At 36.8% G+C, this 72,089-nt stretch overlaps 3 protein-coding genes, 1 long non-coding RNA gene and 1 other non-coding gene across 6 annotated transcripts; 3 read left to right on the plus strand and 2 right to left on the minus strand.

Moving 5' to 3' along the window:
- Window positions 1-9,447: 9,447 nt before the first annotated feature.
- On the plus strand, window positions 9,448-9,555 carry LOC148579389 (small nucleolar RNA R71). The gene has a single exon (XR_015899522.1). It is a non-coding gene; the product is annotated as a small nucleolar RNA R71 (small nucleolar RNA).
- A 19,589-nt stretch (window positions 9,556-29,144) lies between these two features.
- On the minus strand, window positions 29,145-31,420 carry LOC148579390 (uncharacterized). The gene is made up of 2 exons (XM_088489840.1): window positions 30,331-31,420; window positions 29,145-29,185 (listed from the first exon to the last, which is right to left on the minus strand). The coding sequence occupies exons 1-2, from the start codon at window positions 31,418-31,420 to the stop codon at window positions 29,145-29,147; spliced, it is 1,131 nt and encodes a 376-aa protein (XP_088345966.1).
- An 8,440-nt stretch (window positions 31,421-39,860) lies between these two features.
- Window positions 39,861-52,814, plus strand: LOC148579391 (floral homeotic protein APETALA 2-like). The gene is made up of 3 exons (XM_088489844.1): window positions 39,861-39,946; window positions 40,045-40,132; window positions 52,665-52,814. The coding sequence occupies exons 1-3, from the start codon at window positions 39,861-39,863 to the stop codon at window positions 52,812-52,814; spliced, it is 324 nt and encodes a 107-aa protein (XP_088345970.1).
- Window positions 43,819-46,352, minus strand: LOC107623769 (tripeptidyl-peptidase 2-like). The gene is made up of 7 exons (XM_088508481.1): window positions 46,303-46,352; window positions 45,918-46,030; window positions 45,678-45,848; window positions 45,346-45,474; window positions 45,142-45,242; window positions 43,953-44,025; window positions 43,819-43,848 (listed from the first exon to the last, which is right to left on the minus strand). Exons 1-7 carry the CDS (start codon window positions 46,316-46,318, stop codon window positions 43,819-43,821), a joined length of 633 nt encoding a protein of 210 aa, XP_088364607.1. The 5' UTR covers window positions 46,319-46,352.
- A 5,968-nt stretch (window positions 52,815-58,782) lies between the features above and the next one.
- Window positions 58,783-61,572, plus strand: LOC148579392 (uncharacterized). Of its 2 annotated transcripts, XR_015907288.1 has the most exons (3): window positions 58,783-59,360; window positions 59,441-59,564; window positions 59,645-61,572. It is a non-coding gene; the product is annotated as an uncharacterized LOC148579392 (long non-coding RNA). The 2 variants fall into 2 exon arrangements; XR_015907291.1 differs by having other exon boundaries at window positions 58,861-59,360; window positions 59,441-61,572.
- The last annotated feature ends 10,517 nt before the right edge of the window (window positions 61,573-72,089 follow it).

The raw sequence follows: 72,089 nt of genomic DNA on the forward strand, positions 1-72,089 counted from the left end.
CTAGATAGCATGATTTTATTTAACTTTAATAATTTTGTTGATCTGTATAATTTTATCAAATTTGTAATTAAATTTATATTTTTTTAATTATATCTCTACAATGCTTTTAATTTTATAATTAAGTCATTTTCGTGTCAATAACGTTAAAATAAATGGAATATTTTTTCCAAAAAAATATGTGGTCGAAGATTTAATTGGGTTTTTAATTGTGAGTACTTTTAATTTACGAAAAAATATTTTACTAACTCTAATATTTTTCACAATGACAAGGACTCATTACAAAAATAAAAGTTGTATTCGTACCCAATTAAAAGGAAAAAAACTATAAAAATCTAATTACAAATTTAGTAAAATTATAGGAATTAAGAGAGTACTGAATCTAATCTTTTCAAAGAAGTTCATAAAGTCCTCTTATGTTTTTTTTTTTTATTTTACCGAAGATAGGGAGACTCGAACCCATGACCTCTTAAGTCTTAAGTGAGTATTGAGAGACTATGCCATTTGAGGTATAACTAATTGCAAAGTCCTCTTGTGTTTACAACCCAATGTTTTAAGTCGAAGTATATTTTATTCGACAAACTTTTTTTTTGAGAATCCATTATAATAATGAGAAAGATTTTTGCATATCCGTAATTAAGCAAATGTTTCTTTCGAATATCTGTTTTCAGTTTGCAATAAAAAACGGGTAAATTTACATAGGACATACACGAATGTATACTTCACAAGCAATACTTTTATCAAATTCAAAATGGATTCGACCATATATACTTCACAAGCAATACATTTATCAAATTTAAAATGGATTTGACATAAAAAACGTTATGATGTAATTAAACCTTTTGTTTATCCATCTCATATGGGATATCCCTTATAGCTATGACAATCACACATGCTTATTTGTAATTTGTGTAATTATTTTAAAATAAAATACTACTAGAAAACTAGTTATTACAGACGGATATTTCTGATGGATTTTATCCCACGGAAATACAGACGGAATTTCAGAAGAATTTTTTGTCGAAAAACAAAATAAAAAAGAATTAGCATAAATTACAGACGGAAAAAAAATCCGTCGATAATTGTCGGAAAAATTAATTTTTTTCATGGGAAATAGTTACAGACGGAAAATCCATCTGTAATTAAATGGACAAAAATGCTACATTTTATTAAATTATGACAGACGGAAAATCCGTCTGTAATTTAAAATTTTTCGTCGAAAATATTAAAAAAAGGAGTTAGGTTCCTGAAACTCCCAATGGTTCATTTCACTTTTTCACGTTTTTCTTGAATTACTCCTTGCCTTCTCTCTCCATTGAAGATGTGACGTCCTCCGCTGTCGTCGCCGCCACGGCTCGCGTCGCACGAGCTCCCTGCATTGCCCTCATCGCGTTTACTCCCTTCATTGCCATTGTCGTACGAGCTCTCTCTGCTGTGCTCTTGTCTTACGAGCTCCTTCCGCCGCCATTCTCGTCGCTACTTTTTCTCTCCTCGCCGGAGGTTTGTCATCATCTCTTCTCATCGCCGTTAGTTCAGGTAGGCCTCCGCCTCCTTTTGATCCATATCCCTAACCCCTTCCATTGTAATTCTATTCTGATTTCATTATCCCTAGCCCTAGCCCTATCCCTTCCCTGTTGCTGCTACAGAGAACCGAGTTTCTAAATTCTAACATATGAATTTTGTATATTCCTGTAATTTGTATATTCCTATATGTTCCTTCCCCCTCAATCTCCACCTAAGATAGATCCACCAACCACACTGCAAAACTGGTGTGAATTTTCTAACCACAAATTAACCGGCAAGTGCACCGGGTCGTACCAAGTAATACCTTACGTGAGTAAGGATCGATTCCACGAGGATTGATGGATCAAGCAACAATGATTGATTCATTGGCTTAGTTAGACAAATAGAAAATAGTGTTTGAGTATTCAAAGAGCATTAAACAATCGTTTAGAAAATAAAATAGTAAAGTAAATAAGTTGGGAATAAAATATGAAGAAAACAGTTATGGTTTCAAAGTTATCTATTTTTCCGGATTAACTTTTCTTACTAACTATTTTAATTATGAAGGATTTAATTTATGGCAAACTATATGTGACTAGACCCTAATTCCTTAGACCTTTCTAGTCTCCTCTAAAATTCATTAACTGCCAATTCCTTTGTCAATTAATTCCAATTAGAAGCTACATGATCAAATTCCAGTTTATATGCCACAAAAATTCTAATTATCCAAAAATAAAAGAATTATATGTCACATATCCCGTTAAATCCAGATAATTAAAATTTAGGAGAATATGTTTTCAAGATGTTGTTCAAGTAAAGAGCTTTTCCAAGTTTTACAAGAACTCAAATAGAAAGAGGGTCATACTTCCGTTCCACCCAAATTCATAAGATGAAGATCGAAAACAATTCTTAAATCATAAATCCATACATGAATTAAAATAGAAAAAGTAATAAAATCAATCTATACAAATAGACAGAGCTCCTAACCTTAACAATAGATGATTAGTTGCTCATGGTTCAGAGTAGAAAATAGGGATTGTAAATTGGAATGGAATAATGTTGTGGTGGGGTCACCCTGTTGGAATTTCTTTTATATTTAATCCTAATTAATTTAAAATCTATTTTCTAAAATTAAAATAATATCTTTTCCTATTTTAAAATAAAATTTAAATTTAAATCAGAATTAATTAAATAATCTGCGCCTTGTAACGTGGGGACCACTTGGCTTCACTGGATCCACGCCTAACTTGGTTAAGAGCTGCGCCTAACTTCATGCGGTTCACCACACAAGGCGCCTTACTTGGACTGAAGAGGAGGCAATGAGCCTTACTTGGAATACTGGTGCACGAAATTGTGATCTCTGGTAATGGCTCCAAAAAAAACTTGGTGCTCTAATCTCAATTCATAATTTGTCACAACTTCGATACAACTAACCAGCAAGTGCACTGGGTCGTCCAAGTAATAAACCTTACGTGAGTAAGGGTCGATCCCACGGAGATTGTTGGTATGAAGCAAGCTATGGTCACCTTGTAAATCTCAGTTAGGCGGATAATAATTGATTATGGAGTTTTCAAAAATAATACTAATTAAACAGAAAATAAGGATAGAAACACTTATGTAATTCATTGGTTAGAATTTCAGATAAGCGTATAGAGATGCATTCGTTCCTCTGAATCTCTGCTTTCCTGCTGTCTTCATCCAATCAGTCTTACTCCTTTCCATGGCTGGCTTTATGTAAGGGCATCACCGTTGTCAATGGCTACATCCCATCCTCTTGTGAAAATGGTCCAAATGCTCTGTCACAGCACGGCTAATCATCTGAGGTTCTCGATCATGCTGGAATAGGATTCACCTTCCTTTTGCGTCTGTCACTACGCCCAGCACTCGCGAGTTTGAAGCTCGTCACAGTCATTCAATCCCTGAATCCTACTCGGAATACCACAGACAAGGTTTAGACTTTCCGGATTCTCATGAATGACGCCATCAATCTAGCTTACACCACGAAGATCCTGATTAAGAGATCTAAGAGATACTCATTCAATCTAAGGTAGAACGGAAGTGGTTGTCAGGCACACGTTCATAAGGAATGATGATGATTGTCACGTTCATCACATTCAGGTTGAAGTGCAAATGAATATCTTAGAAGCGGAACAAGTTGAATTGAATAGAAAAACAGTAGTACTTTGCATTAATCTTTGAGGAACAGCAGAGCTCCACACCTTAATCTATGGAGTGTAGAAACTCTACCGTTGAAAATACATAAGTGATAATGGAGTTCATTGGTCTCGGTCCCAGAGGGGAACCGGAGTAACCAAGACTGCGAATACAATGATAAAAAGTTCTATTTATACTAAACTAGTCACTAGGGTTTACAGAAGTAAGTAATTCATGCATAGATCCACTTCCGGGGCCCACTTGGTGTGTGCTTGGGCTGAGCTTGAATGTTACACGTGCAGAGGCTCTTTCTGGAGTTGAACGCCAGGTTGTAACGTATTTCTGGCGTTCAACTCTGGTTTGTGACTTGTTTCTGGCGTTTAACTCCAGACAACAGCGTAGAACTGGCGTTCAACGCCCTTTTACGTCATCTACACTCGGCCAAAGTATAGACTATTATATATTGCTGGAAAGAACTGGATGTCTACTTTCCAACGCAATTGGAAGTGCGCCATTTTGAGTTCTGTAGCTCCAAAAAACCACTTTGAGTGCAGGGAGGTCAGAATCCAACAACATCAGCAGTCCTTCTTCAACCTCTGAATCTGATTTTTGCTCAAGTCCCTCAATTTCAACCAGAAAATACCTGAAATCACAGAAAAACACACAAACTCATAGTAAAGTCCAGAAATGTGAATTTAACATAAAAACTAATAAAAACATCCCTAAAAGTAACTCGATTCTACTAAAAACATACTAAAAATAATGCCAAAAAGCGTATAAATTATCCGCTCATCACAACACCAAACTTAAATTGTTGCTTGTCCCCAAGCAACTGAAAATCAAATAGGATAAAAAGAAGAGAATATACTATAAATTCCAAACTATCAGTGAAACATAGCTCCAATTAGATGAGCGGGACTTGTAGCTTTTTTGCCTCTTGAATAGTTTTGGCATCTCACTTTATCCCTTGAGGTTCAGAATGATTGGCATCTATAGGAACTCAGAGTTCAGATAGTGTTATTGATTCTCCTAGTTCAGTATGATGATTCTTGAACACAGCTACTTTATGAGTCTTGGCCGTGGCCCTAAGCACTTTGTTTTCCAGTATTACCACCGGATACATAAATGCCACAGACACATAACTGGGTGAACCTTTTCAGATTGTGACTCAGCTTTGCTAAAGTCCCCAATTAGAGGTGTCCAGGGTTCTTAAGCACACTCTTCTTTTGCTTTGGACCTTGACTTTAACCGCTCAGTCTCAAGTTTTCACTTGACACCTTCACGCCACAAGCACATGGTTAGGGACAGCTTGGTTTAGCCGCTTAGGCCAGGATTTTATTCCTTTAGGCCCTCCTATCCACTGATGCTCAAAGCCTTGGGATCCTTTTTAATTGCCCTTGCCTTTTGGTTTTAAGGGTTATTGGCTTTTTGCTCTTGCCTCTTGGTTTTAAGAGCTTTGGCTTTTTCTGCTTGCTTTTTCTCTCTTTTTTTTTTTTTGCTATTATTTTTTTTCTTTTTTTTTTTGTTTTTTTTTTCTGCAAGCTTTGTTCTTTGCTGCTTTTTCTTGCTTCAAGAATCATTTTTATGGTTTTTCAGATTATCAAATAACATATCTCCTTATTATCATTCTTTCAAGAGCCAACATATTTAACATTCTTAAACAACAACTTCAAAAGACATATGCACTGTTCGAGCATTCATTCAGAAAACAAGAAGCATTGTCACCACATCAATATAATTAAACTAAGTTCAAGGATAAATTCGAAACTCATGTACTTCTTGTTCTTTTGAATTAAAACAGTTTTCATTTAAGAGAGGTGATGGATTCATAGGACATTCATAACTTTAAGACATAGTTACTACTACTAATGATCATGTAATGAAGACACAAACATGGATAAGCACTTAACATAGAGAAAACAAAAAACAGAGAATGTAAGAACAAGGAATGAGTCCACCTTAGTGATGGTGGCGTTTCCTTCTTGAGGAACCAATGATGTCCTTGAGCTCTTCTATGTCTCTTCCTTGTCTTTGTTGCTCCTCCCTCATTGCTTTTTGATCTTCTCTTATTTCATGAAGGATGATGGAGTGCTCTTGATGTTCCACCCTTAATTGTCCCATGTTGGAACTTAATTCTCCTAGGGAGGTGTTGATTTGCTCCCAATAATTTTGTGGAGGAAAATGCATTTGAGGCATCTCCGGGATCTCATGGTGATGAGCTTCATGCGTTTCTTGAGATCCATGAATGGGCTCTCTTGCTTGCTCCATCCTTTTCTTAGTGATGGGCATCTCTTCCTCAATGGAAATGTCTCCTTCTATGAAAGCTCCAGCTGAGTAACATAGATGGCAAATAAGATGAGGGAAAGCTAGCCTTGCCCCAGGAGAGGGCTTTTCGGCTATTTTGTAGAGTTCAAGGGAGATGACTTCATGAACTTCTACTTCCTCTCCAATCATGATGCTATGGATCATGATGGCCCGATCCACAGTAACTTCAGATCGGTTGCTAGTGGGGATGATGGAGCGTTGGATGAACTCCAACCATCCTCTAGCCACAGGCTTGAGGTCCAATCTTCTTAGTTGAACTGGCTTGCCTTTGGAGTCAATCTTCCATTGAGCTCCTTCCACACATATGTCCATGAGGACTTGGTCCAACCTTTGATTAAAGTTAACCCTTCTAGTGTAGGGGCGCTCATCTCCTTGCATCATAGGCAAGTTAAACGCCAACCTCATATTCTCCGGACTATTATCTAAGTATTTCCCCCGAACCATTGTAACATAATTCTTTGGATTCGGGTTCTTACTTTGATCATGGTTCCTAGTGATCCATGCATTGGCATAGAACTCTTGAACCATTAGGATGCCGACTTGTTGGATGGGGTTTGTTAGAACTTCCCAACCTCTTCTTTGGATTTCATGTCGGATCTCCGGATACTCATTCTTCTTGAGCATGACAGGGACCTCAGGGATCACCTTCTTCTTGGCCACAACATCATAGAAGTGGTCTTGATGGGCTTTGGTGATGAACTTTTCCATCTCCCATGACTCGGAGGTGGAAACTTTTGTCTTTCTTTTCCTTTTTTTTTAGAGGATTCTCCGGTCTTGGGTGCCATCAATGGTAATGGAAAAACAAAAAACTTATGCTTTTACCATACCAAACTTAGAATTTTGCTCGCCCTCGAGCAAGAAAAGAAAGAATAGATGAGGAAGAAGAAGAAAATATGGAAAGGAGGGGGGAGGTGTGTTTCGGCCAAGAAGAGAAAGGAAGGTTGTGTTGTGAGAAAATGAGGAAGAATGGAGGGTTATATATAGGGAAGGGAGGGGGGTAGGTTTGGCCATTTAGGGTGGGTTTGGGCGGGAAATTGATTTTGAATTTTGAAGGTAGGTGGTGTTTATGAGGTAGGTTTATGGGGAAGAGTGGATGGATGTGAGTGGTGAAGTGGTGATAGGGAAGAGAGATTGAGGTGATTGGTGAAGAGTTTTGGGGAAGAGTGTTTATGGGATTGTGTGAAAGAGGGGTGAGAAGAAGTAAGTGGAGGTAGGTGGGGATCCTGTGGGGTCCACAGATCCTGAGGTGATCCTGTGGGGTCCACAGATCCTAAGGTGTTCAAGGATTTACAACCTTGAACCAAATTGGGCATGCAAAATGCCCTTCCACACAACTCTGGGCGTTCAGCGCCAGATTGGTGCTTGTTCTGGGTGTTGAACGCCCATTTGTAGCCTATTTCTGGCGTTGAACGCCAGAACCATGCTTGTTCTGGGCGTTCAGCGCCAGCTCTTCTCCAGGGTGCATTTCTGGCGTTCAAACGCCCAGATGCTGCCCATTTCTGGCGTTCAGCGCCAGAACCATGCTCTGTTCTGGCGTTGAACGCCCAAAACATGCTTCTTACTAGCGTTTAAACGCCAGTAAGGTCTTCCTCCAGGGTGTGATTTTTCTTCTGCTGTTTTTGATTCCGTTTTCAATTTTTTGATTTATTTTGTGACTCCACATGATCATGTACCTATAAAGACATATAACTAATAAAAATATAATTAAATAAAAATTAGGTTGCCTCCCAACAAGCGCTTCTTTAATGTCAATAGCTTGACAGTGGGCTCTCATGGAGCCTCACAGATGTGCAGAGCTTTGTTGAGACCTCCCAACACCAAACTTAGAGTTTGGATATGGGGGTTTGACACCAAACTTAGAGTTTGGTTGTGGCCTCCCAACACCAAACTTAGAGTTTGACTGTAGGGGCTTTGTTTGACTCTGCTTTGAGAGAAGCTTTTTATGCTTCCTCTCCATGGATGCAGAGAGAGATCCTTGAGTTGTAAACACAAGGTTGTCCTCATTTATTTGAAGGATCAATTCTCCTCTGTCCACATCAATCACAGCTCTTGCTGTGGCTAGGAAGGGTCTTCCAAGGATGATGAATTCATCCTCATACTTCCCAGTATCTAGGACTATGAAATCAGCAGGGATGTAAAGGCCTTCAACCTTTACTAACACGTCCTCTACTTGTCCATAAGCCTGTTTTCTTGAATTGTCTGCCATCTCTAATGAGATTTTAGCAGCTTGTACCCTATAGATTCCCAGTTTCTCTATTACAGAGAGGGGCATGAGGTTTATTCCTGAACCAAGGTCACACAGAGCCTTAAAGATCATGGTGCCTATGGTACAAGGTATTAAGAACTTTCCAGGATCCTGTTTCTTCTGAGGTAATGTCAGTTGATCCAGATCACTTAGTTCATTGGTGAACAAAGGGGTTCATCTTCCCAAGTTTCAATGCCAAATAATTTGGCATTCAGCTTCATGATTGCACCAAGGTACTTGGTAACTTGCTCTTCAGTAACATCCTCATTCTCTTCAGAAGAGGAATACTCATCAGAGCTCATGAATGGCATAAGGAGGTTTAATGGAATCTCTATGGTCTCTAGATGAGCTTCAGATTCCTTTGGTTCCTCAGAGGGAAACTCCTTATTGATCACTGGACGTCCCAGGAGGTCTTCCTCACTGGGATTTACGTCCTCTCCTCCCCTTATAGGTTCGGCCATGGTGCTTATGTCAATGGCCTTGCACCCTCCTCTTGGATTTTCTTCTGTATTACTTGGGAGAGTACTAGGAGGGATTTCAGTGATCCTTTTACTCAGCTGGCCCACTTGTGCTTCCAAATTTCTAATGGAAGACCTTGTTTCATTCATGAAACTCACAGTGACCTTAGATAGATCAGAGACTAGGTTTGCTAAATTAGAGGTATTTTGTTCAGAGTTCTCTGTCTGTTGCTGAGTGAATGATGGAAAAGGTTTACTATTGTTAAACCTATTTCTTCCACCATTATTAAAGCCTTGTTGAGGCTTTTGTTGATCCTTCCATGAGAGATTTGGATGATTTCTCCATGATGGATTATAGGTGTTCCCATAAGGTTCACCTAAGTAATTTACCTCTGCTATTGCAGGGTTTTCAGGATCATAAGCTTCTTCTTCAGAAGATGCCTCTTGAGTACTGTTGGATGCAGCTTGCATTCCATTCAGACTTTGAGAAATCATATTGACTTGCTGAGTCAATATTTTGCTCTAAGCCAATATGGCATTCAGAGTATCAATTTCAAGAACTCCCTTCTTCATAGGCGTCCCATTACTCACAGGATTCCTCTCAAAAGTGTACATGAACTGGTTATTAGCAACCATGTCAATGAGTTCTTGAGCTTCTGCAGGCGTTTTCTTTAGGTGAATAGATCCACATGCAGAGGTATCCAATGACATCTTAGATAACTCAGACAGACCATCATAGAATATATCCAGGATGGTCCATTCTGAAAGCATGTCAGAAGGACACTTTTTGGTCAGTCCTTTGTATCTCTCCCAAGCTTCATAGAGGGATTCACCTTCTTTCTGTCTGAAGGTTTGAACATCCACTCTAAGCTTGCTCAACTTTTGAGGAGGAAAGAACTTGGCTAAGAAAGCCTTGACCAGCTTATCCCAAGAGTTCAGGCTATCCTTAGGTTGAGAGTCCAACCATACTCTAGCTCTGTCTCTTACAGCAAAAGGGAAAAGTATGAGCCTGTAGACTTCAGGATCTACTCCATTAGTCTTAACAGTATCACATATCTGCAAGAATTCAGTTAAGAACTGAAAAGGATCTTCAGATGGAAGTCCATGAAACTTGCAGTTCTGCTGCATCAGAGAAACTAGCTGAGGTTTTAGCTCAAAGTTGTTTGCTCCAATGGCAGGAATAGAGATGCTTCTTCCATGTAAATTGGAATTAGGTGCAGTAAAGTCACCAAGCATCCTCCTTGCATTATTATTATTTTCGGCTACCATCTCCTCTTCCTGTTCGAAAATTTCTGAAAGGTTATCTCTGGATTGTTGTAATTTAGCTTCTCTTAGTTTCCTCTTCAGAGTCCTTTCAGGTTCTGGATCTGCTTCAACAAGAATATTCTTGTCCTTGCTCCTGCTCATATGACAAAGAAGAGGGCACAGAAAAAATAATAATAATAATAGGGATCCTTTATACCACAGTATAGAGGTCCTTGTGTGAGTAGAAGAAAAGAAGAAGAAAATCTAAACTCAGAGAGAGAGAGGGAGTTCGGATTTTTGGTGAGTGATGTGAGGAAGAGATGTTAGTAGATGAATAAATAATTAGAAGGAGATGAGGGAGAAGGATTTTCGAAAATTATTTTTGAAAAAGGGTTAGTGATTTTCGAAAATAGTTTTTGAAAAAGGTTAGTAATTTTCGAATTAAAATCAAAAATTAAAATAATTAGTTAATTAAAAAGAATTTTTGAAAAAGAGGAAAGATATTTTCGAAAATTAGAGAGAGAGAGTTAGTTAGGTAGTTTTGAAAAAGATAAGAAACAAATAAAAAGTTAGTTAGTTAGTTGAAACAAATTTTAAAAAGATAAGAAGTTAGGAAATTAGAAAAGATATTTTGAAATCAAATTTTTGAAAAAGATAAGATAAGAAGATATTTTTGAAAAGATATGATTGAAATTAGTTTTGAAAAAGATTTTATTTTTAAAATCACAATTAATGACTTGATTCACAAGAAATCACAAGATGTGATTCTAGAACTCAAAATTTGAATCTTTCTTAACAAGCAAGTAACAAACTTGAAATTTTTGAATCAAAACATTAATTGTTATTGTTATTTTCGAAAATTTGATATAAAAATAAGAAAAATATTTTTGAAAAATATTTTTAGAATTTTCGAAAATAACTAAGAAAAATGGAAAAGATTTGATTTTTGAAAAAGATTTTGAAAAAGATAAGATTTTTAATTGACAATTTGATTTGACTCATAAAAACAACTAGATTTTAAAATTTTTTGAAAAAGTCAAATCTAATTTTCAAAATTTTGAGAGAGAAAAAGGGAAAGATAATTAATTTTTTTTTTTGAATTTTGAATTTTTAATGATGAGGGAGAAAAACACTAAAATGATGCAATGCATGAAATTTTTAGATCAAAGTAATGAATGCATGCAAGAATGCTATGAAGGTCAAGATGAACATCAAGAACACTTTGAATGTCAAGATGAACACCAAGAACATATTTTTGAAAATTTTTATATGCAAAGAAAACATGCAAGACACCAAACTTAGAAATCTTTCATGTTTAGACTCTATGGATGCAAAAATGCACATGAAAAACAAGAAAAGATGCAAAACATGAAAACATTAAGATCAAACAAGAAGACTTACCAAGAACAACTTGAAGATCATGAAGAACACCATGAATGCATGAATTTTTTGAAAAATGCAAGATGAACATGCAATTGACACCAAACTTTCAACTTGACTCAAGACTCAAACAAGAAACATAAAATAATTTTTTTGATTTTTATGATTTTATGATTTTTTTTGTATTTTCTTTTAATTTTTTCGAAAATCATTTGAAAAAGAAAAATAAGGATTCCAAAATTTTTAATATGAATTCCAGGAATCTTATGCTCTTTAATCTAAAGCTCCAATCAAAGGGTCAGGCATGGCTTAATAGCCAGCCAAGCTTTAGTATGTAACTCAGACATGACACGCCTGACATTCCCTACAGTCATCCAGGCTTTAACATGCTTCATGAAACACTAGAATTCATTCTTAAAAATTATGAAGAAAAAATATATTTTTGAAAATATTTTTATTTTAAAAAAAAAATTTCGAAAACAAAGGAGAAAATTTTGAAAAGTTTTTGAAAAATTTTTGAAAATAAAACAAAAAGAAAATTACCTAATCTGAGCAACAAGATGAATCGTCAGTTGTCCAAACTCGAACAATCCCCGGCAACGGCGCCAAAAACTTGGTGTTGTTGCTGGATCAAAATTTGGCACTGATGTTACCGGACCAAAAGCTTGCCGAAAACTCGAACAATCCCCGGCAACGGCGCCAAAAACTTGGTGCACGAAATTGTGATCTCTGGTAATGGCTCCAAAAAAAACTTGGTGCTCTAATCTCAATTCATAATTTGTCACAACTTCGATACAACTAACCAGCAAGTGCACTGGGTCGTCCAAGTAATAAACCTTACGTGAGTAAGGGTCGATCCCACGGAGATTGTTGGTATGAAGCAAGCTATGGTCACCTTGTAAATCTCAGTCAGGCAGATAATAATTGATTATGGAGTTTTCGAAAATAATACTAATTAAACAGAAAATAAGGATAGAAACACTAATGTAATTCATTGGTTAGAATTTCAGATAAGCGTATAGAGATGCATTCGTTCCTCTGAATCTCTGCTTTCCCGCTGTCTTCATCCAATCAGTCTTACTCCTTTCCATGGCTGGCTTTATGTAAGGGCATCATCGTTGTCAATGGCTACATCCCATCCTCTTGTGAAAATGGTCCAAATGCTCTGTCACAGCACGGCTAATCATCTGAGATTCTCGATCATGCTGGAATAGGATTCACCCTCCTTTTGCGTCTGTCACTACGCCCAGCACTCGCGAGTTTGAAGCTTGTCACAGTCATTCAATCCCTGAATCCTACTTGGAATACCACAGACAAGGTTTAGACTTTCCGGATTCTCATGAATGCCGCCATCAATCTAGCTTACACCACGAAGATCCTGATTAAGAGATCTAAGAGATACTCATTCAATCTAAGGTAGAACAGAAGTGGTTGTCAGGCACGCGTTCATAAGAAATGATGATGATTGTCACGTTCATCACATTTAGGTTGAAGTGCAAATGAATATCTTAGAAGCGGAACAAGTTGAATTGAATAGAAAAACAGTAGTACTTTGCATTAATCTTTGAGGAACAGCAGAGCTCCACACCTTAATCTATGGAGTGTAGAAACTCTACCGTTGAAAATACATAAGTGATAATGGAGTTCATTGGTATCGGCCCCAGAGGGGAACCGGAGTAACCAAGACTGCGAATACAATGATAAAAAGTTCTATTTATACTAAACTAGTCACTAGGGTTTACAGAAGTAAGTAATTGATGCATAGATCCACTTCTGGGGCCCACTTGGTGTGTGCTTGGGCTGAGCTTGAATGTTACACGTGCAGAGGCTCTTTCTGGAGTGGAACGCCAGGTTGTAACGTATTTCTGGCGTTCAACTCTGGTTTGTGACTTGTTTCTGGCGTTTAACTCCAGACAGCAGCATAGAACTGGCGTTCAACGCCCTTTTACGTCGTCTACACTCGGCCAAAGTATGAACTATTATACATTGCTGGAAAGCCCTAGATGTCTACTTTCCAACGCAATTGGAAGCGTGCCATTTTGAGTTCTGTAGCACCAGAAAATCCACTTTGAGTGTAGGGAGGTCAGAATCCAACAGCATCAGCAGTCCTTCTTCAACCTCTGAATCTGATTTTTGCTCAAGTCCCTCAATTTCAGCCAGAAAATACCTGAAATCACAGAAAAACACACAAACTCATAGTAAAGTCCAGAAATGTGAATTTAACATAAAAACTAATAAAAATATCCCTAAAAGTAACTCGATTCTACTAAAAACATACTAAAAATAATGCCAAAAAGCGTATAAATTATCCGCTCATCAAATACCATGAGCCTAACTTGTTCCTTGGCCTTCAAACCTTGCATGTTGTTGTTGTGTCTTGCGCCTAACTTGAGATTTCTCAAGTTAGGCGCAGCCTTGGCAGAGTTGATGGAAGAGAAGTATGGACTATTATATATCGTTGGAAAGCTCTGGAAGTTAGCTTTCCAACGCCACTGAAATTACGTTCATTCGATCTCTGTAGCTCAAGTTATTCAGGTTTAAGTGCAGAGAGGTCAGGGTTGACAGCATCATTCGCCTTCTTCTCTTTTTCTGCGGAAACTCCATCGAATCCAGCCAAATGCTACCTAAAATAAACAGAATTTCACAAGACTCAAAGTAGCATCCAAAGTGGATAAAAGATAATTAATTCTTGATTAAGCTCAACAATTTAAATGCAAATTCACTAGGAAAAGATAGGAAAGATGCTCACACATCACAACACCAAACTTGAATTGTTGCTTGTCCTCAAGCAACCAAAACTAATACAAGATTAAGATGTAAATTTGCATGAGAAGTGAGAGTTTAGTTATGCTTGTGTCTCTTCTTAAAGTGGGATTTATCTATTGAAATTCTGAATAGTTTTTGCATCTCACTCTCCTTTGAATCAGAGGAATGTCAATGTCATGCGGAATTAAAATCCGGATCATATTATGAGTTTTCTGATCTTTATACCTCAGTTAAATCCTTGAACACATCAGATATCCCTTAATTCTCAATTAACTGGTGCTTTGCACCTTGATCCTAGCCGTGATTTTAAATGTTCTTTCTCAAGGGTTAATTGACACAAAAATACCACAAGCACTTAACTGGAGAACTCTTTTAAAGTTATGATTTTTTTCTTTCAGCTAATCCCAGACAATGGTGCTCAAAGCCTTTGGCATACTCTACTAATTGCAATTGATCTCGACTCTAAATGTTCTGTCTCAAGGATTACTTGACACAAGAACACCACAAACATATGACTAGGAAAATAACTCTTTGAGCTTTTAATCATGTCTGACCTCCCTAGTCATTGATGCTCAGAGCCTTGGACCTTACTTTTATATCCTCTTTTTTTTTGCTGTTTCTTTTGTTTCAAGGATTAACTGTCACTAATTTCAGAAAATTCATAATACTTTTCTAAATTCCTTTTCCTTATACGTCAACATTCCTTGATTCAAATTCAAACATGCACGGTTTATGTCATGCATTCATAATAACAAAGAATATCACCACATTTAAGTAAATCAGACTGTTCTTTGTTATAAACTCTATTTCTCATGTAATACACCTTTTTCTTCTTCCTTTTCTTTTGAATTCAAGTTCAGTGAGCAATACATGAGACACTTTTCGGAATTAAAAATCAAATAGCAAAATAAACAGTAAATTAAACTAGGACCTAGGAATTGAAATAACAACTGATCATGCAATAACAAGGTAGACAGAAAAACAGGAATATAACATAGTAAGAACGGGAAGGAATATAGAATGAAAGGAACTCAACCACCTCAGTTATTCTAGTGGCCATTTTCTTCTTCAGGCTGTGCTCCTCCGTGAAGATGATTCGCCTCCCTTTGATGCCATTAAAATAAACAGAAAAGCCACAAGCGAAGCTACAGCACCAAACTTAAAAGTTTGCTTGTCATCAAGCAAAGAAAATCTGAAAACAGGGAAAGACATAAAAAGTGCACGGAGGAGGAAAAATAAAAATTAAAAAAAATGATAAAAAGAAAAGAAAGCTTAAAACTATTTAAAATATATATAGATTTTTGTATTTTTTTTAAAATTTTTTTAAATTAGATATATATAGTGATTTATTTATTCATTTATTTATGTATTTATTTATTAGATTTTTTTTCTTTATATATATATATATATATATATATATATATAATACACGATAGATAAGGGGGGGTTATATACGTAAAAATATATAGAAGGGGGGAGGGGGATAATATATATACGTATATAAAGAAGGGAGGGAATAGTAATATATATATATATATATATATAGGGGGTGAAGGGGGAGGGTGGGGGAGAGGTATTGGTTTGAATGGGGAATGAATGAGGGGGTAGGTGGGGGTGATCACGGGAATAAGGGGAAAGGGAGTAAGGGGATGAAGAAGGGTGTTGTGGGGACCAGTTTGCATATATTTTTTTTTTTTCAACTCTTTCACGCTGAATTTGGAGATAGGCAAATTTTTTTTTTGAAGTGTTTGGTTCCTGTTCTAAAATAGTTACATGATCAAAATACACGTAAAATGAAAGAAAAACAGTAAAAACTCAATAAAAATAAAATAAATAAGAAAACCACTACTACGAAAAATAACTAAGGATACAAAATTATCGGGTTGCCTCCCGACAAGCGCTTCTTTACCGTCACTAGCTTGACGTTCAGTTCCTCTAAGGAGGAGGATCATAGGGGCTCAGCTCTTCACCCCTTACTTTGAACTTCTTTTCTGTGTCTCCATAAAGTTGCTCAATATGCTCTAGAGAGAGGATTCTGTTTACTACATAAATTCACATTGGATTGCTAGTCAACACCACTTTCATTCCTGGGAGAAACCTTCAGTGGGGATGACGTGGCGAAAATTGGTGAGTTAAGAAATTAATATAAGAGATACGTTGCAAGTACAGTTCTTAACCAACCAGAAATCCGCTTATCAATTTAGAAGGTTGTTACAAAATTTAAATTAAAATACTGGGAGTATGAGTCCCAGGTCGTCTCCCAACGAGTTGCAGAAAGATGTGCTACTTTATTAATCAGATGTTTTCAAAAAAATGGTTTGAGTTGAATAACAGGAAATTAAATTAGAGAATTTGTGTAATTTTAAATAAAAGCCTTGGCTGAGAGTAAATTAGTTGGAAGCCCTATTCTTGTTGGAGTACTCTCAAGATTAATTGATAATTGAGGGTTGTTCTGTTTAGTTATCCCTTACTAGGTAAGAGAAAGTCAAACAAGTTGGAAAGCTATTTCTATTCACAAGTCCCAATCCGCTCAATTAAAAAGGATTGGTGTCAGTGACTAGAGGGCAAACCAACAATAAATCCAATTACAATTTTTCTTTTAAGCATTCCAACTCAAGGTCTTCCTTTCAATAAACTCTCATCCAAGTTATGGAACTACTCGCTCATTGTGAATGTAGAATTCATAACATAGGAAAGGGAAATATATAAAGACATGATAAACAATAATCAAAGGGATCAATTAAAAATAAAAATAGTTCTTGTATTAATAAACTCTAAAAATAATCCAATAATAATTCTGAGTAAACAAAGGACATGGAAGAGTAAGAGACAGGTAAAGAAAACAAACTAGAATGACGAAATCTTGCTGAGGTAATAACTCTTCTCAATATCCCAATGCGAAAAGCAATCAAAATAAAATCCTAAGAACTATGAATGTGTAGAGAGAAAACCTAGAGGAGGAGTAAAACTAGATCTAAAACTGAGAATTGTCTGTAATGAATTGTTGTTTTCGTTTCTGCATGTTTCTTGGCTCTAGTCTGCTTTTCTGGGCCGAAAATTGGGTCAAAACAGGGCCCAAAATCTCCCCCAGTGAATTCTGCAGATTCTGCAGATCGCGCATGTCACGCGATCGCGTCATTCATGCGGACGCGTCATTCGGCGTTTTGCCTTGCCACGCGTGCGCGTCGTCCATGCCTCCGCGTCACTTGTGCAGTTCCAATCCGCGCGGTCGCGTGAGCCATGCGTCCGCGTCACTGCGATTTCCTCTATGTCGCACGGTCGTGTGAGCCATGCGTCCGCGTCACTTCTCGCTGGTCATCTTTTCAATTTCTTGTGTTCTTTCCATTTTTGCAAGCTTCCTTTTCAATCTCCAAGTCATTTATGCCCTATAAAGCCTAAAACACTTAACACACAGATCACGGCATCTAATGGAATGAAGGAGAATTAAAATACATAATTAAAAGTCTTTAGGAAGCAAATATTCAATCATGTAATAATTTTAGGAAGGAAATATAAATGCATGGCAATCATATGAATAAGTGGGTAAAGAATTGATAAAACCATACAATTAAGCACAATATAAACCATAAAATAGTGGTTTATCAACCTCCCCACACTTAAACATTAGCATGTCCTCATGCTTAGTTGAAGGAGATAAAATAAATGAGTAGGAACATGTAAAACTCATGTAATGCAATGCAACCTATATATATGAATGTAACTATATGATTCTTGTCTACTTGATCAAAAGTAAATAGGTTCTTCAAGACAATTACAATTCAAACTCCACTAATTCAATTCTTATACAGTAAGAATAGATAAAAATGCAAGAAGGTAGCTCATGAAAGCAGGGAACATATAATTTAAGCATTGAACCCTCACTGATGATGTATGTACACTCTAATCTCTCTAGTGTATAGGGCAATCACTCTATCCTTCTCTAATCATGCTTTCTAATTTTTTTGTTCTTCACCTAACCAATCAACAACATTTAATATATTAATGCAAACATCATGAGGTCTTTTCAAGGTTGTAATGGAGCCAAGGTAAGGGTAAGGATACATATATGGCTAAGTAAGCTTATAAATTGAATCTTTAATTAACCCAAGCTTCAACCCAACATATATATATTCTATATAACTTAAAATTCACACCCAGCTATCCAAAATTTCTCTTTCACATTCCATACTCATGTATCAACTTTTTATTTTAATTTTATCATACATGCATTGATCTTTGAATTCTTAACTTAGCATTGGGGTAATTTTGTCCCTTTAATTATTTATTGAATATTTTTGGATTTTTTTTAAAATAAACTAAAAATAAACATAGCTAATCAATGCACATAGATTCTTAATTCTTATAGTTTCACATGAGTAGGTACCCAAATTCCCATTGTATTATCATGACACATTCCCTTATTATCTTTTGTTCCCACAATTTCCCATACTTAATTAACACACACAATTCTATCTTAAGCTAACCAAAGATTTAATTGGGGTATAAAATTATTTTTTCGCTTAAGGCTAGTAATGTGGTAAAATACAGAACAAATGGGATTTAAAGGCTCAAAGTGGTTAACAAAGGTAATTGAAAGGGTAGGCTTAATTTGGATAAGTGAGTTTAAACAAGTAATGGCCTCAATCATATGCAAACATATAAATATATTAAACATTGGACATATAGGATGAAATAAAATGTAGATTACAATCATAGAGAAGTAAACACACAAGAATAAAATAATTATGGTTAAATAATGTAACCATGCATTTGGGCTCAAATCTCACAGGTTGTGTGTTCTTTAGCTCAAAAATCATGTTCCAAATACAACTTCAAGCAATTTTAACATAAAAGTTTTGATTAAAATTAGTGAAATTTTGTTCTAAAGATAGGGTCTTAAAAGAAACTTATTGTCTTTTCAATCAAGTAGAACATGCATGCAACTAATCTATTACTATGTAATTTATCCTATTCTACAAAAGCAAAACTAACTAAATATCCTAATGTATTGGTGTTAAGGAAGAGAAATTACCTCCAGAAGTCAGGTATTGACCGACCTCCCCACACTTAAGGCTTTGCACCGTCCTTGGTGCCATCTATCAGGAACAAGGGTGGGCTGGTAGCAGTATCTCCACAGTCGGGACCGTCATGGCTCCCTGTGCTGGTAAAGGAAGTGGAGTCCGGGGTGTCTGAGTCCTTGAATTTTCCCATAATCAGCTCCTTAAGGTATGTGAATCGGCGCTTGTTACGGCGCTCTCGCATCTTAGCTATCTGTTCCTGCCGATCCAACTTTTCAAGTATCTGATGGAGCAGTTGGGTTGTTGTAGGTGCTTGTGGTGCGGAAGGAGGAATGTCCTCATCCAGTTCGGTAGGCTGGCTAGTAATGGTTGCTGGGAGTCTAATATATTTCCCGTTAGGGACGTATTGATCATCCCGTGGAAGCATGTCTTTGGTGTCCCCATCTCTGTAGGAGACTCCGGCTGCTGAGGCGAGATCTGAGACCAAGGCGGGAAAAGGTAAGTTGCCCGCAATCTATACGTGTCCCATAGCATTCCGGATGTATCTTGGTAGGTTCAGAGGCTGGTCTGTAAGGATGCACCATTGTAGAGCGGCCATGTCTGCAGTAAAGGAGGACTCGTGGGTGCTCGGAAAGACGTAGTGGGACATGATCTGTGCCCATACGCGAGCCTCCAAGGTAAGTGCTGAAGCCGATATTCCCTTAGGACGGGAACGGTGGTATCCGAAGATCCATCTGTTGCCAGGTAGGGCGATAACTCTGAGAACAACGTCCCAGTCAAATTGGTATATCTGGCGCTTGAGTGAGGCTTCTTGAAAGGCGTCCAATCCTTCTGGAGCAGGGGGAAGATCTAGAGCTTGTTGAATAGCCTCTTCTGTAATGAGGACTTGCTTCTGACGTACATAGACAGACTGTAGGGTTGGCAGGTAGAAATTAGAGTAGAACTCAACTACCCAAGAAAGATTAACCTGCCTTGGCTGTCTCTGGAGGAAACCCCATTGTCTTCGTTCAATTTGCGGCTCAACAAAGGTAGCAATATTGGACGGGAGGATAAGAAGGTATTCGTTGTTGTAACTTCGTTCCGCCAGGATAGGGAACATCTGCTCACAGTAGCAATTGGGAAATCGCGCAGTGTCCTTTGTGGGGAAGGCTTTCTCCTTTTCATCAACCTTTATAATCCTCTTAATTCTTTTTGTTGAGGGCTTGACTGCAGTTGAAGAAGGCTCTGCCACTAATGCTCTTTTTGTTCCTATTCTTGCTGGTGGTTTAGGAGTAGCTTTCTCTTTTCCTTTCTTGGTGGCCATCCTGAAAAGGGAAAAAAGAAAGTAACATGAATTCAAAGGGACAGAGTAAGGAAGAGGATGGTATGGGTGGTAATCAATGCGCATTAAAGATGAATGAAGTTAACACATGGTCATGACTACATGTGAAAAATCATAAATGGAAATTAGCCAGTGCATATGATGACAATTGAATGCAAGGTGTTTATTGGCATGCATGCAAAGGCATGAGTAGCATAGATCAAGCGTTCAATGTCCATGTTAAATTACCACAGAGTTCAAACTAACAACCTGTTTGTAATAACAATTATGTTAAATTAATAAAATAATAAAAAGGGTTTTGGAAAAAGCGGGCATTTAGAGTAGTAGAATAAAAGAGATTCAAAATAGTGCACAATGCCATACGGGCGTTTTCACAAACACATAGCATGCATGGTGAGTAAATTATGGAAAATAATAAACGGAACATGCAAGCAACCCTTTAAAAATTAACATATAATTGCCAAACAAGTTCTTAACAATCCACAAGCAAATCTTAAGGAATAATAATGACCTTACTAAATATCTAACACCAATTAAAAGAAAAAGAAAAAGGAAAAGGAAAACATGGATAATGCAAGTAAAAAGAAAAGAAAAGAAGAAAACATAAATTAAGAAGAAGAATAGAAAAGTAAGAAGAGAAGAAGAAAAGAAAACCTTGGTAATGGTGGTGAGAAAGTAGAAAGTGAGAAAGAAGAAAGAAGGAAGAAATAAGGAAGGAAAAAGAGAAAATAGGATTTAGGGAGAAGAAAGATAAGATATTTGGCAAATCAGGGTAAGCTGTGCGGCGCAAGCGACGCGGACGCGTGGGTGATGTGTTCGCACGAATTGCGCTTAGATGGATTGACACGGTCGCGTCGGTCACGCGGTCGCGTGACACAGTTTATGCTACTGGCGCGAGGGCAGCCTCGCTCTGGCACAACTCTCTGTTCGAAATCTTAATTTTACCAAATTTTGGGTGACGCGATCGCGTGGGTCATGCGATCGCGTGAGTGGCCAATATTGGGATATGACGCGGACGCGTGGGGCACGCGTTCGCGTGGTAGGGACTGTGCGTCTAGCACTAGTCCAGCACCACTCCAGCATAACTTTCGGCTATGCACCCTTTTCACGTCGATTTTCAGGTCACGCGGCCACGTGAATGATGCGGTCGCGTGGGAGGCCAATGTTCCCACATGACGCGGATGCGTCAGCGACGCGGTCGCGTGGGGTGATTTGTGCCAAAGGCACGCCTCCAGCCATGCTCCTGCGTGACTCTCTGTTCGCTCTCTTATTCTATCTGAGCCACCTGCGACGCGGACGCGTCATTGACGCGGTCGCGTCGCGTGAAATTTTTTTTTTAAATAAAAATATGCAAATGCAGATGCAAGCTAGATGTGCGAATAAGGAGAAGAGTTATGGAAAAAGAAAATTAAGAATAAAGAAAAGAACGATCATACCATGGTGGGTTGTCTCCCACCTAGCACTTTGCTTTAACGTCCGTAAGTTGGACGCTCCATTAGCTCAGTCTTCGGCTATGTGTGGATCTTTCAAGAGGAAGATCTCAAGCTCCTTGTTTTTCTTCAACTTCTCGCCATGGTACAGCTTTAAACGATGTCCATTAACTTTGATGAGTTCAGAGCTTGAAGGGTGACTTAGGTGAAAAACTCCGTACGGTTCGGCCTTCTCTACTCTGTATGGACCTTCCCATCTTGATCTCAACTTGCCTGGCATGAGCCTCAGTCGAGATTTATAAAGGAGGACTAAGTCCCCAGGTTGGAACTCTCTCCTTTTGATGTGCTTATCATGTACAGCCTTCATCTTCTCCTTGTACAGCCTTGAGTTCTCATAAGCTTTCAGGCAAAGGCTTTCTAATTCTTGCAGTTGCAATTTCCTTTCAGCTCCGGCTGTTTCAAATCCCATGTTGCACTCTTTTACTGCCCAAAAGGCTTTATGCTCTACTTTAACTGGGAGATGGTAGGCTTTTCCATAAACTAAGCGGAAAGGACTCATCCCAATGGGTGTCTTGTATGCTGTTCTGTATGCCCAAAGTACATCTTGTAGCCTGGTGCTCTAGTCTCTCCTATGAGGTTTGACTATCTTCTGCGAGATACGCTTTATCTCTCTGTTTGACACCTCGGCTTGCCCATTAGTCTGAGGATGGTAGGCTATTGCAACTTTATGAATTATCCCATGCTTCTTCAGTAATCCTGTTAGTTTTCTGTTACAAAAATGGGTGTCTTGATCGCTCACGATTGCTCGTGGGGATCCAAAGCCACAAATAATGTGGTTTCTAACAAAGGAAACAACAGTGTTAGCATCATCAGTGCAGGTAGAAATTGCTTTCACCCATTTGGAAACGTAATCCACAGCTAACAATATATAAAAATGACCATTAGAATTTGGGAATGGACCCATGAAGTCAATGCCCCAAACATCAAAAACTTCACAGAAAAGCATAATTTGTTGAGGCATCTCATCCCTCTTGGATATAGTACCAAATTTTTGGCATGGGAAATAATATTTACAAAATTCAGCAGCGTCTCTAAAAAGAGTAGGCCACCAGAATCCACAGTCTAGGATTTTTCTAGCTGTTCTTTGAGGGCCAAAATGTCCTCCACTCTCAGATGAGTGGCAGGCCTCTAAGATGGACTGGAATTCTGATTGAGGCACACACCGTCTAATTACCTGGTCAGCGCCACATCTCCATAAATATGGGTCATCCCATATATAATATTTAGACTCGCTTTTCAGCTTGTCTCTTTGATGCTTAGTAAAGTTTGGAGGAAAAGTGCGGCTAACTAGATAATTAGCTGCAGGTGCATACCAAGGGACTACCTCAGATACTACTTGCAGGTTATCAAATGGGAAATTATCAGCTATAGGAGTGGAGTCATGCTTAATGTGCTCAAGGCGACTCAAGTGGTCTGCCACTAAATTCTGGTTACCACTCCTATCCTTAATTTCTAAATCAAATTCTTGTAGTAGCAGTATCCAACATATAAGCCTTGGTTTGGATTCCTTTTTAGCTAATAGATACTTTAGAGCTGCGTGGTCTGAGTACACAACTACTTTCGTACCAAGTAAATAAGCTCGAAATTTATCCAGAGCAAAAACAATAGCAAGAAGCTCTTTCTCAGTAGTAGTATAATTAGACTGAGCGGCATCTAAATTTTTAGACGCATAAGCAATTACAAAGGGGTCCTTACCTTCACACTGAGCCAGTGCTGCACCTACTGCATGGTTGGAAGCATCACACATTATTTCAAATGGCTGGCTCCAATCTGGTCCTCTCACAATTGGAGCTTGAGTCAGGGCGGTCTTCAGCTTATCAAATGCTTGTTTGCAATCCTCACTGAACTCGAACTCAATATCTTTCTACAGTAGTCTGGATAAGGGAAGAGCTACCTTACTGAAGTCCTTAATGAATCTCCTGTAAAAACCTGCATGGCCAAGGAACGAACGGACTTCCCTCACAGAAGAGGGGTAAGGTAAACTAGAAATAACATCCACCTTTGCTGAATCTACAGAAATGCTAGTATTAGACACAACGTGTCCTAGTACAATCCCTTGTTTAACCATAAAGTGACATTTTTCAAAATTCAATACAAGGTTTGTACTAACACATCTATCTAACACTCTAGATAAACTATCCAAGCAAAGATTAAAGGAATCACCATATACACTAAAGTCATCCATAAAAACCTCCATACAGTCCTCAATAAGATCAGAGAAAAGACTCATCATGCACCTTTGGAAAGTAGCTGGTGCATTGCACAAGCCAAAGGGCATTCTCTTATAAGCATAAATCCCAAAAGGACATGTAAAAGTGGTCTTTTCCTGATCTTCAGGAGCTATATGAATCTGGAAATAGCCTGTGTAACCATTTAAGAAACAATAATGTGATTTACCTGACAGGCGATCCAGCATTTGATCAATGAATGGAAGAGGATAGTGATCCTTACGAGTGGCCTGGTTTAGGCGTCTGTAGTCAATGCAGACCCTCTAGGCGTTCTGAACTCTGGTTGCCATGAGCTCTCCATGCTCATTCTTCACTGTGGTGACTCCAGACTTCTTGGGCACCACTTGTACTGGGCTTACCCATTCACTGTCTGAGATGGGATAGATGATATCTGCCTCCAGTAGTCTGGTCACTTCCTTTTTGACAACCTCTAAGATAGTAGGGTTCAGTCTTCTCTGGGGTTGACGGACAGGCTTTGCTCCCTCTTCTAAAAATATTCTGTGGACCTGAGGGTTGATGCCTACTATGTCTGCCAAACTCCAACCAATTGCCTTCTTGTGCCTCCTCAGCACACTAAGTAGCTACTCTTCTTGTTGAGAAGTGAGTTCCCTTGCAATGATAACTGGAAACTTCTGCTTGTCCTCAAGGTAAGCATATTTCAGGCGTGAAGGGAGGGGTTTTAATTCTAACTTCTACTTATGGTCAGGCTCTGGGGTGTCTGGAGCTGGTAACAATGGTAAAGCACTTTCATTGTCCTCTAAGAATGTCCCCACACTTGGACCTTGTCCTATGTACCTCTCTTCAAATTCCTCCTGGTGAACTTCAGCCACGGTTTCATCTATGATGTCACACTGGAGGATAGAATGATCCTCCGGAGGATGCTTTATAGCTTCATTCAGATTGAAGATTACTACTCGGCCATCTATTTCAAAAGAGTATGTTCCTGAAAAAGCATCCAATTTGAACTTTTTGGTCTTCAGGAATGGTCTTCCGAGTAGGATTGATGATGGCTTTTCTGAGTCATTTTGGGGCATCTCCAGGAAATAAAAATCAATGGGAAAGGTGAGCCCCTTAATGCCCACTAATACATCTTCAGCAACTCCAGCCACTGTAATAATGCTTTTATCTGCTAACACAAAATGAGCTGCCGACCTTTTTAAGGGAGGGAGCCTCAAATTATCATATATAGACAAAGGCATTATACTAACACATGCTCCTAAATCACACATGCAGTCAGAAAATATCACACCACCAATAACACAATTAACCATACATGGACCTGGATCACTACACTTTTTAGGTATACCTCCCATTAAAGCAGATATAGAACTACCTAAAGGAATAGTTTCTAATTCATTAATTTTGTCTTTATGTATACATAAATCTTTTAGAAATTTTGCGTACTTAGGTACCTGCTGAATAACATCAAAAAGGGGAACAGTTACCTCAACCTTTTTGAATATATCTACCATTTTGGGATCAGGTTCCAGCTGCTTCCTGGGCTTCCTTGCAAGTTGTGGAAATGGAATGGGAATGGTGTCCTTCACAGCTTCAGCATCCTCTGGTGCTTCTTCTCGTGGTAGAACTTCTTCTTTATCAACCATGTCCTGTATGTCCTCTTCCTCTTCAACATCTTCCACTTCCACTACCTCTTCAGCTGAGGCGTGTTCTGGTGGGTTTGGCTCCTCCTGATTCCTTTCCTGCAGTGTGGTTCCGGGCCTTAGGGTGATGGCATTGATGCCACCCTTTGGATTGGGTAATGGTTGAGAGGGGATTCCACTGGAGCTCAAAGGCTGGTTATTGGAGTTATTCATTGATCCAATTTGTGAGATAAGAGTTTGCAAGGTAGAGTTTAGACCATTTAGAGTAGAATTAAGGTTATTTTTCATGGCCTGTTGTCTCCGATCAATAGATTGTAGTAACTCATCATTAGCAGATGAAGAAGGATGAGTGATCTGAGAGGTCTACTGTTGGTTATTCAGTGGTCCTTGGGATTGCCTCAGGTGAGGTGCTCTGTATGGCTGGTTCTGGTTTTGCTGCCTGTTGTTGTTATTATTCCATCTCTGATTTCTCTGATTGTCTCTGCCTCCTCTATTATTGTTGTCCCTCCAATTCTGGTTAGAATTATCTCTCCAATTCTGGTTAGAATTGTCCTGCCATCCATGACTGTAACTGCCACCTTGATTGTACCCTTGGTTGGGGCGGTCATAGAAGTTATGAGTGGCTGCCACGGTGTTATCTTCCTGCTGGAGCTGCAGACATTCATCAGTATAATGGCTATAATCAGCACAGATTCTGCAAACTCTCTGTGGGACTAACTGTTGGCTTTGCTGTGGTGGAGAAGGTTGAACTTGCTGACTTTGTTGTTGATTCAATTGCATCTGCCTCAGTAAGTTGGTCATTTCACAGATACTCTGAGTTAGAGCAGCAGTCTCTCTGCTAGAGGATACTTCTGCAATAGCTTTTGAACGGCCTTGTTTCTACCTGTGATTCCGAGTAGATTCAGCTAAGTCGCTGATCAATTGCCATGCCTAATCAGTGGTCTTGTACTTTTTCATAGACCCATTTCTAGCACTTTCCAATGTGGTCTTATCTTGGGGCCTCATACCCTGAGTGACATAGCCGAGCAACACTATCTTGTCAATCATATGGTGGGGGCATGCTTCCAGAAGGTTGTTGAAGCGCTCCCAGTATTCATAGAGAGTCTCGGATTCGTCCTAAACAATCATGGAAATGTCTTTCCTCAGTTTATCAGTAACTTCAGCTAGAAAGAATTTTTCCAAAAATTCTCTTCTAAGTGTATCCCAGTCGGATACAGTTGCTGCGGGTTGAGTGTAGTACCACTCTCTCGCCTTTCCCTCAAGAGAGAATGGGAAGGCTTTTAACAAAATGGAAGTTTTATCTGCACCATCACGCTTGACAGTAGAACAGGCTGCTTGGAAGTCTCTAAGGTGCTTGATAGGCTCTTGAGCAGGTAAGCCATGAAACTTGGGCATCAAATTGAGCAGTGCTATTTTTATTTCAAAGTCTGTAGCCACCGCTGGGTGATGCGCTTGAAACGGTTGCATTGAAAAATTAGGGGCTCCAGCCTCCTGGATAGTAATTCTCCTAGGTGCTGCTATGTCACCTGCACGTAAATCAACCGAATCAGCAGAAAGGGAGCCTGTTTCTTTCTCAAGTGACGTTTCAGATCTGCCCTCAGAGAGGACTAACCGACGCCGAGCTTGCCTTATTCGTGAAATAGTTCTTTCAATCTCAGGATCGAATACTGGCAAGCTTGGATTAGGAAGTGAACGCGTCATCTAACGAAAGAAACATGCAGCTCATAGTAGCAAAATAAAATAAAATACAAATAAATAAATTCCAATTAATAACTTTAGCACTCTATTGAAACTCCCCGGCAACAGCGCCAAAAATTGACGTGGCAGAAATTGGTGAGTTAAGAAATTAATATAAGAGATACGTTGCAAGTACAGTTCTTAACCAACCAGAAATCCGCTTATCAATTTAGAAGGTTGTCACAAAATTTAAATTAAAATACTGGGAGTATGAGTCCCAGGTCGTCTCCCAACGAGTTGCAGAAAGATGTGCTACTTTATTAATCAGATGTTTTCAAAAAAATGGTTTGAGTTGAATAACAGGAAATTAAATTAGAGAATTTGTGTAATTTTAAATAAAAGCCTTGGCGGGGAGTAGATTAGTTGGAAGCTCTATTCTTGTTAGAGTACTCTCAAGATTAATTGATAATTGAGGGTTGTTCTGTTTAGTTATCCCTTACTAGGTAAGGAAAAGTCAAACAAGTTGAAAAGCTATTTCTATTCACAAGTCCCAATCCGCTCAATTGAAAAAGATTGGTGTCAGTGACTAGAGGGCAAACCAATAATAAACCCAATTACAATTTTTCTTTTAAGCATTCCAACTCAAGGTCTTCCTTTCAATCAACTCCCATCCAAGTTATGGAACTACTTGCTCATTGTGAATGTAGAATTCATAACATAGGAAAGGGAAATATAGAAAGACATGATAAACAATAATCAAAGGGATCAATTAAAAATAAAAATAGTTCTTGTATTAATAAACTCTAAAAATAATCCAATAATAATTCTGAGTAAACAAAGGACATGGAAGAGTAAGAGACAGGTAAAGAAAACAAACTAGAATGACGAAGTCTTGCTGAGGTAATAACTCTTCTCAATATCCCAATGCGAAAAGCAATCAAAATAAAATCCTAAGAACTATGAATGTGTAGAGAGAAAACCTAGAGGAGGAGTAAAACTAGATCTAAAACTGAGAATTGTCTGTAATGAATTGTTGTTTTCGTTTCTGCATGTTCCTTGGCTCTAGTCTGCTTTTATGGGCCGAAAATTGGGTTAAAACAGGGCCCAAAATCGCCCCCAGGGAATTCTGCAGATCGCGCATGTCACGTGATCTCGTCATTCATGCGGACGCGTCATTCGGCGTTTTGCCTTGCCACGCGTGCGCGTCATCCATGCCACCGTGTCACTTGTGCAGTTCCAATCCGTGCGGTCGCGTGAGCCATGCGTCCGCGTCACTGCGATTTCCTCTATGTCGCGCGGTCGCGTGAGCCATGCGTCCGCGTCACTTCTCGCTGGTCATCTCCTCAATTTCTTGTGTTCCTTCCATTTTTGCAAGCTTCCTTTTCAATCTCCAAGTCATTTATGCCCTATAAAGCCTGAAACACTTAACACACAGATCACGGCATCTAATGGAATGAAGGAGAATTAAAATACATAATTAAAAGTCTTTAGGAATCAAATATTCAATCATGTAATAATTTTAGGAAGGAAATATAAATGCATGCCAATCATATGAATAAGTGGGTAAAGAATTGATAAAACCATACAATTAAGCACAATATAAACCATAAAATAGTAGTTTATCAGGGGATCTTTTTGTTTCTCCATCCTCTGGTACTTTCTTCTTTTTGGGAACCTCCTCCTTGGTGGATGATGCATTTCTGACACCAAACTTAGGTTTGATGTCAGGAGGCATTTTATTGATTATCACCAAAGGAAGTTTGAGCTGCAGATTTTGCTGTGCATCATCAGGGAGTTCTTAAAGGTTTGGATCAATAAGCTCAGTCCGCATGCACCTCTCTTCTTCACTTGTTGAATGTATATCTTTGAAGACATGAAAGACCAATTGCTCATTATGCACTCTAAGTACTAGTTCACCCACTTATACATCAATCAGAGCTCTTCCAGTGGCTAGGAATGGTCTTCCTAAAATTATAGAGGCATTCTCATCCTCCCCTGTGTCAAGAATCACAAAATCTGCTGGGAGGAAGAACTTATCCACTTTGACCAAGATATTCTCCACTAATCCGTGTTCAGGCTTCATAGATTTGTCTGCCATCTGTAATGCTATCTTTGTGGGTTGTGCCTCTTGGATTTGCAACTTCTTCATCACTGATAAGGGCATTAGATTTATGCTTGCCCCAAGATCACATAGGGCTTTCTCAAAGGTTGTGCTCCCAATGGTGCATGGAATTTGGAAGCTCCCTGGATCCGGCATCTTCCTTGGCAAGTTATTCTGAATGATGGCACTACATTCTTTAGTCAGGACCACTGTCTCATCTCCCTTTAAAGGCTTCTTCTTTGACAACAGCTCCTTCATGAACTTGACATAGAGAGGCATTTGTTCCAAAACCTCAGCAAAAGGAATATTGATTTGCAACTTTCTAAAGACTTCCAAGAACTTTGAAAACTGCTTGTCCTTGGTCTCCTTTTGAAGTCTCTGAGGATATGGTATTTTAGGCTTGTACTCAGGAGCCTTTGGCAATGTAGGGTAAGTGTCAAGAGAGTTTGGGAATGGGTTGTCTGCACGCTTTGGAGGGACATGCTCTACTTCTTCCTTCTTCTCCTCTGGAACTTCTTTTTCAACGGGCTCTTCATTAACTTGTGCTTTCATACTTACCACTTGTCCATCTATCAAGGTGATAGCCTTGCATTCCTCTCTTGGATTTGGAATTGTGTTACCAGGAAGGCTATTAGTGGTCCTCTGATCAATTTCATTAACTCTTGTGACTATTTGACCCATCTGAATCTCCAAATTCTTGATTGATGCTCTGGTTTCCTGCACAAAACTCTTTATCATCTCCCAATTAGCATCTTCTTGGGATTTAGAGTTTGCCTGCTGAGACTGAAATTGGCGGTTATTGTAATTGTTCTGTTGGAAGCCGTCTTGAGAATTATTGTTGAAGTTCTGAGGTCTTTGAGGTTGGTCTCTCCACCCAAAATTTGAGTGATTTCTCCACCCTTGATTGTAGGTTTGAGAATAGGGATTATTATTGGGATTTTTAGGAGCACTCCCCGTGTAATTGACCTGTTCAGAAGGGGATTGAGTATAATCATAATTATTATTTTGTACAAAATTACCTACCATGTCATAGGAGGCCTCTTGAGGTAAATTTTGGGTGTTGATAGTTGAGACTTGCATGCCACCCATCTGCTGAATAAGTAGATTTATTTGCTGAGACATAAGCTTGTTCTGAGCAAGAAGAGCATTAATAGCTTCCACTTCCAACACGCCTCTCTTCTGAGAGGTCTCAGAGTTCACAGGATTCCTGTTAGATGAGTATAAATATTGATTGCTTGCAACCAATTCAATAAGTTCAATAGTCTCCTCTGGTGTCTTCTTCTTGTGCAATGAACCGCCTGCAGAAGTATCTAAGCTCATCTTAGATATCTCACCTAATCCTTCATAAAAGATATCCAGTTGGGTCCATTTGGAGAACATGTCTGGAGGGCATTGCCTAGTCAGTAGCTTGTATCTCTCCCAGGCTTCATAAAGAGTTTCACCCTCTTTTTGCCTGAAGGTCTGAACCTCCAAACTAAGCTTAGTCAGCTTCTTTGGTGAAAAAAATTTAGTGAGAAATTCAGTAACAACATTTTCCCAAGTATCCAAACTCTCCTTGGGTTGGGAATCTAGCCATAGTTTTGCTTTATCCCTCAGAGAAAACGGGAAGAGCATGAGTCTGTATACCTCGGAGTTCACTCCATTTGTCTTCACAGTATCACAAATTTGCAAAAAATCAGATATAAACTGATTTGGATCTTCATGAGGAAGTCCATGATATTGGCAGTTTTGTTGCACCAGGGTGACCAGTTGTGGCTTCAACTCAAAGTTGTTCGCAGCTATAGGAGGCACCACAATACTTTTTCCATAAAGATCCGCAGTAGGGGCAGAATAAGAGCCAAGCACTCTCCTTTGTTGATCATCCCCATTTGGATTTGCCACATTGGCATTAACAGCATTATTATTATCCATAGTGGACTCTGCAGACTTGTAAAGTCTTACTTGTTGTAAACGCCGCCTGAAAGTTCTTTCAGGTTCAGGATCAAAGTCTAAGAGATGTTCTTTATCTCTGTTCCTGCGCATAAACAAACTGAAGACAAGAAAAGATAAGACTCTCTACGTCAGAGTGCAGAGAAGTCCCTGTGAGGTAACCTGTGTAAAATAATAAAATAAAAATACTAAATAAAATAAATAAATAAATTTCGAAAACTATAGGTAGAATTAATACAGAAAAAGTCGAAATTAACCAAAAAAATAAACAAAAAAAATTAAAATAAAAATAAATAGAGGACACCAAATATAATTTCAGAGATTAAAAAAAAATAATATAAGATGCAAATTTTTTTTGGAGGTTAAAAATAGAAATAAAATAAAATATTAAAAGATAAAAAAATAATGAAAAGAAACAGAATGAAAATAAAAGAAAATAAAAATAAAAAGAAAAATAAATTAAAAAAAAGGACACAGGTTTTGAAAAAAAATTCAAAAGCTAAATGATGTAAAAAAATAAAACAGGAAACAGAATGAAAATAAAAGAAAAGGAAAATGAAAAGGAAAATTAAAAAAACGGACGCAGGACGCAGGTTTCGAAAAAAAATTTTCAAAAGTTAAATGAAGTAAAAAAAAGGGGGGGGGGACGGGGGGTGGGAAAACGAAAAGCAAAACAAAAAGTAAAGGAAAAAATGAAAAATAAAAATTAATAATACTAAAAGTAAGTAAATTAAAAGAAAAATTATCTAATTTAAGCAATTAAATAATGAATAGTTGTCAATCACAATCAATTCTTGGTAATGGTGCCAAAAATTTGGTGTGAATTTTCTAACCACAAATTAACCGGTAAGTGTACCGGGTTATATCAAATAATACCTTACGTGAGTAAGGGTGGATTCCACGAGGATTGATGGATCAAGCAACAATGATTGATTGATTGGCTTAGTTAGACAAACAGAAAATAGTGTTTGAGTATTCAAAGAGCATTAAACAATCGTTCAGAAAATAAAATAGTAAAGTAAATAAGCTGGGAATAAAATATGAAGAAAACAGTTAAGGTTTCAGAGTTATCTATTTTTTCGGATTAACTTTTCTTACTAACTATTTTAATTATTTAGGATTTAATTTATGGCAAACTATATGTGACTAGACCCTAATTTCTTATATCTTTTTAGTCTCCTCTAAAATTCATTAACTGCCAATTCCTTGGTCAATTAATTCCAATTAGAAGCTACATGATCAAATTCCAGTTTATATGCCACAAAAATTCTAATTATCTAAAAATAAAAGGATTATATGTCACGTATCCCATTAAATCCAGATAATTAAAATTTAGGAGAATATGTTTTCAAGCTGTTGTTCAAGTAAAGAGCTTTTCCAAGTTTTACAAGAACTCAAATAGAAAGAGGGTCATACTTCCGTTCCACCCAAATTCATAAGATGAAGAGCGAAAACAATTCTTAAATCATAAATCCATACATGAATTAAAATAGAAAAAGCAATAAAATCAATTCATACAAATAGACAGAGCTCCTAACCTTAACAATGGATGATTAGTTGCTCATGGTTCAGAGTAGAAAATAGGAATTATAAATTGGAATGGAATAATGTTGAGGTGGGATCACCCTGTTGGAATTCCTTTTATATCTAATCCTAATTAATTTAAAATCTATTTTCTAAAATTAAAATAATATCTTTTCCTATTTTAAAATAAAATTTAAATTTAAATCAGAATTAATTAAATAATCCGCGCCTTGTAACGTGGGGACCACTTGGCTTCACTGGATCCACGCCTAACTTCATGCGGTTCACCACACAAGGCGCCTTACTTGGACTGAAGAGGAGGCAATGCGCCTTACTTGGAATACCATGCGCCTAACTTGTTCCTTGGCCTTCAAACCTTGCGTGTTGTTGTTGTGTCTTGCGCTTAACTTGAGATTTCTCAAGTTAGGCACAGCCTTGGTAGAGTTGATGGAAGAGAAGTATAGACTATTATATATCGTTGGAAATTTCTGGAAGTTAGCTTTCCAACGCCACTGAAATGACGTTTATTGGACCTTTGTAGTTCGAGTTATTCAGGTTTGAGTATAGAGAGGTCAGGGTTGACAGCATCATTCGCCTTCTTCTCTTTTTCTGCGGAAACTCCATCAAATCCAGCCAAATGCTACCTAAAATAAACAGAATTTCACAAGACTCAAAGTAGCATCCAAAGTGGATAAAAGATAATTAATTCTTGATTAAACTCAACAATTTAAATACAAATTCACTAGGAAAAGATAGGAAAGATGCTCACGCATCAAAAACCCTCAACCCAAGATTCTCGAACCTTCTCAGATCCAAGTTTGTTAATCCCACTTTCTTTGTCTCACTCACACTTTTCTTCACATTCTTAGTCGCTTCTTTTCCCTAACGTGTTGCTGACCTTTCACTTACTCGCAAGCAATACGGTGTCGTATCATAGCTAACAGTGAAATTTAGTCAACAAAACCCTAATTGGTTATTTCTTCTATTTTGTTTGAGTTCTTAGGGAAGAAGAAAGAGCAGAAAAGAATGGGTGAGGAGAATAAGGTAGTTGGAGAAGGTGAGAAGAAGAAAGAAGAAAGTGTTGGTGCCACTGCTGTTGTTGGTGATGGAGAGGAGGAAAAGAATAAGAAAAAGAATAAGAGTAAGAAGCAGGGGTTAATTTCTCGAATTTGGAATGGGATATTCAGAAGACGTAGTGATGATTTTGAGAAGAGGTTGCAATATATTTCCAAAGAGGAAGCTGCGGTTATGGCCAGGGTCAATCGGAGAAACCGGTCGTGGCGGAGAACTTCGCGCCAGATCATCATAATCTCTGTTATATTTGAGGTACATTTTCTATTGCTGGATGAATGGGTTTATCTTTGTGTGTTTTTGTTTGTTATAAATCATTTCTCATATGAATAGATTTGTGTATTTTAACATGCCATTCTATGCTAGAGTTTCTTTGAGCTTGAAGCGCGAAAAACTACAAACTACGACTCATGATAGCTATCTCAGAAATCAAATTAAAGATATAAAACTCTGAGCAATACTCATGATAGCCTTCCAATGTGTTGTGTGCTTTGTTTGAGCAGATATTGCCCTTAGCAAGCATGGAGAAGCTACAAAAGTCATTTTGGAGGAACAATTGAGTGCTGCTGAAATGGGACAAAGAATTAAGCTATTACAAGAAGATAGGTATTTATTTTACAAAAAATGCACTTTGATTCTTTTGCTGGAAAGTGTTATTTATCAGTGATCTTGTTTTATTATGGCGGACTCTTTATTTGTGTGCATGGTTCTACTTTATAATATTTTATTAATGAATTTCCTAATCCTTTTTTTTTATTTATACTTATCTGGATAGGTTCTTCTTGAGCTTCCATCTTCAAAGGGAGAAGCCATAGATGATGTAAGACCCAGAATCTTTGAAAAGTCTTATTATGATCAAGTCTCAAATCATATAGTTATTTATAGCCTTAATTTCGGAAATCATTTTATTAAAGATAATTAAGGCAAGTTGTGATTTATTGAATTTGAGATAAGTTATGATTTATTATCCAATTTTACAACTATTGGATTATTTTCTATATTCAAATTATAAAGTTGGTAGTTGCGAAATAATAAGGATTTCTATATGATTTGGATTAAATAAGTAATATTTTAAATATTAATACTGCTATTTTGGAAAATGAAGAAATTGAGTATATTATTTCTAATTATTTGGTTGGGACATTTTATTGAAAATAATTTATGAAATTGATGAGCAAATAGTATTTTTATACATTATTATTAATGGATTAGAATTTATTTCTAATTACTATAATATCCCTATTTTTATTTGAAATTACCAAAATGCCCCTAACCCTAATTTTGAAAGAGAAACCCTAACCCTAAAAACCCTACCCGGTTCCCCTGACCCGGTACACCTAGAGTACCTAATGCAGCAGCAGCAGCTGCAAGCTGCTTGAAAGAAAGAAAGAAACAGGAGTAGGGAACGAATTGAGAGGGAAGGAAGAAGGAAGGTTCGCCGGCGTGGAGAGGGAAGGGAGCTCACAGTGCCGCCGTCGCCCTCACCGCGTCGCGCCGCCGCGGCAGTCCACGCGTCCTTGTCACCGTCGCGAGCCTCCTTGCCGTCGCCACCATGAAGCCGCCGATCTAGTCCGAGTAAGAGAGAGATCCGAGAGGGGAGGAGGCCAACGCAGCCGCCGAGCCCGTCACTGTGCCGATTCGTCGCGCGAGGAGCTCGTGCCGTCGCCGATCATCCTTGCGCAGCATCAGAGGCAGAACCGCGACCTGAAGAGAGCGCGAGCCATAACCACCGATGGAGAAGGAGGAGCGAGCGCGGAGAAGGTGAAGTCGCCGCTGTCGCCGGCACCTCCATCCCGCGTCACCGCCGAACGCGCCGTGACCTCTGTCGTCGCCAGTCTGGTTTGCTCTGCCGTCGTGCCGTTGAGGAGAAGGCCGTCCAGTCACACCGAACAGGAGAGATAGAGAGATCTGAGGCTGAGCTGGGGGTTCAACCACCATGCCCAGCCGTGCTTGCGTCGCCGGCGCCGCCTCGGTTGGAATTGTCGCCGTCAGAAAAGGGTCCAGGCCGCCGCTAATGGAGCTAGCCGGAACTGTTCCAAGGTTTTGCCGCTTATTTAGATCCTGCTCTATTTTGGTTAGTGGCGTTATCATTGTTCTGGCCGCCGGAAAACCTTGCTGCCGTCGCCGGAAAAGTATGCCGGTAAGGGTTTCAAACTTGGTTTTCATTTCTTGTGAGATTATGGGAGTCTTATTGTCGCGGCATGTTGGTTTCAGTCACCGTCGCCGGAGTTGGGTCGCCGCAGCCGCTGAAGGCGGCTACCGGGGCTACCGCCCAACCGGTTCAGAGTCCGTTGCTGTTCGGTTCAGCCGTTCTTTCTTAGTTTCAGTAAGTATTCCGGTTTCGAGAGCTCTGCGTTAGTGTTCTGTTCTGTGTAATAAAGTAATCGTAATGTTAATGGTTTTAGGAGTTAGAATCCGGTTTGCTTGTGCCGTTTGGGGCTGTTTCTGCTTTTGAGAGAGCAGGCAGAGCCGAGATTTTGATTTGCCGGTGATTTCGGGTCGAGATAAAAGGAGTTGGTTAACGAGTTGGGTTGTGGTTCCAATGTTGTGAGGTAGGGGCACTTTCCGAAAACTATAGTTTATTATTGGAATTATTACATATGGGTACTGATGTGAGATATTGTGTATTTGGTGATTGTATCTGCCTTATGTATTATTTGATTGACTCGAATGACTATGGATGTTGGTTTGGCTGAATTGTTATGTGGCTTGTGAAATGTAATGTTTGAAGTTAATTCTTTAAAGATTTGAAATGAGTTTAATCCGTTGAAGATTGGTTTGAATCGAGTCAATTATTTTGATGATGTGAAAGATAGAATACTCTTGAAATTCAGCCTGGGTTGCTTTAATTGATTTGGTTTTGATAAATGATTTGTTACTGAACCGATTCTTTAAAGATTTGGAAATGAGTTAAATCGGTTGATATTGAGTTGATTTTTAAATGGTTTTCTTGAGATATGCCACTGAGGCAACTGTTGGATTTAGCTTGCTGTTGAATTGATTTCTGGTTTGAGCTGTTGAGAAGGAATGAGAAAACGGTTTAGTTGGGACCCGAACCGGGTGGCAAAAGTCCAAGTTTTAGGGGAGGTACTGTCGAAATTTCTATAAAATCTAAATCTTGTTTGAAAGGTTATTTAAAAGATTTGGATTTGAGAAATTGTATTATTTGATTTATTAAGAGGATAATTATGCTTTCCAGCTTAATTTATTTGATGAACTTTATACGTTGAGTTCGGTTTATTTAGAACTGAACTATGTTTGCCGTTTGAATCACTGAAGGAAAGAATGATGCTATAATATTGATTTCAATATAAAAAGGAGTTTTTAGTGATTTTAAAGGAACCTAGATTTTTGATTGAGTAATCAAGTTTGAGGCATTTTAGAAGAGTTGGAAAAATGGGTTCCAAAAAGAAATCTGAAAGCGGTTTGATTCAATTGAACTGGTCCCGTTTCAAATGAGTTGATTTTTGGACCGGGTTGGAACTTGTGATTTTGTATGGTTCAGTTTCATAATAAATTCAGTTTTATTTACTTGAACCGAGAATCTATGATTTTAAGAGTTTCAATGACTTTTAAAGAATTGATGTAAGATGACCTTCCCTAAAGACTTGGGACTCTGGCAAGAAACTTTTGTTATAAAATCCCATTATTGGATGGGTGATTTTGAATGTTCCCAAAAAGAATCTTTAACTTTCCATGGTTTTGGAAGTTTTGGAAAGAGAATGCCGAGAGTGGCTTTATTTTAAAAAGGGAACTCACTTTGAGTAAATTTGGCTTATGAGCCTGAGATGATTTGAGAAATGAGATCTTTAAAGCCAAGGCTGAAAAGAGTTGAAACTCGATTTCAAAGTGAAATGAATTGAGGAAATGATTTATGGCTTAAATGCCGACTTTATGAATTTAATGATGTTGAATGGTGGAAGTGCTGTTTTGTTGTGAGCCGGAATGGCTGTGTATGTTTATACATATTGATTGGTTCTGGATTGAACCGTGAGCCGGAATGGCTGTGTATGATATGAATATTGGCTGGTTCTAGAATGAACCGTGAGCCGGATGGCTGAGATGGATGTTGATCCATGGATGAGATTGATTGCATGTTTATGCTGAATCATTGATAAATGTGAATGTTGCACTTCCACTATCTGAGATACGAGTTTCCCTGGGTAGTAGCAGTGGCTAGCCACCACGTGCTCCAGGTTGAGACTTGATACTCTGTTGACCCTATGTCGTAAGTGTGGCCGGGCACTGTGAAAGCCCCGGAGGGGCTCGCCCCCATAAATATTCACCAGTGATGGTGATGGATAAATATTCACCAGTGAGGGTGATGGATATGGATCATGATTATGATCAAGTTTATGATGAGTATAACTCGAGTTGGGGATGCACGACAGAGGGACAGTCCAATGGTTAGCTACCAGGACTTGTCGAGTTGGCTCTATAACCGACAGATGATATCATCAGCCACTAGGGACAGGCATGCATCATATGCATTTGTGTGACATTGGTTGGGTGTGCATATTATACTTGGTTTGCCTATGTGATTAATTGCTAACTGTTCTACTTGTAATAACTGTTTGTTTGTGCTTGAACTTCCTATCTGTGTTTGCATTTGGGACTCTGTTGGATTGTGGTGATTGGTTGTTGGTTGGATTGTTTGGGCCTAGGGCCGCGGTTGGAATGAAATGAACTGATGGTTGATTTCAGTTTTGTGTTTCTGGTTTGGAATGAAATATGAAAGGCTATTTTGTTTCAGCATAGATAAACCGTTTTGAAAGACTTTTGAGCTTTTGAGAATTGAACGGTTCCTCTTTTAGAAAGGATTCCCGACTTTACTTTTATTGGAAACTGTTGTTTTTGAAAAGAGGCAAAAGACGGTTATTAATCACTGATGCGGTTATCTTCAAGTATCCTATTACAGTAATTCCTAAAAACCCTCTACTGAGAACCCTTTCGAGGATGATGTTCTCACCCCCCTACATTTTTCCCCTTTCAGGATATGGCGCAGAAGTTACGAAGAGCTTATTTAATTTTTGCTGTGATGCTCTGTATTGTTTTAGTTATGGTTTATTGTACCCTCGCCTTTATCTTGATATAATCTGTAAGAGGGATAGGAATTGTATTGATTATTACTTGTAATATTATTTATATATATAATTATGTATATATATATATGGATGTACTCTTTATGAGTTTTGTAAGTTGTATGGTATTTATGGATGTATGTCATCGGATGAAAGTATTTTTGGGAGCAGTATTGCGGTTTAAAGTTTCAAACAGGCTCATATTTTAGTATTAAATAATATAAAAGTCGTCGTAATGTCCGAACTATCAGAGTCGCGTAGCCGGAAGTGTGAGCTTTGGTAGTTAGGGTATTACAGATGATCCAACTTGCCTCTGTCACTTGCATCTCTTTGGCTGCTAAAGTTGAAGAAACTCAAGTGCCTCTTCTCTTGGACCTTCAATTACGTGTTTTTCTTTCTCCTTTATATCAGAAAACTCATCATGATGTTTCTAATAATGTGATTATTTGATCACATGAATCATCATCAGGTTGAAGATGTAAAATATGTGTTTGAGTCAAAGACTATTCAGAGAATGGAGCTTCTAATTCTGTCCAGCTTGAATTGGAAGATGCACTCTGTGATTCCACTCTCAGCGATTGAAGATTAGTGTCCATGTTAACTTGGTCTTCCATATAAGACTGAGAATCAAGATGCTATAGATGCCGCAATTGTTAGTGCTCTATCCAGGAACTGTAGGAAACAAGTATATTTGGATGAGAAAACGCAGTGATGATTGTAGTTGAATTTAAACTTTTTTTTAAATGATGTATATTGCTTTTCTGTTTGTTTATGAATTTATTTATTTATGTATTTTAATAAGTGAATTTGACACAGCACATGCTGCAGTTAGGTAATTTTGTTATTGGTTCTTTTTTTTTTTTCTTTTTGGCTAATGAAAAATATTTCATGAATTTAAATTTTAGTGTGTAAGTTTGATTTAATTTTCAGGGCATATGATCGAGTTGCAATCAAGTTTTGTGGCATTGATGCAGATATCAATTTTAACATCAGCGATTATGATGAAGATATAAAGCAGGTTCTGTAATACCCTAAAATTTTAAAAATTAAATAATTAGTTATTTATGAGTTATTATATTTATTGAGATTTTATTTTTAAAAAAATATTTGTAACAAAAATAATTAAATAGAATTTATGATTATTGAAATTTAATTTAATTATGACTTATTTTATTAAATTTAAATTATTAATTAAAAAAAATATTTTGATAGACAAAAAATTAAATTAATTTTTATTGTTATTATTATTATTACTATTATTATTATTAATATCATTATTATTATACTATTATCATTATTATTACTATATTATTAGTATTATTATTATTATATTATCACTTAATTTCACTCTATTATTATCATTACTGTATTATATTATATTATTTATTTATTTATTTTCCTTTTGGCCGAAGCCTTAAAGGAACTGAAAAGAAAGAAAACCAAAGCATGACTTATATATATATATATATATATATATATATATATATATATATATATATGAAATTGAAACTGAAACGTGGTTATATATACATGAAACGTGGCATGTATATGTATATAATACAAATGACACCTAATGACGCTTTGATAACCACAAAGCTTGAGTTAATATTATCAATCCATACTCATCTTCCTTTTTCTTTCATTAATCACCAATTGAACTAAAAGGAAAAAGAGAGAGTATGCCGTGAGTGAGAAGAACGAAAAACCTTGGAATTTCAACCTTTTTTGAGTCCGATTTCTTGACATTCGTAATTCTAATAAAAAATCACTACAAGAAAAATACCCATTCAGGTACACTTGAAAAGTGTAGCCAAAAGTGAAAAAAATGATGCCTTAGGCTACGACTACGTTTTTTGGACTACAGCTACGCTTTTTGGAGTGATTCCTATTCGGCCGTTGCCTATTCTCAAAGGCTACGTTTTTCTGCACCAAGGGCTACGCTTTTGACGTTTGGGAATAGGGTACGCTTTTCAAGTGATGCTATCCAGGACCAAAGGCTACGCTTTTCAGCTTCCATTTTTGCCAGAATAGGCTACGCTTTTCAACGCTACTGCATCACCTGTAAAGCGTAGCCACATTGTATACCATGACTACTTTTTATAAGTGTAGCCTTAGATCCCTCGTTTTTTTTTATATATATATATATACTTAGCTACTGTTTATAAGTGTAGCCTTAGGTCTCGTTTTTTTTTTCTATATGTATATATATCAAGGTTATGAAAACCGGACCGGTCATTGAACCGGTCAAGCAACTGGTTCAATGGTTCAATGGTCCGACCAGGGTCGAATCGTGGTCGAACCGGTTTAATTAAGTATACACTAAAATTATATAAAAATTCAATATATAATTTTAAATATACCAAATTAGTCTCAAACAATAGTATTATACTAACTCGAACAATAGTATTATACTAAAAAATGATTGGCTAAGCTATAATATCAATTAGTCTCAAACAATAGTATTATACTAACTCAAACAAAATTAACTCAAACAAAAAGCAGCAATTCAGAAACTAACCATCAACAAATAATTGCAATATTTCTTGCTCCACCTGGCCCTGTTCCTCCAAAGGCTTCCTTTTTTTCTAAATTAGTTGGCTAAGCTACATGCAAAACTAAAGTTTCCTGTTTTATTTTGATTAAAGTTCCAAAACCAAATCTGGCAAATCAATAGATACTATGGGAAAAATAAAACTGCATATCTAATTGAAACAAAGTTCTCACGTTTCTACAGCCTTTTCAATATTCTAGATCATGACACTCTTAACTACAGAGACCTTTTTCTGAACCTTGGCAAGCTTGCTTATCTACTCCAGTACTGCATATGCTCCTTGAATTTCAGCCTGCACCATCCAAACAAAACAAAACAAAACAACACAATTTACACAAATTCAACCAAATCAACCTCCATAATCAATTAGTCTCAAACAATAGTATTATACTAACTCAAACACAATTAACTCAAAACAAAAAGCAGCAATTCAGAAACTAACCATCAACAAAATTAACTCAAACAAGCAGCAGCAATTCAGAATATCAATCCCATAACAGAAGCAGCAATGCAAAACAGAAGCAGGTAACAGAAGCAGCAATGCAAAACAGAAGCAGCTACCAGAAGCAGGAAAAAATATTCATCATGATTCATGAAGCAGCGAGCTAACAGAAGCAGCAATGCAAAACATATTCAAAATAAAAAACATCAATCCTGAAAATCAAGAAGGCAGCATAGAATAGGCAAGCTCACAGAACTTCAGAAAATCAAAATCCAAAATCATAAAGGCAGCATAGAACAGGCGAGCTCACAAAACCTCAGAAAATCAAAATCCAAAATCAAGCATAGAACAGGCGAGCTCACAGAACAAGATCAGAACCTCAGAAAATCAAAATCAAGAAGCATAGGTGAAAGAACAGAGTCTTACCAAATTCAGAAGGAGGCGGGCTCGGCCGGTGGTCGTCGGCTGCTGTCGATGGTTGTGGGTGGCGACCAACAACAGCATAACAGAATCAAGAATATCATCAACAATCCTAGACCACGGTGATAACAACAATAATTGAAGAAGAAAAATTAAAACAACAATTACAGTAAAAAAAATACCTTCTCTTCTAGAGAACAGAGGTGAGGGAGCACGACGAAAGGCTGGACGCGGCAGAACTAGAGAAGAGGTGGCCTGGACCACCGCGGAACTGGAGAAGAGGTGGCCTGGACCGCCACGGAACTGGAGCCCAGGAGGGTGGTGCGCGGCGGAACTAGAGCAGAGGAGCAGAGCCAGCGCAGCGGAACAGCGGCTGCGCGACAGAGGAAGCACGCGAGACGAGATGCAGTAGGGACGGCAGCTTCGAGTAGTTGAGACAGCGGAGGTGATATGGCAGTGAGGCTAGGGCTGGGAGATCTGGTGAAGGGGATCTAGGGGTTGGGAGGAGAGGCTTCTATGCTTGCCCTGACTGCGACGGACAGCGGCGGTGAGGCTAGGGTTTCCGTTTTGGTTTCGGGAGAAAGAAGGAGATGGGAGAAGGACTGGAGACTGGAAACTGACTAGGGCTTCCTTCGATTTTTACGCGTTTTCTCCTTTTTTTTTTTTTTTTAAATCCAAAACGACGTCGTTTAGCATTTCAGCCTTCAAACCAAAAACCGTTAAAAAACCGGACGGTTCTTCCGGTTCACCGGTTAACCGCCAGTTCGACCGGTTTTTTCACCGGTTTTTTGCCAGGCGGTTTTTGACGTTACTCGGACCGGCTAGATGACCGGTTCTCGGTTATTCCGGTTGAACCGGCCGGTCCAGTTCGGTTTTCAGAACCATGATATATATATATAATTTTCTAATAATTATTAATACAACATAATAGTTAATAATATGATTATATGTATAATAATTCTGCATTTTTATTTAAATGAGTTGAATATTATAAAATAAAAATAAATACATAATTATACTAAATAATTTCTTTAAATAATAAAAATTATCTCTAACCAAAATATATTTATAATAATGATGCAAAAGTACTAGAATGAAGTTAATTGTAAAAATTCATACATTTCACACTAAACTAAGCCTAGCCATATCAAAATAAGCATAATATCACTTAGAATTTACTAGTAACACTCTACAAAAAAACATATCCTACATACATAAGTATTTTCTAATAAAATCTGCATCCCACAAATCAACAGCAGTTGAAAAATAGGTCTTTGTCTTTGCTGATAGTTCAAGCTTCAAGGTAGCCCTGAACATGGTTCTGCATAAATATGGATGCATTTTTTTTGTTAGTAAAAATAAGTCGGCACAAATTATAGCCTTGTACATTTAAATGAAAAAAGATAGGAGAAATAGATCACCAGCCTCAAAAAGTCGCCATGAAGCTTCTCCTCTGCTTCTATAGCTTCTCCTCAAAAAGTATGCAAAGTCTAAAACACTAATAACACCATTGATAACAATGACAAGCATACAGAAATCCAGAATCAGTCTTATTCCTTTTTGTATGAATTAAGAGTGAAATCAATCAACAACACTAAGCCAAAATGTGCACTCATAAGGTTTTGGTTAATGGAGGCAACGTTGAGGTCTAAAATAGCATTAATCTCTTTCACTTTTTAATGTAGCACAGTACAATGCAGACACCAAAGAAAACACAAGTAATTTCACTCAGCAATCCCTTGATTTCTATCAAAGATTCTAACAATAGGACAATAATGAATACAACTGAAGTAATATTGCTTGGATTTAACTCTTCTAATGAATTGTTTAATTTTTTTTATCTAATTACTTATTATTAATTCGCTACGATTATTCATATCTATCCACGCTGTCAGGAAAATTGGACTCTAGAATATGCAAGGCTCAAAGCAAGGGTGGAAGTCTTAGAGAGAAATCAAAGGTATCAAAGAAAATAATTAAGTAAAAGCAAGGGTTTGTGTTCCTATATTATATGCTTTTTAATTTTTCTTTTTCAGGAATTTTATGGGACAAGATCTGCAATGCTTAAGTCTAAAAGAGCTTCAGAATTTAGAACAGCAGCTTGATTCTGCCCTCAAACAAGTTAGATCACGAAGGGTAGTAAAACCATGCAAACCTTGGGTGTTTTTGGCCATATATATAGTGATGATGATTCTGATTTTACTTATATGTAATATATAACTTGCAGAACCAACTCATATATGAGGATATCTCAGTGCTTCAGGAAAAAGTTAGTCTCAGTTTGTGTAAACTTTACATTTCGAAAATATCTTATAAGCATAATAAATTACTAAAAAGTTATGATAAAATAAAAGTACTCTTAAGAGAGAATATGAAAGCACAAAAAGGTCATCATGAGTCCTACAAAACATATATAAATGAACAAAAACACAAGCAATTGAACAAGAAAACAATCAAAATACTAAGTCTAAACTATCAACAAAATTTCTAGTTTTCTTTTGTTAATTGGTACACCTAAACATGCTTAAGTAAAGACAAATGCAAAAGTAGCAGAATAATAAGAAAAGACAATCTAAACATTCAAATATAATGAAACACGTAATGGAGTACTCACGTTAGTGTCAGTGCAAGTATCTGCTTTCCAGAGGGAAGTTTGTCACGATCAGTCGTAAGTGCACTAATCTTAGCATCTGTTGGTCTATAAGGGATCCTTATCTGTAAGTTCAACACAAATTAGGAGAAAAGTTAACCTCTTTACTGTCCAACATCACAAGCACAATGGTACAGAACAAGAAGGAAACAAACTTTACAAGGAAACCTTGTTTAGTATTGCTAAAGGTGCAAGTCTCTTAGATGCCAGTAATGCTTCAGCATTAATTCTAACTGGTGCTTCACTCCCATCAAGTACAATTTCCTCTTGGTTGACTTTTACACCATGAAACATAACCTAGAATTTTATTAAAATTAGCAAGATTGTATCTTTTGCCTACATAATGTGGGTTAGTGGCTTGGCCAATTCGAAAAACTGAGATCCAGCTTAATTTGAAGAAAGATAAAAGAGGGAGGGGGGAGATGGGAAGAGAAAGGAAGATTTATCCAAAACTTTGGACACAGAAAATAAATTCTTCATACAAATATGAATTGTATCACCTTCAGATCCACACTTGGAGTCTCTTGACTCTCTATGCCACTTGACCAAAACTGAGCTATGACTAGTTCCAATGTTTGACCACCTACAACCTTGAAGGCGAAGCTTTTGGCAGCAGGGGAAGAAAAAGTCATCACACTCCTCCATGTCAACGGTCTATGCAATGGACATATCTGGACACAGCAAGCATGTCAAAGAAACGGTCCAGACAAATCTTTACAGTTTCGAGCTGCAAGTTGTACCTGAACAGCATCCACGAAAAATCTTCTCGTTGTATCAAAACTTGACGTGTTCATGGTTCCCTCAACCCAAGATGCACCATGTGGCACTTCTATATATTTCCTTTCTACATGGCCTAACGAAGCAAAAAATTTTAACACAATTATTGCTTTTAAGACAACTAGAGAACAGAAACTCGACCAGAATGACAAATGCCATATGATAAAACAATTTCAAGACAAAGTAAGGTGTCCAATAACACTTTCTTTATTAGAGAAAATAAAAGACAACTGGGAAATAGCCTACACAACATGATCTCAATGCATTATACATAATCTCAAAATTTGAAAACCATTAAGTCACCAGCAGAAAGAAGCATAGAAATAAACTTAATTGACTAAAGCACACCTGACTGGAATAACATCTTTGAAAATGAAACTTGTGGAGGTCTATTAGTAACAGCCACTGGCTTGGTTATAGTAACTGGAATTCTAAAAAGAGGACCGCGCCATGGTGCTTTGCAGTCAATACTGTAGACCTCATAATAATGCAGACCATCAGCTAAATTAGTAGGATCAACAATTACGCTGAAAATAGAAGATAACTTGTAATTTACTAATAAAGCAAAACTGAAAAGTGTCATCAGACAGAAACTTAGTTGAAAAATAAAAATTAAGAAGCATAAAGTGTTGATGGAATAACTGCATTTAAGCAGAATAGTTTAAGGGTGATGGATGCGGAAGTTGGAGATATTAATAAGACAATTTAACGGATGATATATATGCACTTCAAAGTAGCATAGAGAACCCAGTTCTTTTCGCCAAATAATTATGTCATTTTCTGACCTCTAAATCAAATGTTCATGTGACCTAATAATAGTTCAAGAACAACACTATGATATCAGGAAAACAAAGAAAAAAAATTCCCCAGGAAAGATTATCTCATGAGCAACACTTGCATTTTAAATAAATGGCCATGTACCCTAAAACTGAAAACATAACGGTGAAGGAACACTGACTAACTTGAAGGTACGACCATTATGAGTGAGCAGTAGATAATCAGGGGCTTTCACAACTGAGCTATCTGTAGAATGTAATTCAATGTGCTCCTCAAACACAGCCAATTCTTCAATTTTGTTGGCATCCTCATGAAATTTTGGATCAACTTCCACTGTCCACTGTAAATACAAGTCATAAAATAAATTGCCATTTGAGCACAAACTAAAATTTACAATTAACTGTGAATAGATTTGGCAAACAACATTGCACTTATCAGCAATTACACCAGCAAAAGAACAATTGTGAGACTGTTATCAAGTTTCATTACATGCCTCATCAACAATTTCTGTTAACAAACTAAATCTAAGCAAACACTACTCTTGTCCTTTTATCACCTCAGAAGGTACACTAATATTGTTCATGAATTCAACAATTTTTTGTTATTTCATCCAAGAGTTTATTAGAATTAGAAAATGCACAGTCATCACTCATCATTTATTAGTTTTCCCATGTTCCAATCTTTAATCCATTTTCACATCACAGTTTTTAAATATCTGACCTAAAGATATGCTTTGATCATCAATGGACAACAAGCTGATTATGCTCTCACCTCAGTAGATTGTTGGAAAGCACTAGCCTCCCTCAGGTAGATGCCCCGTGAAGAAGGATCTGCAATCAGCAATCATATGAAGGAATATAATTTTTGAGCTTCGATACATGCTTTTAGTTAGAATTTCACTATAGTCTATAGGTGCAGCAGCATTTGAATATGATTCTAGTCATAGGTTAGAATTCATTAATAACTGAATTTATTTTTCACTAATCAACAGTTTTCCTGCAAATCCTGCAATTCTATTCACATAGGAGAATGGTGATATTCCTTGTCTTTCACCACACTAAAAATTTTTCTTAAGTTTTCCCTTGTGTCCAATTGAATTAATATTTCAATGAACAAAAATTTTCATCGTTGTTGTGAAAGCCAATACTCTTTTCCCTAACTTCTTCCAGTTTTTACTTGTGTCTTATCATGAGCATTCTAATTCTTAATAAATAACAGAATATCAGAAACACTTTCCCCCGAATGAGTTAGTTATTTATAAGTACAAAACAGGCAGAAAAATAATCTATTAAACCACGCATCTTCATCAACAACAGCATGCATATTATCAAATCACAATTTACAAACCCATATTTCACAGATTAAAACCCCCAAATTAAAACCCCTAAAATCGGAACCCTAAACCTCTGAAATTGCAGAACCAAATACAAATCAATACATACATACTCAACGATGTGAGCACAGAGAAGACGATGATGAGAAGAACGGCGAAGAAGAGCGATGGTCAGTGCAGCAACAGCGACGATCAACAGCGACGGTGACTGGCAGTGAGTGGTTACTGGGTGGCGACGGTCACCAGCGACGGTGAGAAACCGAGAATGGCGAAGGTGAGGGTTACAGAGATGACGATCGAACTGAAAGGGGAAGGACGATGAGAAGCGCAGAGATGACGATGCTGAGAGCAGCGCAGCTCAGTGCAGGAGGGCGAAGAGGAGCGACGGTCAGTGGCGATAGTGAGTGCTGCGTGTGGTTCTTCGCGATGGTGAGAGGGTTTCAGAAAGGGGATAAAGGCATTTGATTACAAAAATTTCAGAGAGGGTTCTTCGCGATGATGAGTGATGAGCTTTAGAGGGAACAAAGGCGCTGTGATTCGTCTGGTTCCAGAAAGGGGATAAAGGTGTTGTGAGTTTCAGAAAGGGGATAATGAGCTTTGGAGGGAACAAAAATTTCACCAAGTGTTTTTCCATCCGGAAAAAAAAAAGAAGGGAAAAGCGTTTATTAGGCATCACTTTTGAAGCGTACCCAAAACATAACAAATAGGCTACCCTCAAAAAACGTTTTCTTTGATATAAAAAGTGAACTCATAGATATTAACATACAGCTACGCTTTATAAGTGATTTCTATAATACCTAAGGCTACACTTTTTAAATGATGCCAGAATTGTGTTTCCTTTTCTCTAAAAAAAGGCAACACTGAAAAAAGCGTAGCCTATTCTATGAATAGGCTACGCTTTTTAAATGTAGTTTAAAAAAAGTGTGGCTAAACGGGTATTTTTCTTGTAGTGAATTTAATTCGATAAAAGTGTTTGTATTTTTTTTATATATTGGTATTATTTTTGTTCGGTGAAAACTGACGGTGACGTGACTCTCATTTCCATTGAGTTCGACTAATTAGAGTTTTAAAAGAAACAGGCGATTACTGACGTTTTTCTCTTCAATAGCTCAGTCAGAAAGCTTTCCCAGAATTTTCATTGGTTTTGATTTCGTATAGAGGTAGGGAATTTTATTTTAAAATTAACTGTTTTAAACTGTGAATGCCATGAAAATCTAGTAGGTATTTGTAAATAATTTATGATTGTTTGGTATGACTGAATGATGAGTTTGAGTTGTGTTTGTGACTGAATTTGATGAATATGTATTTGATTTCTTGATTGATTAAGAGTGCTGAAAATTCTAATTATTGATTTAAAAAATCGGTTTGATTAAATACTATGTAAAATGAATTTTCTTGGTTTGGGATTAATTTGATATTGAAAATAAATCCGCATTTGAATCGATTTGAGATATTGGGAATCAGTTTTATTAATTTATCGAAAATGATTATGAGGGTCGGTAAAGATTTTGACATTGGAATTGGTTCGATTCGTTGATATTGAACTGAGATTTGAAAATGGTTCAGTTGGGACCCGAAAAGGGTAGCTAAGCCCGAGTTTTAGGGGAAGTGCTGTCGAAATTTTATAAATTCTGAAGTTTTATTTGAAAAGTTATTTTAAAAGATTTGGTTTTGGAAAATTAAATTACTTTAGATTTATTTAGTTGAGAAAAGGTGTATTCTATTTTTAAACTCGATTTATTAAGAAAAACATAATGTTTTAAATCCAATTTTGTAAGGAGAATTTTGTTTTAAGTGTTGTTTTGAACTCGGTTTTTTAAGAAAAGGAATCTCTGTCACAGGAGAGCAGAGAACAAGGATTTAAAGAATATATTAACTTAAAAGAATTGTCTGCTATAGGAGAGCAGATGTGACATTGTCTGGGCCTTAGTGCCAAATGTAAAGTGGGAACGCCCACACACTGAGAATTGTTTTCCAGATGTATGCTTATTGATTTGGAAAGTCACACTGTATGCGGTCTAGCCGTATGACTTAAAGTCACACTGTATGCGGCCTATCCGTATGACTTATAAGCACACTGTATGCATCTGGAAAGTCATATCTGGGACTTGTGCCTGGGTAATGTCCGAAGCGGGTAGGCAACCGACACATGAGCTCATGGCCTGCGTTAGGGATAGACATGCACCATGTTGTTTGCACATTTGCATTTGATTGTGCTTGCTTGTCTTATTTCTTTGCGATTATGTTGTTTGTCTTGTTGTGACTTGCTTGTACATTGAATTGAATCTCTTGCTTGTACATTTTTTCTGTGAATGTATTAAAGTGATTACGAATTGACATTTGACTAAGGATTAACTATGTGGCTAAAAGACGTGTAATGTGACTAGTTTTATATTTAAAATTTGTTTTGAGTTCAGAGATTTTAAAAAGAGGTAATTAGTTAGCTAAAGTAGAACCAAGAGTATTTTCAAAGGATTTGATAAAAATATAGTTTTATCGAGTAAAGTTAATTATTTGCACTTTATTTCATTATTTCTACGGCATTCCTATTCCCTACTGAGAACGTGCGGTTTGTTCTCACCCCAAAATCTTCCACCCTTTCAGTGACACAGGTTCGAAGACTATGCTTGAAGCTGCTGGTGCGGGATTTATAGTCCACAAACTAACCGGCAAGTGCACCGGGTCGTACCAAGTAATACCTCAAGTGAGTGAGGGTCGATCCCACGAGGATTGATGGATCAAGCAACAATAATTGAGTGATAGGCTTAGTCAGACAAGCAGAAAATAGTGTTTGAGAGTTCAAAAAGCATTAAACAGTAAATTCAGAGTTTAAAGATAGGCAGGTGAATAAGTTGGGAATAAAATATAGAGAAACAGTTAAGGTTTCAGAGTTATCTATTTTTCCGAATTAACTTTTTTTACTAACTATTTTAATCATGTAAGATTTAATTCATGGCAAACTATATGTGACTAGACCCTAATTCCTTAGACCTTTCTAGTCTTCTCTAATTCTCATTAACTGCCAATTCCTTGGTCAATTAATTCCAATTAGAGGGTGAAGTTTAATTCTAGTTATTATGCCACAAAAATCCTAATTATCCAAATATAAGAGGATTATATGTCACGTATCCCGTTAAGTCCAGATAATTAGAATTTAGGAGAAATTGTTTTCAAGCTGTTGTTCAAGTAAAGAGCTTTTTCAAGTTATACAAGAACTCAATTAGAAAGAGGGTCATACTTCCGTTCCACCCAAATTCATAAGATAAAAAGCGAAAACAATTCTTAAATTATAAATCAGTACATGAATTAAAATAGAAAAGCAATAGAATCAATCCATACAAATAGACAGAGCTCCTAACCTTAACAATGGAGGTTTAGTTGCTCATGATTTAGAAAAGAAAACTAGGATTGTAAATTGGGCTGAGGTGGAATGAAAAATTAACTAATTTTAGGATCCCTTTTCAAAAAAGTTTCTTTTCCCTTTTATATTTAATCCTAATTAATTTAAAATCTAATTTCTAAAACTAAAATAATATCTTTTCCTATTTTCAAGATAAAAATAAAGTTTAAATCAGAATTAATTAAATAATCAGCAAGTCTTCAATTGATGGATGGGGACCACTTGCTTTGTAGGGTCCACGCTTAACTTGGGAAGTAACGGGAAGTGTTCCCCTGAGTCCTCCATTCTGTAGCCTCTAATCTGTGTTTTTTGGGCCAAAAATTGGGTCAAAAACAGCCCAGAAATCGCCCCCAGCGTTTTTTGCATTTTCTACACGTGGCGCATGTCACGCGTATGCGTTAGTCACGCGTACGCGTCGATGGTCTAATTTGCGTGTCACACGTACGCATCAGGTACGCGAACACGTCGCTGTGCAACTTCGCTTTTCACGCGTACGCGTCAGGTACGCGCACGCGTCGCCATGGAAAGCTCCAAATCACGCGCACGCGTCGCTCCTTGCTGTCATCTCCTTTAATTTTTGTGCTGCAGAAACTCCATCAAATCCAGCCGAATGCTAGCTAAAATAAACAGAATTGCACAAGACTCAAAGTAGCATCCATAGTGGCTAAAAGATAATTAATTCTTGATTAAACTTAACAAATTAAATGCAAATTCATTAGGAAAAGATAGGAAAGATGCTCATGCATCAGCTGCAGACAGTTATTAGTTTTATTTGAGATAAGTTATGAGTTGAGTTGCTTTCATAAAATTCACTCGCCTTTGGTATTTTAGATTTTATTTTATACAGAGGGATAGGAATTGTATTCGAATTTCATATTGAATTCATTTGTATAGCATTTATTATTATTAATAACTATGTGATTTTAATTACATATAACAATTTTCTGGAATTTTCTCAAAAACTGAAACGCGATATCGACGTAAAAGCTCAATAGTAAATTTATAATAAAGGAAATCAGGTCCGTAACGCCTTACTTTTGGTACGATCATGACGTGCTAAAAGTTAGGGTGTTACAGGTTCTAATACTTAATAGTTTGATTTGATAATAGTTTTGAGCAAGTTTGAGGGTTTTTCTTTGTAAAGAAAAATTAAAAAGCTTTGAGGGTTTTTCTTTGATTATTTTTTTTCTTCTGATGCAGATGAGTAACTTTACAAAGGAAGAGTTTGTACATATTCTGCGTAGGCAGAGCACTAGTTTTTCGAGGGGTAGCTCCAAATACAGGGGAGTTACCCTGCACAAATGTGGTAGATGGGAAGCACGCATGGGGCAGTTTCTCAGGAAAAAGTGAGAAACATTTGAATTCTGATATTGCAATCATAGTGGAACCTTAGTGATCTCAAACACTTTGAGGCTATTTGAGGTTTTAATACTTATAATTAACTCTAAAAAGAAAACTAGAAGCAAGAAAGAAAATCCCACGAACACTGCAACACACACAAAACCCTGACACAAAAGGCGCCTACTTTTTGTTCCTCTCTTGATACAGAACTTTCCAACTCTGCTTCAAATTCGAGTGATCAATTAATTGATCCTCTGTTTTTGTTTTTTTTCACCCTCCAGGTTGGAATTGAAATGCAGAGAAAAGCAGCATTGCCGTTGAGGGACACAAAAAGTGGCAATGCGAACAAGATGAAGGCTCTGTGCGGCAAGGAAGCTTTGGTGAAGCTTCTGCGATGGCATTTTGGTTACCCTAATTTCAGAGGCAAGCAATTGGATGCTATTCAAGTTGTTCTCTTAGGTTCATTTTTGCAAAAATCTCTCCTTTTTTTATTTTTTGGTTTCCGTTACTGTTTGGTTGCTGAGAAATCATAGGAAATTGAATTCTGCATTTTTTTATAGGTCTCACTTTTCAGTTTGATTGGTTAAATTAGCTTGACACTTTTCTTTTAACAATGTTTTGTTTGCAAATATAGAAAGAAGAAAGTAAAGAACATGAAGCAAGTTTTATATCAGTGTCCTACTCTGATAAACGGTTTGGATATGAAAGAAAAGAAATTAAAAAATGATCTGAAATCATAAACTCGTGTTCTTTGAATTTGGTAATGGATAAGTTGGGATTTTTATTTTTTGATGGAATGCCTATTACCTTCCCACCCCCTCTTTTGGTGTAGGAAGAGATTGTTTATGTCTTATGCCTATTGGAGGAGGCAAGTCGATGTGTTATCAGATTCCTGCACTGGCCAAAACAGGAATTGTGCTTGTTGTTTGTCCTTTAATAGGTGAATCATGTTCATATTTCTAATATATACAATTGTGCATCTTTGTTGAGCTGAATTCTGTGTGGTAATTCACTTGGTTTTTGCATGCTAGGCACAATTGTGATTTCTGACTTTTGTTCTGTTGACGCCTTAATGGTAGGCACTTCACTACTGGCATTATATTTTAGGACCAATTATGGAAACATTCAACAGGGTTGAAATAAATTCGATGTTGATTTGTTAGTGAATTTTTCAAAGCAAATTCTCAATTCGAATCATGAATCTCGTGAAGCGTTGACAAAATGTTATGCCACTAAATGAATGCTACATTTATCTGGTTTTGTTCATATGCATGGTTGTTTTGTTAGCATGGTTTTGGTGATAAGCTTGATAGAGCTTGTATTTTAGTATTTTACTCTCTCTGTGATCTTTTGGTTTATTTACTCTCTCTGTGATCTTTTGGTTTATATGCTACCATGATTGTGCAAAGCGCCAAAAATAATAACTTGTATGCATGTTTGTTTTTATGCATTCTGTGCATGACCATGATTGAAGTTAGTTCTTTTCTTCTTTGCTAGTTGCTAGGTTCCAGTCTGATTCATATTCAAATGAAGCTGTGGACACTACCACTGGAGAAGAGACAGAACTTCTTGTTGGTTTGAAAAATGATGGTAACTCTATAAACTTTGATGTAACACCCTACCATACAGAGTCTTATGCTTAAGTCATAATTCAGAGATGGCAAGGTATTACGACCTCTAAAATAAAAATTTAGTACGTATAGTAGTATGAATAATTGATTATAACTAGGAGCCTTTGTAGAAAAAGGGGTAAACAAAAATCGTAACTCGAACGCGCAACACTCCGATCGATAACGTAACGAGCAAAGGATAAGCTAACGCAAGATCATATATATATAAAGAGTGTCAAAAACGGGAATATCAAGACTCAAAATCCGGCTGCGAAGATAACCGGTCCGAGCATAGTAATATATACATATGATAAAATAAGGAAAACCCCAAGGAAAACCCAAAGGGACACAAATACAGAAACCTATTCTCCAAAACCTCCTATAAGAGGAGTCATCACAGTTTGTATTATTTAATGGAGATAAAAGTATCTAAACAAGATATATAACCCAAAATAGAGTCCCGAGAACAAAGGATCTTCGCTAAATCCAGAAGTCTCCAACATGCCTCAACGAGAAGCCTCGCGTCCTGCATCTGAAAACCACAAAATCCGCATGGGTGAGAACCAGAGGTCCCCAGTACGGTAACAGCTTCCACATATATAATACATAATAATAGAGGAAAGCCGAAGGCAATCCTGAAACTTCCTCCAGATAATATCAAAGCTTATAAACAAGCTAAACCGTAAGTGGCAACTGACTAAAGATTCTTCAGTCTAACTAATACTTCCCTTTCCAATTCCTTCAGACCTCCCAACTACCAGCAGGAGTATAATATAGCAAACACAGTTATATCAGACAAGAAATTTACAAATAGGAACAGATAGGGCATTTAGACAATTAGCAAGTAATATGCAGTCAAATAGGCAATCTCAAACAATTCATGTAGTATGCTCATAATGCATGCCTGTCCCTAGTGGCTGATGATATCATCTGTCGGTTATAGAGCCAACCCGACAAGTCCTGGTAGCTAACCATTGGACTGTCCCTCTGTCGTGCATCCCCAACTCGAGTTATACTCATCATAAACTTGATCATAATCATGATCCATATCCATCACCCTCACTGGTGAATATTTATCCATCACCATCACTGGTGAATATTTACGGGGGCGAGCTCATCCGGGCCTTTCACAGTGCCCGGCCACACTTACGACATTGGGTTAACAGAGCTTCGAGTCTCAACCTGGAGCACATGGTGGCTAGCCATTGCTACTACCCAGGGAAACCCTCATCTCCAATGGTGGAAGTGCAAACATTCACAATTCAATCAACAGCATATATGCATTTATACTTGGCCATAAACATGGCTCCGCCGTAACACGGCAATAATCTAGCCATCCGGCTCACGGTTAAATCCATAACCAGCCAATTCATTAACATTTACGGCCCTTCGGCCCATGGCATAACAAGCACTTCCACCGCCATCCTCCGCATCTCACATAATCATCTATGATCCTCAATGATCATTCATTTTTCCCCTTGCTTCACTCGCAAGTTACCACATTCACTAGCCCTTTTTCTCATGCTAGGCATATCATAATGATTTAAGACATAAGTGGTGAGATCGGAGGCTTAGAAGTATGAAATTTGGCTTTTAAAACTCAAAAATCAACTTTGGGATGAAAACAGGGCCACGCGTACGCGCACTCCACGCGCACGCGTGGATGGCCTTATAACTCATCGACGCGCAAGCGTGGGTTGAAAACTAGCCAAACGACGCGCAAGCGTCAGCCACGCGTACGCGTGGGTGCTCTTGCGTTCCAGGCATAAAACTGGCACAACTCAGGCACAACTCTCGGAAAAATGGCTGGGCATTTGGTGCAGCGCATCGACGCGCCCGCGCACACCACGCGTACGCGTGGATGGCGTTTTCTTGAAGAACGGCGCGTACGCGCCAAGTGCGCCTACGCGCGGAGGGTCATTCTGCTAAAAATTTTCTAAGTTAAAAAGTTGCAGAATTTACAGATTCAACCCCCAATCTTCCGACGGACATAACTTCCTCATTTTAAATCGTTTTTCACCCGTTCTTCGAACGGCATGGACATCCCGGATCCAATTTTATTTCTAAATAGATTTGGCACAAATCAGAGATCCGTAGTCCAAGTTATGTCCCGTCAAAGTATGCCCAAAAATCATGTTTTCATACAAAACCACAAAGTGCCATTTTCAAAACAAGCCACTTTCAACTCTTTTCAAAATCAACCAAAACATGCCAATTTCAACCCTTCTCTTAGAAATCATTCAAAATGTACCAAAATCAACAACAAGCCATCCTCAACTCACACCTTGACCCTTTACCCAAAATTTCCAAAATCACCATCTAACCATTTTAACACTTCTCAATCAAATGGCTAAAAGACAAACACAATATCATGTCATACATCCTTCCTCATCCCAATTTCTAATAATACCATTTCCAATCAACCATCATTATACATGATCAACATCATACTCACCATCAACATGGTACCACCCATCAATTCAACCTCAATCATCCATCAAGCATATATCACAACATGCATTTTCTCATATATCACACAATCAAGGCATCAATATTCATAATCACATATATGATCACATCATATATCTCAATCATTCAACAACATCATCAATTCAATGCCTATCTTAGGGCCTCTAGCCTAAGTATTTCCTACCACATTACATATTAGATACGGGAAACCGAAACCATACCTTAGCCGATTTCCCACGCTCAATCGGAGCACTTCCAAACCACTTGTCCACAAGCTCTCAAGATATCAACACCTCCAAGAACAGATTTTATCACACAAAACCCTTTTCCAAGCTTTCAAAAATCACCAATCAAGCTCCAATATTCACATATACACAACCTAAGCCACAATCATCATATCCATACACAACATCTCAATACCCAAACATCATAGAACAATAAATTACACTAGGATTGAGAATCTTACCACACCCAAGGTCCAAGGAGACAAGATTAACCTTCTCCTTCAAGAGAGTTGGGTCCTATAACATCAAAGAATCCAAAATCTCAACATTTTTGCTCATGAAACTCGAAATCAAGGGCTGAAATTTCGAACAGTAAAATGTGGCTTACCTCAAGATTGATTGTATGGGTTTTGTAGAGCTCTCCACGGTGAACGCGTGGCCACAAATGGAGCGGCAATCGGAGCTCTAGATCAAAAGTTATGGTGGTTTGAAGATCAAGTGAGAGATAGAACTTGAGAGAGTGTTCTTCCCCTCCCTTACTCCATTTCAGCGTGAATATGAGTGTTGTGAGGAGAGAGAGTGCTGAAAACTAGGGTTTTGGTTTAGTTTAGTTGGGCCAAGGGCCCACTTTGGGTCCGGTTGGCCCGGTTTGGCCCGTTCGGTCCAATCTTGGTCCGAATTCTATAAAATTGGTACCAAAATTCTCGTCTCAATCTCCTCTATCACATTTAGCCATAAAAATAACATTTTTGGCTTTCTAGAATAAATTCTCATTTATGGGTTAATTAGCCGTTAATTAACCGGGTCTTACATTTGATACATGTGATTTTAGCCTGGAACTTTTGACCTTGTTGGCACTATTTTGTATGAGATAGACCGGCATCCTTACCAGAATACCTTCTTTAACGGCACTATTGAAGTTACCGAGGCCGGTGTCTTTCTTAGCATGAAATATGTCCTCCTTGTTACTCTTGGAATTGCTCTCCTTGTCCTCCTGGGGCTATGGATTCATGGTCAAATATAATACCTATCTAAGGTATTAACAATCTCTCTACTTTTTCAAAAGTAATCCAATATTAAATGGATTGCTAATCCCAGTCACAGTAGCTTCAGAGTTTCCGTTGGTCCTGATTTATCATTGGACTTTTGCTTGTTTGTTCTTTGCTAACTACCATATGTCATGAGGTCACAAGTTAATTCATTATTTGGAGAGATCGTGTTAGTGTAAGATCCCGAATTTTGAAAAGAAATTAATAAATTATTTATGATCCATTATATTATTTAAGATAATATTTTTGGAAATTCTATATATAAAAGTTGAGTAAACTCTTATTTATTATTTAGAGTCCTTATAATTGAAAAATAATGAGTATTTCATGTCTTAATTTTAATATATAAATTTTAACCTTATTTTATAAATAAAGGAGGATTAATTTACTTATCTCCAATTTTCACTAAATTGGTATTTAACCGAAAATTATTTAAAGATTATTAATTAGAAGATATTTTTTAAAAGATGGATACTTTATATTTAATTTGATTTTTATTATTATCCTACTTTTTATTTATTTCATAAAATTATACTATTATCCCTATTGTTCACAAAAAAAATACCTAAACCTAATTTTCTATCCTAACCCTAACTAAACTACACTCACCTCACCCTACACCCACGGTTAGCCCGCACAACCCACTACCCAGCTCACCAACACTCAAAACAAAGAAAAAAAAAAGAGAGAGAAACGAAAGAAAGGGATGAGAGGAGAGGGGAGCTACGGTAAGGGAGAAGGGGGAAAAGAGGGAGAGAGCGACGGAGAGCTACGCCCTGCCACCGATCCGCCACCGAACTCGCCGCCCAGCCGTCGTCACGTCACTACCCAGCCACCATGGCATCGTGCCTGCTGCCGCTGAACCTATTCCGCCGCTAAACCGATTATCGCGTTCTGAAGCACGCCGTCACGGAGGAAGACCAAAACCCCGGGAGAGGGCCACGCGAGGAGAGGTCGGCGTCGCCGTTCCCTGAAGCTCGTGTCGCCGTCGAGCCCAGATGAGAGAGGAGAGACCGAGCCTGAACCCCGACGAGCTGGGAAGAACCAGCGCCGCCGCTGTGCCGTCGTCGTGGACACCATCGCCGCCATTCGTGTCTTTGATTCACGCCGGTGTGACTTCTGTCGCCGTTAGGCTGTCCGCTGACGTCACCGCCGCCATAACCGCCATTGCTGGTGACCGCCAGTGGAACCCTGATCGTCTTGGTAAGCATTTCGTTCCGGAACCTTTGAAATCAATATTCTGTTATGTTTGGCTAGAGATTCTGAGATCTTGGTTACCGTAGGGTCGAGCTCCGAGGTTTGCATGTCGAATTTTTAGGTTGCCATTGAACCACTGGAGTTTCTAGCCGTTGTCGAAGCTCCCGCCGAGTCAGTTCGGGATTGCGGCTGCTCAGTTCTGCTATCACCGTAAGTGTACTCTATTTCGAACCCTCATCGTTAGTTTTTCGTTATGGGTTTTAAGATTTTCGCGATATTAATGTTTTTAGGAATTAGAAATCGAGTTTGCATGTCACGATTGAGGTTGTTTTGCTATTGAGAAAGTAAGCGGAGCTGAGGTTTTGGTTGCTGTTGATTCCGGGCTGAGAGAAAAGAGTTCAGTTGACACGTTTGGATTATGGTTTCGCTTACCAAGGTAGGGGTTTTTATAAAACTAATTTATTTTAAAGTGGAATTGTTATAAATTGATATGACGAGCGGAATGCTTTTCTGGTGATTATGTAAGTTCTATGCATTGTTTGGTTTATCTTAGATGAATATGGTTGTCTGCTTGACTGAGATAATGTCTAATTTTATTAAAATTGAGATTTCTGATTGGTTTGGCTTGAAATGATTTTTGGTATTTAAAGTCCTGAGTTTTGTTTATTGGAAACTGATTTGGTCTTGAATCCTTTGGAAAGGAGTTGAGGATTGGTTTGGTTGGGACCCGAAAGGGTGGCAAAGTCCAAGTTTTAGGGGAGATGCTGCCGAATTTTCATAAAAATCTAGATTCTGTTTTAAAATGTGATTTAGAAAAAGATTTGGACTTGAGAGTTTCTACGAATTGGTTCTTGATTTATTAAGAAATTGGTGTTTTGAGTTTAAACTGTTTAATAAAAGTTTATGTTTCCCGATTGATTTAAATATGAAGGGGCCTATGTTTTGAAGTATGGTTAAAGAAGTACCTTTGGGTGAGTTTAGCGGAATTTGAAAGAAATTGAACTTGATTAATTAATTTCGTGTTGCTCTTAAAGTATTCTTTAAGTTCGACTTTAAGTTCGACTAAACAATTCTGAGCCTTTGGGAGAGTTTCTGATTTAAGAATGAAAAGAAATTGGGTTTTTTTGGACTTAAATAATTTTGGTTTTGAAACTGGTTCAGAACTCTTGGCTTACATGCTTTGGTTTTGATTTTAAATCTTTACTTTAATTTATCTCAACTTAAGCAACTATGATTCCGAGAATTTCTGAAGAGTTTAAGAAATGAGGCAGGTTATTCTTCCCTAAAGTCTTGAGTCCTTGCCAAGGTTGTTGATTAATAACTCTTGATTTCAAAGTGATGGAGCGAATGATTTGAAAATGAGTGATTTTGAGTCTTTCAGAAGAGATTTTGAATCTGGCTTGGTTATGAAGTTGTTTGAAAGTTTTGAAAAGAAAATTTACTTAATAAAAGTGGTTCTTGGCAAGATGTGAACTGAATACGTTTGTGATTTAAAAGTGGGCCAAGAATGATTTTTGAAATAAGATTTTGAGTCTAATTGACTGTGGATGTTATTGAGAATATGATGAGGCCTGGCAAGGATGGTGGTATAGTCCCGCTTGCTCAGTGCGTAAACCGTTATGCAGGGATGGTGGTTTTGTCCCGCCTGCAGTGAGGATGGTGGTTTTGTCCCGCTCACATATTGATAAATTATTTGGCAAGGATGGTGGTTTAAATCCCGCTTGCGTGTTCCGGGCAAGGATGGTGGTTTAGTCCCGCTTACTTGTGGAACCTACGGATAAGGATGGTGGTTGAATCTTGCTTATCCGAGTCGGGTCTGGCAACATAACCGACGCGTGAGCTCATGGCCAGTAGGACAGGCATGCATCATATGCATTTATATGACATTGTTTGGGTGTGCATATTATAATTGGTTTGCCTATGTGAATAGTTATGTTAATTGCTAATTGCTCTACTTGATATAACTGCTTGATTGTGTTTGAACCTTCTTACTTGTGTTTATGGCTGAGAATTGGTTGGATTGTGATGAATTGGTTGTTGATTGAGCTGCTTGGGCCTAGGGCCGTGGTTGATTATGAGCTGGGCTGAATGCTATGTTTGGTTGTGTTTTCGGTTTAGAAAAGTATGAAAAACCAAACTGGTTCAGCATAGACTTAATGAACCTATGCTTGGAACAGTTTGGTCATTCATGCTGTCTAGGGAAAAACTAAAAAAAAAAGAGCTTTTTGGATTTCTGAGAAATTAACAGCTTTCCCTTTTAGAAAGGATTTTGGATTTTGAATATTAAATCTTTGGTTTTGAAAAGAAGCATAAGGCGGTTATTAATCACTATACATTAAAAACAGTTTTATTTTTGTATCTTATTATAGCAATTCTATAACCTTATAGTGAGAACCCTTTCGAGGACGATGTTCTCACTCCCCTATAGGTTTTTTCCCTTTTCAGGATATGGGCGACGGTGCTTCAGGAGAGTTATATTTATTTTCTGTTTATTCGACATTATTTTGTATGATCTTAGTTTTATGTTTCCCTCGCCTTTAATTTTGCAAGTCTTCACAAGAGGGATAGGATTTTGATTATGTAATGTTTGTAATATTAATAATATGTAGATATATGTATATGTATCTTTTGTAAGTATTATGGTTTGTTTTGTAAATGTGGTTGTATGTTATCAGATAAGAAGCCTCTTGAGCGGTTATACGGTTTAATTTTTTTAAACAGGCTCATATTTTAGTATTAAATATTTTAAAAGTCATCGTAATACCCGAGCTATCAGAGTGGCGCAGCCGGAAGTGTGACATTTTGATAGTTAGGGTGTTACAATTAGTGTTGTGTTGTTTTAACTGACATGGATGGTATCAGATGTCATATAGATTGGCTTTTTTACGTTTTTTTTTTGTTCAAGCATATATAATATTGAGAAACGAAGCCGATTATGATTTAAATTATAAAATAAAACTCAAAACTTTTTGTCTATCTCTCAAGCCACTTTCATACTCTTTCTGATAATGTTATGAATATTTTCTCAGAAAACAGAGGGCTCCAAAGGTTGAAGTTGGGACTAGATCAACAGATGCTTCAATGGATGAATGGCTCGAGGTCTGTATGAATGCTGTATACAACAATATCGGATTCCATGTCTCCTGTAGCATTTTTAATGCATGCTCTAGGAAAATTTATAGCCACTTTTTTTTTCATTTATAACATTTTCTAGAAGTTACATAAAAAATCAGAAATCAGTGGTTGTGAGTGTTCCTGTAGAACAAATTAAATGTGCTTCAAGAGCATGCAAGCATCTTTCTCTTTCTCTTTCTTGCAGTTCTGTTTTAAAGTTGTGTTTTTGTTATCCTCCTTAACTTTTTCTTAATCCTATAAAACTTTGCTAGGCTTCTGAAATCTGTCCATGTCCTATTTTTTGACATCAGGAAACTGCATATGCTCAGTCCAATGCAAACAAATCAAAGAAGAAGAAGTAGATGGACAAATACTTTCAAGTTTCAGCCACACAAAAGTCTACCATGAAGTGAAAAATCATGTAACTCAGATTAGATTGGAGAGTTTAAACTTTAAAGAGAGCATGAGGAAATAGTTTTAAAATTTAGGCTGAAAGTCCTACCCTTATCTGTTGTAGTTTAAAAGAAATTTTGGGGTATCTTTTTATTGAGACAGTGAGATATTGGATAATGGTGTTGAAAAATAACATCCAATTTATAGGTATCATGTAATGAATATTATGTTTATCTATGTGATTTTTGGCTTTCTTTTTTTCAATTTACAGTGTATTTGATGGAGTAAATTTAGAAAACAAATCTAAAGTATTTATTTTGCAATAGAAAAATTAAAAAAAAATTTATTTTACTTTACAGACGGATTTATAGACGAATTTTCTATCTGTATTCAGAGTGTGGGGTGATTTTCCAAGGTTCAAATTACAGACGGAAAATCTGTCAAAAAATATGTCTATAATTACAGACGAAAAATCCGTCGAAAAATTCGTCTATAATTACCGACGAAAAATCCGTCAGAAAGTTTGACGTTTCAGGAAAATAGATGGAGAATTTACAGAGAAAAAACCGTCGGTAACTGGTAAAAATCCGTCGGTAAATAATTTCCGACGAAGTTTTTACAGAGGGACAAAATCCATTGATAACCAAAAATCCGTCTATAATAAAGACTAAATCTGTCTATAAATTTGTCTGTATTAATCCATTTTCTAATTGTGAAATACTTAGCTTATATTATATTGTAATTTGTATTTTAGATCTCAACACTTAATATAGAAATCAGATTTTAATTAGATATATAGATGCTTTTTTATTACTTTTTTACTTTTAATTTGGGTTTTCTTAATAGAAAGAATAAAATAATGATTTGAAAACATTGAGGCACAAATTAAATAGAATATATATACAAATTTGGCACTTTTTTATACTTTTTGTTTAGTATATTTGAAGTTCAAATTTAAATAAATTAATATAGAGAAAAAAACTATATATTTTTCTACTCACGAAAACATCTATATATACGTATTGAAAGTCAATTGATTTAATTGTTTGATAGATAATTTAATTTTAAAAAAATATTATATATATTTGTTTTGGTGTCTATTATTATATTCGTTTGGTCAACAAAATAGCCATATTTATATATATCTTCAAAGCAATTGATTTAATTAGTTGTTTCTAGAAGTAATATATTTTATCTAATTAAAATATTCAAACTAAATATTTAAATCAAAAAAAAAAATATTTAAACAAAATTTTCAAATATAAGCACTATCTAATTTTATTTTATTATTGGGTAAGTAAATATGCAAATAATGTGTGAGATAGCAGCATTTGCAACCCCATAAGACCAATTTATTATCATCATAATTAAAATATCATATTAGGATTAGTTTATTGTAACAAGAGCCTATAAATAAGATGAACAATACAGTTATTAGACATATAATTAAAAAAAAAAAAAAAAGAAAACACAAAGTGATTTTTGCAAAATGGCTATTAATAATGTTGTTACAAAGTTGTTTTTGTGCATTTTTTTTTGTGGCTTCACTTTCTGCTAGTACCTTAGGTATCAAAATTTGTTTTGAAACTTAATTACATTGTTGTTTTATCATGAGATAGTTATAGTAATCAACTCTAAATTTTGATTTTCATGCTTAAATTTGAAGTAACAAAAAATGTTTCCCAACATTATTATTACACTTTTTTCTAATTTTTTTTTTCTTTCGCATATAAAGTATTCTTGTGATCGGATAGTATGATCTAATCATTTTTTGTTATTAAATTATGATCTAATTATTGATTGAGTAATTATTACCGATAATCTATTGAATTTTTGGTCGCTCATGTATAAAATTATAAACTAAATAACACTGCTTTTGTTTCAAATTTCATTTTATAATAAAAATCGGGTGCACTTGTTTGAACTCTTTTTCTAAAATAAATAAAAAGATCATGAGATAGATCATAGATTTCTTATACAAAGATTTCAGTTATTTTTAAATATTCATACAAATATACTATTGTTATCATATTACATTCAAATGCACATTTCGATTTAGATAGAAATTCTAATGGATTTGTTGTGTTTATTATTACCGCAGACGCAAGAGGTGGAATAATGTATAGGACTATTAATGATGCAGTAATGTTTTGCATTCAAGGACAATGTCATGCTGAAACTTGCAACAAATTATGTGGATCTAAGAGTTTTGCATATGGTCGTTGTACGGGTCCAAGAGGTTGCTGCTGCTATTAATTAGAGCTATATTTCTTCTAAATCACAGGAAAAAATAATTAATAGATTAAGTGAAGTGTTATTCTTATTGTGTTTGATTATGTGTATCTGGAACAAACATATCTTTATGTATTCCATAAAAAAATAAGTGGGAGAGAATTAACGAAATAAAAGTTATTGAAGTTTTTCTTTAATATGATATATCATATGCATAGTTATTACAAAATTAAATTTTTATTACTTTTTTTTTAATCAAAAATAGTTTTTCTTTTGTTGTTAATACAATTTTTTAAATCTTCTATGAAATATATATAACTAGCAATAAAATTTGTGCGATGAACAGGTTTAATTATATAAAAATTATATTTTATTAGAATATATTTTTTTTTATAAAAAGTTGGACATACATGCATATTAAGAAAATATATGTTAATAATTGTGATTATAAATTTGCAATTATAAATTTGCAATTTTCATGGATTTTTTTTTCTATTTTAGTTTCTTTCGTTAGTTTGCATTGGTAAATATGATATTAATACGGAATGAAATAAATTAATTAATAGTATACATTAAAATAGACACTTTTAAATTTTATTGGACCAATATAATTGAAATTGAGTAAAAAATTTTCACATTAAATCGTTAGAGGCAGAATTATTCCATTTTTGTCGGAGATTATATTGTGGTTTGTGAAAATAGTAAGCTCGAGTTGAATATTTATTTATTTTTTTTAATAATAATGAATCATATGACTATATCAATATAAATTTATTATTATTATTATTCAATTTTTATTATGAATTCAAATATATTACGTGCACATAAATTAAAAGAAATGTGTACGTAAATAATTATATTTTGTAAAAATTTGTACCCCTCTATAAATGATGATTTGATGACTACATATTTACCAAAAAATCAATAGTCACTAACGACGTCGTTTTTATATAACATATTTATTGATATACCATGTCTTATTAAGCTAGATAACATGATTTTATTTAAATTTAATAATTTCGTTGATTTGTATAATTTTATCAAATTTGTAATTAAATTTATATTTTTTTTCAATTAGATCTCTATAATATTTTTAATTTTGTAATTAAGTCATTTTCATGTCAATAACGTTAAAATAAATGGAATATTCTTCCCCAAAAAAATATGTGGTCAAAGATTAATTAAATTTTTAATTGTGGGTACTTTTAATTTGCGAAAAAATATTTTACTAACTCTAAAATTTTTCACAATGACAAGGACTCAATTACAAAAATAAAAGTTGTATACGTACCCAATTAAAAGGAAAAAAACTATAAAAATCTAATTACAAATTTCGTAAAATTACAGGAATTAAGAGAGCACTAAATCTAATCTTTTCAAAGAAGCGCATAAAGTCCTCTTATATTTTTTTATTTTTTATTTTAACAAAGATAGAGAGACTCGAACCTGTGACCTCTTAAGTCTTAAGTGAGTATGGAGAGACTATGCCATTTGAGGTATAACTAATTGCAAAGTCCTCTTGTGTTTATAACCCAATATTTTAATACAAAAAAGTCGAAGTATATTTTATTTGACAAACTTTTTTTTTAGGATCCATTATAATAATGAGAAATATTTTTGCATATCCATAATTAAGCAAATGTTTCTTTCGAATATCTATTTTCAATTTGCAATAAAAAATGGGTAAATTTACATAGGACATACACGAATGTACACTTCACAAGTAATACTTTTATCAAATTTAAAATGGATTCAACCATATATACTTCACAAGCAATACATTTATCAAATTTAAAATGGATTCAACCGCAAAAACGTTATGACCTTTTGTTTATCCATCTCATATGGGATATCCCTTATAGCTATGACAATCACACATACTTATTTGTAATTTGTGTAATTATTTTAAAATAAAATACTTAGCTTATATTATATTGTAATTAGTATTTTGGATCTCAACACTTAATATAGAAATCAGATTTTAATTAGATATATATATGCTTTTTTATTACTTTTTTACTTTTAATTTGGGTTTTCTTTATAGAAAGAATAAAATAATTGTAACACCCTAACTATCAAAAGTCACACTTTCCGGCTGTGCCACTCTGATAGCTCGGATATTACGACGACTCTTATACTATTTAATACTAAAATATGAGCCTGTTTAAAACTTAAACCGAAATTTTCAAAAACATACACTCATACTTACAATATAAGTTACAATACTCATCGGAAATACATATATATATATATATATATATATATATATATATATATATATATATATATATATATATATATATATTAATTTACAAACATCCCATATCGACATCCTATCCCTCTTACAAAACTTGCAAAGCTAAAGGCGAGGGAAACATAAATACTAAAACAATACAGAAATATCGTCTAACAGAAAAGAATAAGCTCTTCTGAACTTCATTGTCCGTAACCTGAAAAAGGAAAGACTTGTAGAGGAGTGAGAACATCATCTTCGAAAGGGTTCTCACTATAGGGTTGCAGAATTACTATAATAGGATACGCGAGATAAAATCGTTACAGTGATTAATAACCGCCTTATGCATCTTTTCAAAAGCAAGGATTTACTATCAAGAAAAATTTGAAATATTTTTTAAAAGAGGAAACTGTTCAATCCTTAAAAATTCAAAAGTCTTTCAAAAGGTTTATCTATGCTGAACCAAATTAGCTTTTCATACTTTTCAAAACTAGAAACATCAACCAAACATGGCCTTCGGCCCACCTCATGATCAACCACGGCTCTAGGCCCAAACAGGCCAAACAACCCAAACGACAACCAATCACCACAGTCCAACAGAGTCTCAGTTACAAACACAAGTAGGGAAGTACAAGCACAAACAAATAGTTACTGTAAGTAGAACAATTAGCAGTTAATCACAAGTAATCACAAAGGCAAACCAAGTACAATATGCACACCAAAATAATGTCACATAGATGCATATGATGAATGCCTGTCCTAGTGGCTGATGATATCATATGTCGGTTATAAAGCCAACCCGACAAGTCCTGGTAGCTAACCATTGGAATGTCCCTCTGTCGTGCATCCCAAACTCGAGTCATTCACAATAATAATCATAATTCACATCCAACACCCTCACTGGTGTATATTCACAGGGGAGAGCTCATCTGGAACTTTCACAGTATCCGGCCACACTTACGACATAGAATCAGCAGGGTATCGAGTCTCAACCTGGAGCACGTGGTGGCTAGCCACTGCTTCTACCCAGAAAAACTCGTATCTCAGATAATTGGAAGTGCAATAATCACAATATCAATAACTCAGCATATATGCATTTATTCTCAACTATAAATCAACATTCATCTCAACCATTCGGCTTAAATTCATGATTCACAGTCAGCCATCCGGCTCATAACATATTTCGAAATCAGCCATAATTCATTATCATACACAGCCATTCTGGCACATAACAAAATAACATTTCCACCATCCAACATCATCAAATTCATAAAACCATCATTCAAGCCATAAATCACTTTTTCTCAATTCACTTCACTTTGAAATCAAAAATCAACTCTTATCAGCCTTGGCTTTAAAGTTCCTATTCCTCAAATCATCTCAGGCTCATAAGCCACTTTTACTCAAAGTAGGCTCCCTTTTTAAAAACAAAGCCACCCTCGGCATCCTCTTTCCAAAACTTTCAAAACCATGGTAAATTAAAGGTCTATTTTGAAATATTCAAAATCATCCATCTAACAATGGAATTTTATAACAAAAGATCCTCGGCAGAGTCTCAAGTCTTTAGGGGAGAATAACATAACTTATTTCCTCAAATTCGCTTAAAATCTTTAAAACCTTGGCTTCCTGATTTGAGTAATAAAAATAAAATCTAAGCCAAACCGAGTCGTGTAATCAATTACTCCTTTCAAAGCCATTTTCTTTACTTAAACAAAACCAACTTTAACCCCATGATTAATTCTAAAGCGTTTCAAACTGCTCAAAAATTGTTTTAGTCTTGCAAAAATTTAGAATTCAAAGAGTACTTAAAACTTTTTCCCAAAACATTGTAAAATGAAACTTGTCAATAGACGTTCAGGTTCTTTCAAAGTCACTGAAACTCCTCCAATTGAAATCCTCAAGTCAAATTCAAAGACATAAACCCTTTTCACATTTAAAACAGTCTTAAAACATAAGTTTCATCTACATAACTTGCTCCCAAAAGAGATGCAATACTTTTCTTAAGAAACAAGACTAAATCACATTTTCCTTTTTAATAATTTATTTCAAAAGCATAAGTCATCCCTTTCTTAAATAATCCAAATAAAATAGTAGAAGTCTTTAACTCATAATTTTCCAAATAACATTTCACTAAAATCCCAGATTCTATCGAAATTTTAACAGCACCTCCCTTAAAACTTGGAATCTGCCACCCTTTCCGGGTCCCATCCAAACCAATCCACAACCCTCTTTAAAGGGTTCAAAACCAAATCAGCGCAAAAATCCCACTGAATCCAAAGATACATTCCATTTTCATATTTCAAGAATACCAAATCAAACTCAAGTCGATTTTGAATGGATTAAACTTGATTTCAAAGCTTTAAAAAAGCGACTTTAAAGAAGCACTTCAAAATCGTCCATTTCATAAAACCAAATAATAATCGAATCAACCAAGCATTCGTATTCATCCAAAACAACCAACATTATATAAGACTTATACAATCACCCAAATATGCATTTTTACGACATAATATTCATATATAATAATTCCAAATTATAAAGTATGGTTTTTGGAGAAAGGCCCCTACCTCGAATAATCGAAACCCAAAAGCTACACAACGCGTCAAAACCCTTCTCCTCGGCCTGTAACCTCGGCAGCTGCAACCTCAACTCCAACCCACTTTCACAGTGACCATAGCAACTCTAATCATACCATAGAATGACCGAGAGTCAATATTATAACAATTAACGCCGCAAAACCTCAGCGTACGATAACATAGCAGTAATTACAGGCTTTTCGAAATAAAGACGCTTACCGTAACTAAGAAGAAGTGACTGAGTCAAGTAGTGGAATCCCCGTTGGTGGTTCTGGTAGCCACAGGACTGCTCCTGGCAGCCAGATCAGTGGCGAGGCTTCTTCCTCCTTCGGCAGCAATAATAGCGGTATTTTCCGGCAACCACAGATCTCCGACAACAGTAACAGAAGCTCCAGCTAAGCACCACGGAGCAGCATTTTGGCAGTGATGAAGTTAGACAGCGGTGACTGGACAGCAGCTACCAGACATGAAGCCTCCTCATCCTTCCTCCGCCTCCCTCCCTGCGTCTGCTACCCTTGTGCGTTCTCAGCGTTGATAGAGATGGGAATACGGCTGCAACAACTAAACATGGCAGCGAGCTCTCTTCAATGGCAGCGCCGACGGCGGAAACAACCCACGACGATGGACCCTTGGTGGCGGCGACAGCTCAACAGTACAGTGACAGATTGATGGACAGAGGCTCCTGCTTCGCGTTCCTCTCTGCGAGCTCCCTCTCTCTCGTTGGGTTCTTCTCAGACAACGGCAACAACTTTTTTCGGTGGCGGCGAGGGGCCAGTCGCGATGGAGGCAACAACGCGAACCATACTTCCTCTCCAGTCTCAGACGCGAGCTCTCTCTCTCCCCAACCCTTCATGCTCGACGGCGACCCTTATGGCTCCCTTCAAGGCAGAGACGACGGCGGCTTCATGGCAGCAGAGCGCGGTAACAATGAAGCGTCACCTCCCTCCTCCGCGTCACTCTCCTCTCCTGGCGACAGCAACGGCGACGGCACTCCTCGCTGGCACCCCACCGTCCCACTTCCCCGATTCCCCCTCCCCTGGTTCCTGACTCTCTATCTCTGTTCTGTTTTATGAATGATGCTGAATTTGGGAAGAGGTAGTTGGCTTATGGTTTCGACGGCTGAGGGTTAGGGAGAAAGGGTAAGAGTGTTGTGTGAAAATTAGGGTTAGGGTTAGTTTGGTAAATTTCGAATAAAAGTAGGCATAATATGGTAATTAAAAATAAATTTTAACCCAACAACAATAATGTATAAAAATACTATTTGTTCATCAATTTTACAAATTACTTTCAATAAAATGTTCAAAACCAAATATTAGAGATAATATAATTAATTTCTCTATTTTCCAAAACAGCAGTATTAATATTTTAGAATATTAATTATTTAGTCCAAATCATATAAATTTCTTCTTATTTCGTAACTACTGACATTATAATTTAAATATAGAAAATAGCTCAATAATTATGAAATTAAGTAAAATCTTCATTTTAATTATCAAAACTTGATTTAATCACTCTCAATAAAATAATTTCTGAAAGTAAAATCTCTAATAATAAATAAATTTGAAATAAGTTCATAATAAGATTCCTCAAAAGTTCTGGGTCTTACATTCTACCCACCTTACAAAAATTTTCGTCCTCAAAAATTAAAGTAATACATAAGATAATACATAGTCTTAGTTCTCTCAAATGCTGTTAGAAAAGTAAGAAGTCTTAGCATATATGTATAAATGTTCAAATACCGAATAACCATAAGATTTAAAGGTAGGGATAAAGTATGGTGTAAGGCAGAACGTACCAGATAGGTTCGATGAAAAAGGTCATATGGTCTCAAGACCTTACAAAAACTTGAAGTAACCAAAATGGGGTGCAATTCAAGATCCTGTTCACAAAGCAAGGTGGTACTTAATGTGGTAAAAGGCTACAAGAACAGGTTGATATTAAAACAATGGCTATAACGTCCTCTCATAGGTCTCCTATCCACTTCAGAACTTCAGCCTCCTAACTCCATCAAACACTTTACAATCCCCATAGCCGATCATAAGTCTAACACCTGTAAATCCGTTCGCAAGGAACAAAACACCCACAACTTATAATGTGGTACACCTACTGCTTCACCTTTCATGTACACATATCACGTCTTAACGAACTAACGCATCGCATTACTACGTCTACAGATCGCACATGACA

The sequence above is a fragment of the Arachis ipaensis genome, chromosome B10 (genome assembly GCF_059453495.1).
Source record: "Arachis ipaensis isolate K30076 ecotype BB chromosome B10, ASM5945349v1, whole genome shotgun sequence".
NCBI classification, from domain to species: domain Eukaryota; kingdom Viridiplantae; phylum Streptophyta; class Magnoliopsida; order Fabales; family Fabaceae; genus Arachis; species Arachis ipaensis.

What these genes read in the sequence shown, in the direction of transcription:
- LOC107623769 (XM_088508481.1), bottom strand. An exon ending in TTTTCGTGGATGCTGTTCAG is followed by an intron (nt 45,849 to 45,917) that starts GTACAACTTGCA and finishes TGCTGTGTCCAG; the next exon opens with ATATGTCCATTGCATAGACC. An exon ending in CTTCATGGCGACTTTTTGAG is followed by an intron (nt 43,849 to 43,952) that starts GCTGGTGATCTA and finishes ATATTTATGCAG; the next exon opens with AACCATGTTCAGGGCTACCT.
- LOC148579391 (XM_088489844.1), top strand. Translation starts at nt 39,861, where the DNA reads ATGTATATTGCTTTTCTGTTTGTTTATGAATTTATTTATTTATGTATT. An exon ending in ACAGCACATGCTGCAGTTAG is followed by an intron (nt 39,947 to 40,044) that starts GTAATTTTGTTA and finishes TTTAATTTTCAG; the next exon opens with GGCATATGATCGAGTTGCAA. An exon ending in ATGATGAAGATATAAAGCAG is followed by an intron (nt 40,133 to 52,664) that starts GTTCTGTAATAC and finishes CTTCTGATGCAG; the next exon opens with ATGAGTAACTTTACAAAGGA.
- LOC148579390 (XM_088489840.1), bottom strand. Translation starts at nt 31,420, where the DNA reads ATGGATAATAATAATGCTGTTAATGCCAATGTGGCAAATCCAAATGGG. An exon ending in CAACAATAATTCTCAAGACG is followed by an intron (nt 29,186 to 30,330) that starts GCTTCCAACAGA and finishes GATGATGCACAG; the next exon opens with CAAAATCTGCAGCTCAAACT.